Source organism: Andrographis paniculata, unplaced genomic scaffold (assembly GCF_009805555.1).
Source record: "Andrographis paniculata isolate CXL003 unplaced genomic scaffold, ASM980555v1 Contig77END, whole genome shotgun sequence".
NCBI lineage: Eukaryota > Viridiplantae > Streptophyta > Magnoliopsida > Lamiales > Acanthaceae > Andrographis > Andrographis paniculata.
In genome coordinates, this window is record NW_026137614.1 from 1,328,217 (window position 1) to 1,392,541 (window position 64,325).

At 30.0% G+C, this 64,325-nt stretch overlaps 4 protein-coding genes across 11 annotated transcripts; 1 reads left to right on the plus strand and 3 right to left on the minus strand.

Moving 5' to 3' along the window:
- The first annotated feature begins 17,772 nt into the window (after nt 1-17,772).
- On the plus strand, nt 17,773-18,411 carry LOC127239177 (uncharacterized). Its single transcript, XM_051257207.1, has one exon. The coding sequence runs from the start codon at nt 17,773-17,775 to the stop codon at nt 18,409-18,411; it is 639 nt and encodes a 212-aa protein (XP_051113164.1).
- Nucleotides 18,412-39,085: 20,674 nt separating this feature from the next.
- Nucleotides 39,086-40,885, minus strand: LOC127239375 (uncharacterized). 2 transcript variants are annotated; one of them, XR_007836114.1, is made up of 2 exons: nt 39,500-40,885; nt 39,086-39,352 (listed from the first exon to the last, which is right to left on the minus strand). XR_007836114.1 is itself a non-coding variant. In XM_051257487.1 (2 exons), exons 1-2 carry the CDS (start codon nt 40,335-40,337, stop codon nt 39,345-39,347), a joined length of 669 nt encoding a protein of 222 aa, XP_051113444.1. In that variant the 5' UTR covers nt 40,338-40,885; the 3' UTR covers nt 39,086-39,344. The 2 variants fall into 2 exon arrangements, 1 of the variants encoding a protein (XP_051113444.1); XM_051257487.1 differs by having other exon boundaries at nt 39,677-40,885.
- A 5,697-nt stretch (nt 40,886-46,582) lies between these two features.
- On the minus strand, nt 46,583-53,023 carry LOC127239351 (EPIDERMAL PATTERNING FACTOR-like protein 6). Of its 7 annotated transcripts, none has more exons than XM_051257457.1 (5): nt 52,930-53,020; nt 52,698-52,842; nt 49,857-50,013; nt 49,586-49,641; nt 46,583-47,072 (listed from the first exon to the last, which is right to left on the minus strand). In XM_051257457.1, exons 3-5 carry the CDS (start codon nt 49,978-49,980, stop codon nt 46,824-46,826), a joined length of 429 nt encoding a protein of 142 aa, XP_051113414.1. In that variant the 5' UTR covers nt 49,981-50,013; nt 52,698-52,842; nt 52,930-53,020; the 3' UTR covers nt 46,583-46,823. The 7 variants fall into 7 exon arrangements, with proteins under 7 accessions (XP_051113414.1, XP_051113412.1, XP_051113410.1 ...); XM_051257452.1 differs by having other exon boundaries at nt 46,594-47,075; nt 52,698-52,839; nt 52,930-53,023; XM_051257451.1 differs by having other exon boundaries at nt 46,594-47,075.
- On the minus strand, nt 53,021-55,316 carry LOC127239353 (40S ribosomal protein S26-3-like). The gene is made up of 5 exons (XM_051257458.1): nt 55,150-55,316; nt 54,987-55,079; nt 54,166-54,250; nt 53,941-54,074; nt 53,021-53,255 (listed from the first exon to the last, which is right to left on the minus strand). Exons 1-5 carry the CDS (start codon nt 55,150-55,152, stop codon nt 53,190-53,192), a joined length of 381 nt encoding a protein of 126 aa, XP_051113415.1. The 5' UTR covers nt 55,153-55,316; the 3' UTR covers nt 53,021-53,189.
- Nucleotides 55,317-64,325: the final 9,009 nt, after the last annotated feature.

A 64,325-nucleotide genomic window follows, 5' to 3' on the forward strand; every position in this document is an offset into this window, starting at 1 on the left:
AGACTATTGACACCTCAATGAATATAAATCCTTTAACCCACTTATGTGGCGGCCCTTTATGAAAGTATGTCTGCATCATCACTTGTCACTCTTGGTCAAAATGGTCTTTATCGTGAACACCGTACAATAATTTTAAATGATTCAACGGATCTGCAACGAAAAACAAAATTCTTTACTAAAGAAATAATAATTTTGGACGATCTATTACATCATAAGTCATACTTAGTCATATTATACTGCGTTATGTATAATGCATTCAAATATTCTTTTTGGCATTATGGAGAATATGCCACGTATATAGGGCGTGGAATGCATTTGGCATTGTCTTCCTAATGACAGGAGCCATTGCATGGTCTTGATCAGTGAAAATCATTTTTAATTCATATCCGACCATGCATTTCAAGAATGTTCTGAACACCCATTTGAAAGACTTGTGTTTCCTCGTACAATAAAACCGATCCAAACACACACGTTTGACGGTGGTTGTTAAATCCCACGAAGACTCCGTCAAATCATTTAACGGAGTCTTCGTGGGATTTAAGATAATGCATTATCGAACGGAATAAGGAGAAATATGTTGACGTATGCACACTATATAAAGAATACCAACTAAAATAGTTTTAGAATGTGCTGAAAATGACCATATTTTATACGCTCCTTTAGCAGGCCGGAGGATCTATTCAATTTTCAACCGCTTGATCTAATAGCAGCTGAAAAATCTTTTGAGTTGAGATAATAATAATAATAATAATAATAATAGTAATAACAATAATAATAATATTTTTCATTTAAAACTATTATATCAAATGCCTATCATATAACACGGTGCCATTTTTATTCAAATCTTTACTATTATCAAACCACAAACATAATCTTGACCTAAAAGAACACATTCAAACGTATATGTGTTTGTATTTCCTTTGTTACAATTTGATGTTTTAGGAGAAAATATTAAGGTTTGTTTGGTTTTTATTTAAAATTAGAATTTTTGATTTGATTTTTGTTTAAATAGTATTTTGATATTATATTTTATTAGAAAAAAATATTATACTTTTGATCCCGAACCATGTTGAAAAGTATTGATTTGTATTTGTCTAGACCTAAAAGAACACATTCAAACGTATATGTGTTTGTATTTTCTTTGTTACAATTTGATGTTTTAGGAGAAAATATTAAGGTTTGTTTGGTTTTTATTTAAAATTAGAATTTTTGATTTAATTTTTGTTTAAATAGTATTTTGATATTATATTTTATTAGAAAAAATATTATACTTTTGATCCGGAACCATGTTGAAAAGTATTGATATGTATTTGAAACCCAAACCAAATAGACTTTAAAGCTCTTAGATAGAACGATTTCAGCCATTTCGTACTGTTGCCTTTGGAAGGCCTGCCAAAATGTATTTTCTTTTTTAATTTATTAACATATGAAATTAGTGGAATCCACTATTTATTATGTAAAATACTTCTTTAGTCTAATTTGATAGTATATATTTATTTTTGCTGCGTAATTTAAAAAATAATATTACTTAAGTCCATTCACAAAGTATATACATTTTTATTTTGGATGGTTGATTTACAAAGTAATCATTTCAAAAATATTATTTTTTTCACAAATATTACTATTTTACCATCACATTATTAATTTTACAACAAAAAAAAAACAAAATTATTTTTATACTACTTTTAACTATTAAGTACAATTAAATATTATTATGTCTTAAATTTTGCATAAAAGTACATATATACTTTTTAGTTGGATGAACAGAGTAATATTTTAATTATAGTGTAAACATAAATTTGTCCTTACTTTTAAATTAAAAGTAATGATATAATGGTAAAATAATTATATTTTTAAAAATAATAATAATAATAATAAAATATTTTTAAAATGATTACTTTCTAATTGAACAATTCAAAATAAAAATATGTATATTTTATTTGTCATTCAAACTTATTCTCACTTTTTTTTTTTGTCGTCCAAACTTATTTCTATTTCCATTTTTAATAAAAAAAAAATATCGGATTTGTTTATTTAGTGAAATTATTTGAAGATATATTTTTTAATATAAAATATAGGAAATTGTGTAAATAATATAAAAATAATAATTGTGTGTAATATATTAATATTTTTTTAAAAATATATTTTTTCTGAAATTGTGAGAACATACTCACCATTTTTTCTAGTTTTTTTACCATAAAAAAAATGATTCATTTTTTTTTTTTAAAATCATGTCCAATCAAATAAAAATAATTTTACATGAGAGTAATAAATATATCACATATACCTTCTACTATTTTAAATAATTTTCTATTAATAATAAATTAATAATTTTTATTTTTTTATTATATATAATTTTATTCTCTAATGTTAATTATATTTATAAAATTTAATTTATTTTTATATAAAATATATTAAATTAATATTTTATGTTCACATCATTAATTATATTCCTCCATCCCACAAAAATTGTCTAGTATATAATTATATTTTAAAAAGAATAAAATGACAAATTACATAGGACGGACCAATAAACGTTTTATATAGGACAAAAAAAATACAATATTTATAATACAAAATTACCAAAACAATTCAAATCCAAAACTCTCTAAACGAAAATTTCTTCCAAAACTCCTATCTAAACGGAATCGGAAAAAATATAGAACGTGTTATTTTTCTCTATATTTTATATAAAAAATATATATAATCCTTCGAACCAGTTCATTAAAAAAAAAAAAAAATCCCCTAACAAATTCCAATAGAGATTGGATAGAGAATGTATCATGGAATTACAACACTTATTCATTCATTAAACGGCTTTGAATGGCCTCGCGATCCGAATTACACTTGAAGAAGTAATCACACAACACATAGAAAAAGATATCTTCAAGAATAGAGAGTAATCAAAATCAAACAACATACAGAGGATTGAATATTACTACTAATCAACTTTCTTTTGAAGAGGAAGAAGGAGGTGAAGAAATTACTACATTTCTCCACAGATATCTGCCGCTGGCCATGTCAACACAAGTCCACAAACATTTTCTTACACTCCTGCATACCTAACATCGCAATGCCAATGTATGTACAATTAGGATCGTACAGTCCAGAGAAAAAAAATAAATAAAATAAAGAAAACGGAAAACTATTACGGCAGATATCTTTCTGAACACGATAACTCAACGCGGTAATCACTAGCATAAATTGAACCACGCCATTCATGATTCTTTCTTACGCAACCAGAATAGCAACAAACACACTCAAACTAAGCAATTTTTCATGAGCAAACCATTGCTAATCGGTAAATTAAAAGAATTAATAGATAAGGAGTTGAATCGAGGAAAATACCTTGGACGAAAGGGGAAAGGCAGTGACGCATTCCGTCTCTTCTTCGACGACATCGTCGGACGGGGAATTCAGGTTTCTTAGGAGGAATATTCCGGCGAGAGTAGCGGAGAGAAATATCAGAAAGATTCGTAGCGGACACATATCTCCTTCGGAGGTTGAGAGAGAGAGAGAGAGAGAAAGAGAGACGGAAAGAATGGCTGGAGAAAATAATAAAAACGTTTTGTATATGTACATATATGTGGTCAAAATTGGAAAAGTCAAAGTTACAGAACCTCGCCTCTTCTCCGTGTATGTTTACTTGTTATTTTAAAAAAATAATACTAATAAAAAATAATATTGGGCTTGTTTTTTTGTGAAAAATAGTGTGTATATTTTCAGGTGGTTCTGCAGAAATTTGAATTTCGTTTTGATTTTTATTGGAGTTTGTGATTTTGAATTTGTGTTTTTTTGTGTTTGGATTTGAGTTGGATTCGAAGTGTTTTGATGTGTATTAATTTGATGGTAATAAATATAATAATAATATAAATGTATAATAATTTGTATAATTTGATTATAAATTTATTTTATATATATATTTATATTTATAAATTTTTATTTATTTATATTATAAAAAACTTTATTTTCTACAAAAATGACATATATATATTGTATATATTTTATTCAATTATAATTTTTTATTTATAATTTAAAAAATTAAAAACTGAAAAAAAAAAAAAAAAAAAGTAACAGACGCAGCCAGATCTTGTCTCCCCAAAACTAAACATCCCAAGTTTGGGCAGAATACTATGCAAACACTGTGCAGAAACACACCAATAATTTCTCAAAAATACTTTTAAAAAATTAATATATCATACACATTAATTATTTCTATAATATTTATACAATACAATTCTTTGTACTTCAAATTAAAAAATATATATCTATTCAAACAATTTCACTAAACATACAAATCCTTAATTATTACAAAATTTTATATTCCCTCCGTCCAGGCGAATAAATTGACATATTTTATTAGTAACACTGTGATGTTTAATTAGTTAATAATAGTGCAGAGTTGTTACTGTACCGCCAACTGCGTCGGCACCATACTGATTGAATTTGGACCATTGGAATTTTTTTTTCATATCATGTGGTGCATAAAAAAATAATAATAATAATAATAAAAGAAAAGAAAATTCTGTAAATTTATAATAATAATAATAAAAGAAAAGAAAAATCTGTAAATTTATATTGCATCTTAATATGACAATTGAAGTTTTTTCTAAAATAACAACAAAAATGTTTTTCTTTAAAAGCACAAAGTCAACGTATATCAACAATACAAGTATGCTTTCTCTTTCAACTACGATGTTGCAGTAGATATATTTGTTACTCTCCTTTTTAAATTAGTTCGATTTTTCTATAATATATAGATCCCACTTTATAAAACAAAATAATCATTTTACTTTTTGCAAATATAATTCAAGATCTTATCATTCAATTACAAAAATACTGTCTTATGGGTGTGTTCGTTTGTAGAATTTTAACAAAATTTTACTATTCATCCAATTTTTTTCCCCCAAAAACATCAAATCAAACACCTATTTTTCATTTTTTATATTATACTAAAAATTAATTTTACATTCAAAACATTACATCAATACCTATTTATATCACATCATACAACTATTCAAATTCAAAATTTTTACTATTCAAATCCCAACTCAAAATTCAAACCCCCCAAACAAACACACCCTAAGATAATACTAGCTCTGTCAAATGGAACATTAGTTCTACTGCGTTAGAAAATTTAGATAGTATTGCATCCGTTGATAGAGAATATTGTTTCTTTTATATAAGAGCACTCGCTATGTTGACAGAGAACATTGACTCTCTCAAATATTTCCTCCGTCCGCCAAAATTAATTACATTTTTTTTTTTTGTAATTTTAGCGAACGAATGTAGTAGAATATTGTTGTGTTAAAAAAAATTAGAGTATTATTTCTTTTAACTGAAAGCACTATCTCTATTAACATAGAACACCACTTTTGTTGACAGAGAAATAATTGTTTATATTAAGAGAGAATATTAACTCTATTGACAAAAAATACCAACTTCTTTCGTCAGAGAACACTAGCTCTATTGACAAAGAGCACTGACTATAAAAGAAAATAGAACATTGTTGGGTAAGTTCTATTGACAAAGAGCATTGACTATAAAAATATAATATTGTAGGGTTATAATATTTAAATACTATTGTCTTTGTTAAGTGAGAGTATTGTCTTTGTTCACATAAAACATCATTTCTATTGACAGAATACACAGTTTTGGGTAGTAGAGAGCATTGCTTCTATTAACAAAGAACACCAGCTCTTGATAGAGATTTTTACATTATGTTTGTTTGTGGGTTTTCGTGTTTGGGTTTGGATTTTTAGAGTTATGATATTATTTTATTAATTTTTATGTATTTAATAATATTAGTAGTTTTAAAATAAATTTAATATATATGATTAAAAAAATTAGAATTTTTATTTAAATATTTTAAAAATTATATTTCAGCAATAAAAAAATTATGTCCAATATGAATATTATTTTATAGAGAATAAAATTTTCTATAATACAAATAAATAAAGATAAACAAATACTACATTTGTCCCGTATAATAAGTACCATTTATTTTTTGCATGTAAAATTTTAAACATTAGTATTATATTAATTTGTAGTAAAAAGGACAAAAAAAAACCTATTAGTATTGCGTAATATAAAAGAGTATTTATGAAATAAAATTTAAGTTGTAATTACATTAGATAGTTAATACAATTACTAAATTAAAAATTGATACCCCTATTTTAAAACGGACAAAAATAAAAAATATTATCTTTTTTATGAGACCGAAAGAGTACCCTAATGTGTTTGTTTGTAAATTTTTCATTATATTTTTATTAATTATATTTTCTTTTCAAAAATGAAATAAAATATTTTTTTTCATATTACAATAAAGATTAGTAATTTATATTTAAATCATTTCAAAATTTATTTATAATAATAAAAGCAAATTCAAGTTAATTTGAATTACGTTATGATTTGATCTATTTACCGGTACGTAGGCAACTTGAAATATACTTTTAAGTTCAGTCAAATGAAAAAAATAATAATAAATAATTTGGGTAAAAAATAAATGCCTGGAAAAAAATTAACTTGCAAAAAGAGAGTTAAAAGAAAAAAGGAGATAATTTAAATTTATTAATTGACAATCAAAATGAAGAGTACAAATTGATCTTAAACATTAAGATTATACAACTCTTCTTTGCTAATATCCAACAACCCTTCTAAGCTTTTTAAGTAGTCTTCGTTTTGTGCGGGGACATTCTCTACGGCAGCGAGTTCATCCTTGACTTCAGCAATTTGGATGATGATATTCTCATTAACTCCTTGACGCCGCCTAATAAGGGAAATACTCTCTCTTTTTTGCTCTTGTAAAGGGCGAAGTTTCACGTCAATATTTTCCACACACTTTTCTAACTCTTTGATAGCTTCGCTCTCCTCAATATGCCTCGTCTCAAGGTGCGACAATCGATCTTTAATCTCGAAAATCTGTTGGTTGCGGACCGCCAAGGATACGGTGTCGATCGAGTTAGAACATGCCTCGTCAAAACATGCAGCGTCATCAAAAAGGGCCTTGACTCAGTCTTCAATATGAGAAATATCGGAGTACTTAAAACTTTTCATTGATTGGAGCACTACGTCAACCTCATCCTTAATCGAGGAAAGCGAACGAGCTGGTGTCCTCCAAAGCTTGCCCCGAAGATCCGACCATACTTTTCCTACATATTCGCGCTGGATCGCCTTCACAAAATCTACACCACAAAATTCTGAAACCTCAGACACAATGGACTGAACGACTATGGGCTTAGTTGGAGCATCCTTTACTTGCTCATTGCAAACACTTATGCTTTCTTCAATCACCTCAACAATGGAATCTCGGCTTGCCATTTTTTTATTCGGGATTCTTTGCTCCTACTAAACAGAGGATAAAAAATAGTGTAAAAAAAAAAAAAACACAAACACAAACACAAACAAGGATCAAAAGATGAGAAAAAAAAAAGAAAAAAAAAAGAAGAAAACAAGATAAAGAAGTTTACACTAGAATGAGATAAATCAAAGTTATGAGAATTTGAGAATGACAAAGTTCTCTCATCGTAGAGGGTTTATATAGTGTCTAAAAATTGAGTCATATGAAAAGACATGTGTAAGGAAAGAATAAGATAAAGAAAAAAATTAAAATAAAATAAGAAAAAAATAAAAAAAGAAGAAGAAAAAAAAATATATGTATAAAAAAAAGAAAAAAAAAAGAAGAAAGAATATACATATATACATATATATATATATATGATATATGTGTATGAAAAAAAATAAAATAAAATAAGAAAAGAATATATATATATATATATATATGATATATGTGTATTTAAAAACAACAAGGCAAAAAAAAAAAGGCCATTACAAAAAAAAATATTTGAAAAAACCAAATTGCAAAAACAAAGAGGCAAAAAAACGCCAGAAAAAATTTTTGCAAAAAAAACAAAAGACAAAAAAATGCCATTAAAAAAAAAAGGGTTTTGAAAAAAAAAAAAAAGAAAAAGGCCAAAAAGGGTCTAAAAATATCTTTTCATATGACTCAAAATATGCAAAAAAATAAAAAAAAAAAAAACGCCATTAAAAAATAGTTGCAAAAAAAAAGTTTAAGCAAAAATAAAGAAAAGACCGACTTGATGTTTCGAGACTCGTTCACGCCTTAAATGCTTTGTGTCAGCTTAAACAAGTTTTGATGGGGCATCTTGTAGCCATTAAAAATTAAATGTCTAAATTAAATTAAATATCATATATATTAGAATAAAATAAAATTCTGGTATAATAAATGTGTGATATTTAATTATGCACATATGTTAAATTTTGTATAATAAATATAACTATTAATGCAAAAATTTGTTCAAAATGAAAGATATCGTACAAATATTACGTGCATAAATAGAGTCATAATAAATTTGGAAAACAATCAATAAATTTTGTTAATAAATTTTGTCAATAAAGGAATTATATAAATTAATATATTCCGAATAAGAAAATAATCTAAAGATCTTGACAAGATATAAAAGCGCACAATCAAATCCTTTAAAAAATAGAAAACAACATCCGATGAAAAAGGAAAAATTATAAAATCTTTATGCTGACCAATCAGGACGCGCCACGTGACACAATTTGAAAAGGAAGCCAAGACCACTCTCCCCTATAAATACGAGTTTTGGCCAATTCATTACACATCGAAGTTCATTTGAAAATTTGTGCAATTGTAAGTTTCTCTGGACTCTTTGCAATGTTCTTCATTATTTTTTGTATCATTTGAAGCATTCTTCGTTAAAAAGTTACCGATTTAAACAAATGATCCAATATTTAATTGGCGAATTGATGGAGTTAACGTTCTTTGTCTTATGCCCGAGCCGGAGGAAGGATCAAAGCTCCCAAGCCATTGAGGAATTTATCAAAGCCAAGGAAGAGCCTCCGAAATCCCTCCCAAAACTTCAAGATGTTCGTCGTGTTCTCTATCAAAAGCATCAACTCGACCCTCTTCGATCCAAAAGTCAAAGGGATACGTCGCCAAAAGCGTTATGGAGCACCAAATCTACCTCCTCAAAGATCAAATTCCTTCAGATCATCCAAAGGAAACATCAATCCAAGATAGACGATCAAAATCGCCAACACAGAGACCAAAAAAGCCCTTTAAAAGATGGCAAAACCAAACCGAAGACCAAATCTCTTCGAATCAAAGACGCTATCCAAATCCAAGTTGAAAAATGAATCGATTCGGGAAGAGAATAAAAAAATCAAAATAGAGAATATGATCCGCATATATTTAAATTAAATATAATTTGTACAATTTTGTGCTTATAAAAAATACAACATAATTTTTTTTGTCTACAGGTGCGTTTGTTTGATGGATTTGTGGGATTATACTATTCACACAAATTTTTTTCTCCAAAAATATCAAATCAAACATTTATTTTTTATTATACTAGAAATTAATTTTACATAAAAAAAAATATCACATCAATACATGTTTATATTACATTATATAACTTTCGAATTCAAATTTTTACTATTTAAATTTCAGTCTAAAATCCAAAATCCCAAACAAACACACCCTAAAGTCTACAAGATGGTGTTAAAATGTTTTGATTTGGTGGCATCCCCCTTGCAGCATTCTTGTATTGAATTATTCTTTTTATTTTTAAAATAATATTTGAATACGTGTAGTATGGAGTCTAGTCGAAGCCTTCTGGTAAAACGCGTTAGGCGAGAGAAAGTAACACCAAAAACAATGCAAAACTGTAGTTATATCATATTAAGAATTCATTAAAAATTTTCATCCAATCTTCTACTTACATAGTTTTACCGAGTCTTATTTTTTCTGAATTTTTGGAAGATTTCTTTCTTCCAAGTCAATAAATTTATTTTATCTAAATATAGATATATTTTTATACTAATGCTTAATTTTTTATATAAAATTTAAAATAAAATATTAGTATATAAGGTCTTCGCTCCAATTTAAAGTACTATTTCGTTCATTTCATTAAAAAGTTTTTTTTTTTTTTTAGTAAAAAGTAATTATACATTAATATCAAAATACCTTTAATTTTTACTTATATTACAAATATACCGTTACATATGCAATTACTTTATACATAAAGTTAAAAGCAAAAAATATCAAAATTTTTTATACACTTATACTGACAAATAAAATATAATTATTTTTTAAATTTACTACAAAGCTCTAAAATGACCATTTTAAAATGAAACAGAAGAAGTATTAATTATTTTTTATACTTAAAATATTATTTAATTTATTGTACTCCATCCATGCCAAACACATTGCAACATTTTCGTTTTTGTTTGTCTCAAACTTACTGCAACATTTTTAAATTTATAAATAAATAATAATATTTTTATACATATATTAATATACACTTCATTTTATCTCATTATATCATTCAAATAAAAAAAAAATAATCATTTCTCTCTCTAATCATATCACTTAATATCTAAATTATTTCAAATTATCATACTTAATACTCTCCACCTAAATTTTCGTATTAAATACAAATATTACACGATGTTTGGGACGGAATGACTATTACATTAAGTATATACATATTATATTATATCAAAGATATATTTTCTCTTGGATGTGGAAGATATATTACTCATTGTGGCCCAACCACAATGTAAAAGCAAGAATTTTTATGGGTTTTAAATTTCTTTTTAAAATTTTTGGTTGATCATCACATTTGATTGGTCATTGTATTTGTTCGGTAAGAGTTTTGATTTTTTTTTTTGATTTATTTTATTAGTTATTAGATGTAATATAATATTGTGTAATTTAAATGTAAATAATTAATTTTTAATAATTATTATTTATTGATTGTTTGATACAATATTTTTTTTTAACATATTTAAATATTTGTATAATAAATTTGATTATTTATTATATTTTATGTTATTTTATACTATACAATTTAAATAAATATATATTAATTAATTATTTTTTTATTGTTTCATAAAATGATTTTATCAATTTATTTAAACATCTATAAAGTTATTTTTCTTATTTATACAAGAATATGAGCCAATAATTTTTTATATATGCAATTTTAATATAAATATATTTTTTAATTTAATAATTATTTTTTATTTGATAAAATGATTTTATTAATCTATTTAAATATTCATAAAATTCTTTTTTTATTTATTAAAAATATAAAAAATATTCCAATTTATAACTATATCTAAAAAATAAAAATAATATATAATTTTAATTAATTTACAAAATTAGCTTTAAATGAAATTTAAAGTTATTATTAAATATTGCTTAAAAATTTAACATATTAATTTTATATTATAATATAAATATTGATATTTAGCTCAATTATTTTAAAACAATATTGCGATTTTATATATCTTATCTTAAATATTTTTAAAATTAAATTTATATTTTATCTTATATTTTATATATATTTTGGAGTTTTTTTTAGAAAAAAATGATTGGTTGTAACAATGTATTGACAATTAGAAAATTGATCATTATGTCTTTTTTTTATTTAATATATATTTTAAATAAATTATTATTTCTAATGATTTTTTATATGTATATTTATATATTAAGTATTATGAATTTAAGTACAAATATTAAGAAATTTATATTATCATGTAAAGATCTTATACATATATATATAAAAGATATTTATATTTATATTTTATTTTATTTATATAAAAAATTGTTTTTTTCTTTTATACTCCTCATTATGTTAATAATTGATATGTGTCATAAATTTATTCATGATTTATAATTGATATGTGTCATAAATATGTTTTCTTCTTTTATTAATTCATGATTTATAAATTTATTCATGATTTATGTTAAGTAATTATTCTGCACACTTTTTCCGTTTTACGATGTAATGCTTCATTTTCTGTTTTCTGTTTTTCTTGTGACTCTTTATTTATCAAATAAAATATTTATATGTAAGTGTATGCAATCAAAAAAATTACGTCCATTTTTAAAGCTCTCATCTCTCATCAATTTTCTGTTTTTCCTGTGACTCTTTATTTACCAAATAAAATATTTATATATATGTGTATGCAATCAAAAAAATTACATCCATTTTTAAAGCTCTCATATCTCATCAATTTATTGTGCGCTTTGGAACCATTTGGAGTCGTTGGAGTCCAATCTGTTCGGAACCGGAGGAGTTGGACGTTGTTCGGGAGTGAAGCTTGGGGCCGCCGTCCTTTGCCGAGTTACCGCTCACCGCCGCAGTTCGTCTTCGGTTGAATCGCCGGGAGAAGTAAGTTGTCAGTGTACTGGATGTGCTATTTGTTTACGTCGAAATATAGTTGTGTGCCGCTGTGGTCTGTAGGCGCCGTGGATTGCCACATTCGGCCTCGTGTCTTTGTCTTCTGTTGGAGACCGTCGCTCAATGTTTGTTAGGGATTCCTAATTTTCAGATTTCTTTTATGCCTTTGGTACTAATTATAAATTCATTTCAATTCCATTCGGTTTAATTTGATTTGAATTATTCAAAATCAAATTTGTATCTTCTTTTATGAGATTTGTTTGATAAGTTAATTAATCTTGAAAACTATTAGGCAGTCCGGGGCGTTTTGAAAAAATAAGTTTAATTAACTTTGCTCGTGTTATATATTTAAATTTAATATATTTCTAAATCAATTTGTTTGTAATATTCATTTTAAATTTGTACCTTTTTTTTATATATTATATAAATGGTTACGTAAGTCTAAACTTAAATTTTTTATTGGTAATATTTATTTAAGAATAAAAATCTTTATTATAATAATAGGTATAAATTTATTTAATATTAACTTAAGAACAAATTGATCAATATGTTAAGTGACAAAAATATTTCTTTAAAAAAGCAAATTCTTATTTATAAATGCTATGCCACGCGTTCATAGTTGGACACAAACATAAAATATATATATATATATGAGTTCCCAATATATGACATAAACATAGTCGGAAATAAATATTATAAATTATTACTCTCTTCATTTTATTTATTTAATATTATTTGATTATTTTAAATTAATTACTTTTTCTATAATATAATTTAAAAAATTGCTAATATCAATTTATTTTGTTCATAATCAAAATGTATTTTATGAATATATTTATATTCATCTTTACGAACTTTTTATTTTTTATTTTTAATAGATGGATAACGATCATGTTTTAAAAAAAAACTTGCTCGATTAAGATGCCGGAGGCATATGCGAATAAAGCAGTACAACAAGGGAAGAAATCCCGAGCTGAAGGCAGTTATTCAACACATCGAATTGGAATTTCGTTCAATTTGTATTGTTTATAAAATTACGAATGAAACTTCGTTCTACCCTGATCTACCACCACCCAGAAGGGCACAAAGAATGACCCGTGGTTTAAATTGGCAACCACAAAATCATAGGCAAAATGGTACATACTATATTCGAAATTAACATTGTTTATTTATTTATTTATTTTTATTAATATAATAAGAATATATTGTTTAAATTATTTACATATATTATGTATATTTATAGGTAATTCGGTGAACTTTTGTGATGTCAATGATGGTGAATCAAATGATATGCATGTGATTAACTTTGAAGACGAAGGTATTTAATCTAAGTTATATATTTTATTTAGATATGATTTTTTTTTTTACTAATTATAATAATTACTTTTAAGATGGAGAGATAATACCATCTTCTATTGAAGTGCATCGTCAAGAAGAAAATTTAAATGACAGGATAGCAAATACAAATCAAGGTAATAATATATTAAATTTATTTATTATTTTAAATACAATTATATAATTTATTGAACTTAAATTTACAGTTCATTTTATTGGGAGAAGATTAAATACGTTTTACATTTTTTATTTTAGTTACATCATTGCTTTAAAAATATATTTTCATTGATATAAGAATATATTGTTCAAATTAGTTACATATATTATTATTTTTATAGGTGATTCAACTCACTTTCGTGAAGTTACACTACAAGAAATTATCAATTTTGTAACGAGATTTTTTCGTTACTAAATTCACTTTTTCTGTTACTAATGATATTAGAGACGGAATTAGAGATGGAATTACGTTAGCTACATAAACTTTAGGAACGGAATTCTGTTACAAATATACTAATTTTTTGTAGTGTTAATGATAGTGAATCAAATAATATACATATGATTGATCATGATCATGAAGGTATTTAATTTAAATTATATATTCAGTTTACATATAATTTTTATTTTATTAATCATAATTATTTTTTTTTAAGATGAAGAAGTAATCCCATGGTCTATTGAAGATCATCGTGAAGAAGAAAATGACATGATAGTAAATATAAATCAAGGTAGTACTATATTAAATTTATTTACTGTTTGTATTCAAATAGCTTTAATTAAAAATTTTATTTACGAATTGATAAATTATTAAGTTTATTAAGAGTAATTTAAATTTGGGTATTTTAATATTATATTAATTCATATCCAACCTTTTAGATATGCAACTATTCGGTCAGCTTTTGTCTAATTTATATACTTATAATAAATAATTTATATAACAATATATTGTGTAATTTTTTTCATACATTTTATATATTTACAGACATAAATTTTTATGGTATCGGTAACGAAGGATTAGATACTGTGCATATGAATAGTCACGGAGATAGAGGTATTATAAAAAAAAAATAATAATAAAAAAATTATTAAATATTTTAACTACATATAACTCATATTTTACTATGATTATAGTATGTTTTAGTATTTTCTTACAATACACATTATCCATCAATTATACTTAATAATTAATATATGTACTATTATTCTTATATGAAGTGATTGTACCACTTTCTACTTAATACCAACGACAGAAAAATATAAATTCGGTAATCGTGAATACTATTACCGAAATATATCAAATTTATTTATTATTTACAATGAATTTATATTTTTATTTAAATAAGTATCTATAATACTTATCATTAATTTAATCTTGGGTATGCACGGTAAAATTATATTAACTTTATTATAATATAATTATATATATATATCTTAGTTTATAATTTATTTTTGCATTTCTTATTCTTAAATAATAGTAAAATATAGTCAAATTTATATTTAAAATTATATATCTAGCCAATCTTCATGTATGAAATTGCATACCCGAATATGTTTGACATTTGATGCTTTCGGTTGTGTGTCAAACTATATACAATTTTAGTTAATCTTCAATATTATAATTCTTTCAGTTATACCTCCAATATTGCCAACCCGTGCTACAACAACATCAATTTTAAGTGAAAGAAATATTATTTGTCAATTTTGTGGCGCTTTTATGTGGTTGGAGGAAAAAGTTGTTCGTAGTTCCAAACAAAGTCCTAAGTTTGGTTTGTGTTGCCAAAGTGGAAATGTGTATTTGCCTTTGCTGCCAAATTCTCTTGAGTATCTAGATGGCTTATTAAAAGATCACAGTTTTATGGAAAATATCAGATCATTCAATTCAATCTTTAGTATCACATCAATGGGTGGAAAAATTGATAGATCAGTTCAAGATGGGAGAGGACCATTCTGTTATAGAATTTATGGAGAAAATTTTCACCTAATTGGATCATTGATTCCCTCTAGAGGAGAGCATAATAAATTTGTCCAGTTGTACATTTGTGATACTGAGAAAGAAGTGCGCAATCGACTATCTGTCTTAAGAAGATAGATGTACTCCCAAAATTTCTTTTATAGTTGAGGGATTAAAACTTATGTTGGATGATGTGAACCCTTACGTTCAAATTTTCCGTTCAGCGAGGGATGCATTGCAACATGATAGGGGAGTTGATTTACATGTACGGATTTTGAATAGTAGAAGTAATCGACAGTACACAATGCCTTCTACGAATGAGATTGCCGCGTTGATTATTGGTCAAGATAGAAATACTGTACAAAGTTGTGACATCATTCTCTGCAAAACAGATGGATATCTAAAGCGAATTAGTGAGACCCATCCTTCCTATATTCCATTGCAATACCCATTACCTTTTCCATATGAGAGTGACAGGTGGAGAATTGAGATTCCTTGCAATGTGAAGTTACAACATAGAAGAATAAAAAATGTTTAAATGCGAGAATTCTGGACATTTCGCTTCCAACACAGATCAACAGAAGACACAACTCCTTTACGAGGAGGGCATTTGTTTCAACAACTTGCAGTGGATTGTTATGCAGCAATTGAACAACAACGCTTGAATTACATAAAGACCTATCAAGCTGAGTTGCGCGCGGATTTATATCAAGGTCTTGCTAATGCTATAGTTGCAGGGGATATGGATGCTAGAGCGGTAGGGATGAGGATTATTCTACCATCTTCATTTACTGGAGGTCCATGAAATATGTTGCAACATTATCATGATGCATTGGCAATATGTAGAGCAATTGGATCTCCAGATTTTTTCATTACGTTCGCATGCAATCCAAGGTGGCCAGAAATTTCCAAAAAATTATCAAAACTTCCAAATCAATATACTGAAGATCGTCCTGATCTACTAGCAAGAGTATTCAGGATGAAACGTAAAGAAATGTTGAAGCTCTTGACTGATAAAATGTTCTTTGGCCAAGCAATTGCAGGTATACTATAATGTAACTTATTATTTTGAAAATGATTTCAATATCTACAAAATAACTACTCATTCATATTTATCTACAACAGATGTTCATGTTATTGAGTTTCAAAAACGAGGATTGCCTCACTCGCATATTACGTTGTCTCTTCAAGAGGGATTTAAACCAATCACTCCCAAAGAAATTGATAGGTACATTTGTGCCGAAATTCCTGATAAGAAGAATGTTGATCCACTTGCCTATAATATTGTTACAAGACAAATGGTTCATAGACCATGTGAAGTACATAACCCCAACGCTTCATGTATGGTCGATGGAAAGTGTAGTAAACACTATCCAAAGAAGTTTTACTCACATACTACGATAGATGAAAATGGATTTGTTTTGTATAGACGTAGATGTGATCCTTCAAAGATATTTTTTTGTAAATGGTATCAAATTGGACAATCGTTGGATTGTTCCATACAATCAAGACCTACTTCTGTTGTTCAATGCTCACATCAACGTAGAGAAGTGCGCATCTCCGAAATTAATGAAGTACATGTACAAATAAATGTGTAAAAGGACAGATCGGGCAATCATTTCTCTTCAAAGAAATGTTGAAGATTCAATGAACAATGATTAGAGACGCAACAGAATTGATAAAGTCAAACAATACTTAGATTGTCGTTACATATCGGCAATTGAAGCTTGCTGGAGAATTTATGAGTTTGAACTTCAAAAGCATTCTCCAGTTGTGGAGCGCTTGCAATATCACTTGCCGAATCAACAATATGTAGTGTTTCATGAAAGAGATAGTTTGGTCAGTGTTTTCGATCGTGTTGGTGTGCAACATACGATGTTGACTAAGTGGTTTGAAGCCAACAGAAGTAGCGCTGCTGCGCAAAGCCTAACTTATGTGAATTTTATTGCTGCATGGGTTTGGAAAAGACGTACAAAAGAATAAGTTATAAGACAACGGGGTAGGATTATTGGGAGGCTTCCATATGCACATCCAAGTTCATGAGAGACATATTATTTACGGATGTTGCTTTACATTGTTTGTAGAGCTCAATCTTTTGAATATCTTCGAACATTTAATGGAATTGTTTATTCCACCTTTAAGCAAGCATGTGCTGCACGTGGTTTATTGGATGATGACAATGATTGGCATGAAGCATTGTCTGAAGCTGCAAGTTGGGCTTCTTCTTCGAAATTGTGAAATATATTTGCGACAATGCTTATGTTTTCTGAGCTAACCAATCCTGTTAACTTATGGGAACAACATTGGAGGTCAATGGTTGACGATTTGCTCTACAATTTAAGAAGAGAGTCGAGGAATGACATTTGTATAAGTGATATGGATCTCAAGGATTGGGGTCTTCAAGAAATTGAATTGATACTTAGCAAAAATAGTAGGAGTCTTTTAGATTTTCCCCCGATGCCACAACCATCCGGTAGATCATTTACCTATCTATCAAATAGACTGATACGAGAAGCGCTCGATTACAATGCAGGTAATGAGGAGCATTCATTTAATTCATTGCATGCAGGATTGAATATTGATCAACTCCATGCTTACAATGAAATTATTGAGTCTTACGAGGGTAAACATGGAGGGCTTTTCTTCGTCAATGGGAGTGGGGGAACGGGAAACACATATTTGTGGAAGACCATCATTGCTAAATTTCGGTCACAGAGAAAAATTGTGTTATCAGTTGCATCATCTGGAATTGTAGCTTTGTTACTGCCAAGTGGTCGAACCGCACATTCACATTTCAAGATACCAATTGAATTAGATGATTCATCACATTGCTCCATTAATGTCAACTCAAATTTGGCAGATTTGATTCGAGAGTGTTCATTGATAATATGAAATGAGGCACCGATGATGCATCGCCATGGATTTGAGGCAGTGAATAGGTCATTGCAAGATATATTAAAAAGTTCTGAAAATTTCTACCCTCATAAGCCTTTCGGGGGAAGTTATGCATATTAGGGGGAGATTTTAAACCAATCTTGTATTTCGTCACTAAAGGAAAGCGTGAGGCTATTGTGGAAGCTTCTTTTCATAATTCTGATTTGTGGAATCAATTCAAAGTTATCCATTTGAAGATGAATATGAGATTGATCTCACGAGATGGCTCACGAGACTCACTTGATGAAATACGTCATTTTGCCGAATGGGTAAATATGATAGGTGAAGGAAATGTTAAGTATCTGAAATTTCAAGATGGTGAGTAATCTAATTGGATTGAAATACCGGAGCGGTTTCTGTTCAAAGATAAAGATAATAACATCAAATCTCTAATAGTATAAACATATCCCCATTTGATTGAGAGGTATAAAGACTCGACTTATTTGAAAGAACGAGCCATTTTAGCACCAAAAAATGAGGATGTTGATGAGATCAATTCTACGATATTATCTATCCTTCCTGGTGGTATCCGGAAGTATTACAGTGCCGATACTGTAGCACCGGGTGAAGCTCAAAACACAGAATAACATTTGAACCCTCCCGAGTTGTTGAATATGATAAATCTTTCTGGGTTTCCCAATCATTGTCTGGAGCTTAAAGAATGTGCACCAATAATTCTTCTTAGGAATATCAATCAATCGTTGGGTCTTTGTAATGGAACTCGATTTATTGTTCTAAAGGTGGGTGGTAAGGTTCTTGAGGCTCGAATCATCAGCGGTTCTCATGTAGGTGAGGAGTTATTAATTCCATAGATCATATTAACCACAACTCAAACACAAACATATGTTCAGATGAAAAGGAGACAATTTCCGATCAAATTGGCATTTGCGATGACAATAAACAAAAGTCAGGGTCAAACACTTGATAGTGCCGGGTTATACCTACCAAATCTTGTTTTTGCTCATGGTATGCTTTATGTTGCATTGTCGCGGGTGACAAATCCATCTGGATTAAAAATTGTCATCCGGAATAGAAGTGTTATCCCTTTCAATTTTACCAGGAATATAGTGTATCCAGAAGTACTTGATTGTATTCGTAATTAGACTTCATTTTCTTCTCTATCTTTGATAATACCATGTAGCTAATGTTGTGCACATTTGCGATAAATTACGGCTTTATTAATTACCTGAGCTATTTTATTGTTTGATACTACAATAAATTTATTTATAACTTACAATTGGATATGTAATTATTCCGATGATGCTGATGCAATTTTTCATGGATTGAAAAATTTAACGCCAGAGTGTGGCAACATTAGTATTAAAGTTCGATTAATTAGATTATTGGATGTGCAAAATCCAAAATCTAATGTAAGAGTTTTGAAGATGTTGTTTGTTGATGCTAATGTAAGTATATATATATATTTGCAATTGCATTCCATAGTTAGATATCTACAATTATGATACTACCTCCGTCCCACATACCGTGTCTGCTACACTGTAGACACGGTATTTTAGGTGGGGTGTAATTAGTAGATATTTAAAAATGTATTAGTGAAAATAATTATCATATAATATAAATAATTATGAATTAAGATTAAGATAACTAATTAGTTTAATTAAAATTTTAAAAAATAAATTAAAAAATTTAAAATGAGATTAAGTGTGTAATCATTTTCCAAAAAATGAAAGTGACAACGTGGATATGGTATGTTGGACGGAGGGAGTATTATTTTTTTTATTGTCATAATTTATAATTGTTTCTTACGACAATTATCACTGCAGGAATTTGTCATGCAAGACATAGTTCATGGGACTAATATTGATCGATTATATCCATGTCTTACAGAAGAGACTATTTATAATATTCATAACGCACAAGCGATAATAGCAGATAAAATATACAGATTAGTACCTCATCGTTACCAACTAATATTGCGTCATAATGTGACCGTCGAAGATTCACGTGATTCCGACGAAGAATTTTTGAGCGAATTCCACAATATTGTCCCTATAATGTATATAAATCCACGGACGAGCTTTAGCGAAACTTTTCATAATTGGTGAGTAATTAAATTTAATATTTATATCAAATATACTCCCTCCGTCCCAAAAAGAAGTATCCATTTGCTTTTTGCACGTAGTTTTAGAAATATTAGTATTATATTGGGATATAGTAGAAATAAAGTAAAAATGACTAAAATAACCTTGTTATATGTGTGATATAAAGGTAATGACATTTGTGTAATATATTGTAAGTTGTAAGGGTATTTGTAATCTTAGGTAGATAGTACAGTTACTAAAAAAGGAAATGAATACTTTGTTATGGGACGGACTAAAATGGAAAAATGGATACTTTGTTATGGGACGAAGAAAGTATTTTTTTCCCTAATCTAATTGTAATTGATTTTAACTATTTTATTTAGGTTCAGAGACAATTGTTGTGCAGAGAAGTTGGTGTCATTATTTAGGTCAAAGATATTTTCAATATTAGACTTATTGAAAATATCAAATGCCAAACGAATTCGGATACGTGACTTCAAACATCAAGATAGGGTTGGATATATAATTTTAAATATATCTTCGACTATATGTTTAATATTATTTAAAGTAATTACTCTATTTTTTGCAGGTAAAATTTTTCCGAATATTTGTTCGTGTCCAAGAAATTGATGTTGATAGCATGTGGAAATTTTTAACTAATTTTGTTTATCAAGTTTACATAAAGGCGTATGATAGTAGTGAGACAATGAGATTCAAGTTATTCGACAGACATCTCAAATATATATTCTATGTTGAAGATCCATCTGTCAAGTGTACGACGACCCAGGTATATTTTATATATTAATTTTATATAATTTTATACTATAAAATATATTTATATGTTTTACTTATATTTTCAGATAAATGGGAAGACAATGCTCAAAAATTATTTGATTGCATTTATTGACTACCCATTCACATTCATTGTTCCTGTACCTCCAATATTTGCAAGACCCGATACTCCATCTCCGGTGTTTCAAGTTATGAAAGTAGATTGGTGTGAAGAACATGCACACATTATAAAACGATCTCCATAATTATAATTCTTTTATTTTTATATTTCTTGGCACTTTAAGATTTGATGGTAATTTATAAAAATGACTTTTATTTAAATTTTATGATTTATAAATTTATGCTGTTGCGTGTTTACTATTTTGTATAGCTTTTTCTTCTTTCTTTTTGTTTTTTTTTTTTTTTAACTTTTACTTATATTTGTATATAAGTATGTTACAATATACGGCATAACTTCACCACCGTGCGTAGCACGGGATTCACACTAATATCTAATATATATAATATTTACCCTTGCTTTTGTATCACCACGTGTCTTCACGTGGATTTTTTTTTTTTAATATTTACATGGTGGGTCCCACCATAAATATAATATATATAAAAAATTAAATTATATTTGATTTTCTTAATTAACCCATTTTTATTTAATTTTTAATTTTTAATTTTTTTATATGAGTTTATTTTTTATTTTAGTTATATTACGTGTCTTTTTTACAAAAAAAATTATATGTGAATGTAAAATCTAATGATAATTTTATATCCTAATAGGTTTATTAAATTTCATTTTAATATTTCGAGTTTTGATATGAAGATGAAGTGGTTGATCCATTTCAAAGAAAAATAGTACTTTTGTTTTTTTAAAATAGTTTAAAGACATGTTTTTTTATGTAACGAATAAGAAATCGTGTATAAAATATATAAATAATGAATGTTTGGTAATATATTAATATTTTTGAAAAAAATAAATAAAAAAAATATGAAAAAGAACAAATTTCTAATTTTAAATCAAAATCAAACAAACTCAATTATCATCTTATAGTAAAAAATATAATAAATTTTAAATTGTTTATGTTTTTACCACTTGCGAGTTTTATGATTTTTAACTTTTTAATAATTTATTATTTTACTTTTTTATTTCTTATTCATTTATATTTATGATTATAATAATAATAGACCTTAATTTAACAACTATAAATGTATTAAAATGTTATCTTATTTATATGTTAATTTTTTTTGTTTTTAAATATATATAATATTAGAAAGATAAAATTTATTGAGAATGTGGTGAATCAAATTTTTTATAGTAATATTTAATTTAGCTGAATATATGTATATTGTTCAATATAGAATAAGTAAGTCAATTATGCATTATTTTTTACTCCATTAGTCCAGACATAAAGACTAATAAATAAAAATATTTTTAATGCAGAATGTGAGATAACTAAAAAAATAAATTGAGGATATTATAGTAGAGTAAATAGAAAAATGGAGACAAATTTGATCGTTATTTGTTTAAATAAGGATAAAAAAATTGTGAATAGATAAATTTTTATAATAAATAAATTATGCATAAGTTTGACGGATAAAAAATATGACATAATTATTTCGATGGAGAAAGTATTTTATAATTTAATTATATTAAAATGACAGTAACAAATTTAAGAAATTTAACTTTTGTTTTGTTGAGATATCTTAAATTTTTTATAGACATAATTTTCAACTAAATTATAATTTTAAAAATTGTTTATAAAAATATGAATAGATACCACTAAATTATATATAGACATTATTTTTGCAATATCTATATTTAATCGATAAAATCTATTAATTTTTAATATTTAAAATACTAAAAAATTAATCGTGTAAAATATTTTTAATTTATTCAAATAATTCTCATATTAAAACTTTATGTATATTTAACAACAACAATTAATTTTAATAATTTAATAAAATTTATAACTGCCTCGTGCATAGCACAGCCTCACTCTAGTATTTATTTATTTATATTTCATATGTGGCAAGCCATGGGATTGGGGTTAAATTCTAAAGTTGTAAACCAGTCTTACTCAGCCGAGTTAGCCGAGTTTGTCATGTTTGAGTTCGGTTCGTATAAGACTTAAGCTCGGCTCGTGTTTGTTCGTTAAGAGATACAAACTGAAATTTTTATTTAAATTCGGTTCATTTAGCAATTTTTTTGTTTGTATTCAGTTCGGTTCGGCTAGAAATTTTTATTTTATCTATTGAATTTATTTAAAAAATTAAATTAAATTATTTATAATTACTAGATTTTTATATTAACATATTTAAATAAAAAATAGAATTAAATATAATATTTATAAATATATATTTATTAAATGTACAAATATTAATTTAATTTTTAAATAAATATTGTCAAATGTTGATGAACAAGGTCGAGTTCATTCGTAAATATAATGAGTCAAAATTTATATTTGTTCTTGGCTTGTTTAGCTTAACGAACGAGTTCAAACGAGCCAAATCGAGTTGAACTCGCGAACTGTTTGTTGTACAGCTCTATTAAATCCTATGTGCGAGTTTTTCCTCTTTTTCAACCCCTTAATTATCGAAAATAGTGCTGACATTGAATAAACCTACATTAATGTATTATACTTCTTTCGTTCCATATATAATATCATATTTTTCATTTTTGTATCTTTTATATCTTATGTCATTTATTTTCTGAAAAAAAAAATTATACATTTTAATTATATTTTAAATTTTATAATTTTAAAATTTATAATCTTTAGAATAAATTAATTATTTTAATTTTAATATAGGTATGTTTGTTTGAACAATTCTTTCAAATTTCTACTATTCATTAAATTTTTTCTCCATAAAAATATCAAATCAAATACCTATTTTTCTTTTTTATATTATATTAAAAATCAATTTTACATTCAAACATCACATCAACATCTATTTATATCACATTATACAACTGTTTCAATTAAAAAGTTTTACTATTCAAATCTCATCTCAAAATCCAAACCCCCGAACAAACACACCTATATAATTATTTTTATTATATTGTAATTAGTTTTACTAAAATATTTTTGATTATTTAGTAATTATATCCCTCCTACGTTATCTTCAGTAACTCTAACATGATATTTAGGTCTCACAATTCGGGCCGGTTCAATTTTTTTTGTTCCGGGCCGAATTGACCCGGAGCCAAGACTTTTACCATTAAGTCATTCTTTAATTTTTGTAGGTATTTTATTAGTTAATATACATATCAAATAATTTAATTTCAAAAAATAATTTTAATAAATCAGAACGGACCAGGCACGGCAATTTTTGGAGACCAGGCATTGTTTTTTTTTTTTTTTGTCGTGCTCGGATCGGGCTTTCGGGCCATACTTATTTGTCACCCCTATTGATATCTGGGCGGACGTGTATATTGTTTAAAATAAAATTTATTGTTGAGAATGTTATCCCATTAATAGTTTTAGATGATGTTATCCGTCAGTCGAATGGCCCACATCAGTCTATGCTCAAACAGTGACTTTGTTGAAAGTCAGAACATATTTTATCTGATAATTCTAATTATCGAATCATGGAGTTAATTGGCATAATATCAACTCAGAAACAAATTTCAATTAGAAAGGTAAAATTGGATTAATTGAAGTTGTTATTTGGAAGTTACTCTCAACAAAATAACCGCCCCAAAAGTTGTTATATACTGCGGTTACTTCATGCAAGAATCTGGTTGAAATTTCTAGAAAATTATTTCAAGATACCAAACACTTTTTGTGAGCAAGACAGAAACTGAATGCAGATACATAGTTCGTGATCCAGTTGGAGAACAGATCACACATACAGAACATAACTGTAAAATAGACTTGAAAACTAGAATTGGAGTAGCATTACATTCCATTTGGGATTCTCTGGTGGTGATTCAAGAAACACTTTTTGTAGCCTGATGAGTGTTCTTTGCGAAGAATTTTACATCGTCATCAATATTTTTGTACTGATATCACTATGACACAAAGAAGCAAAACATGAACATTGTTGTTAAAAGGTACTTCAATTACAAAAATAACTTATGTAAATTTTTTGAATACTTTTAAAATTTAATAGATAATCTTTGTTATGAAAAGTAGAAAACAAACTTTAGAGCAAATACAAGTACTCATACATTAACTTTTCCTACTCAATTATTAAAATATTCATTAAGTATTTATACTCCATACGTATTTAAGTAATTTCAAAATGAATTTTTCAATGCTTATGATTGTAGATTTTATGTTTTTAGCATAATTGATGTTTTGATTTATAACATTTTTTCCTTTGGGAAAACAAAACATCATGTTGTTAATTATGACTCCTTGAATGGCACGATAAATTGTAGTTTTAGAAATTGAGTTTTGTAGAATATTATATTTTCATACTTTGAAGGTTTTTACTATTCAGAACATTGTTAAAATTCCACTTTCATATATATTGAGACGATGAACAAAGAAATCTAAGGTTGGAGATTTTGATAGTACATTGACATCTTACAATACAGATGATTTGGATTCAACAGTATTGCAAAAAATATGGTGTAAAGATTTATGTAATATTTTTAATCAACTTATTACACGAGCTGTTGAAACAGGAAAAAAAAAATATATAAAATGGTAAAAAGTAGACTCAAAAAAATGTATGAAATGGTTAATGAAAAGTTGCACAATACTGAACTTTCTTATGAAAATTCAATTACGAAGAAATCAACTTGAAAAGGAAAAGATCCATCTACAACAAGTGAAGAAGTGCAAATAAATGTTATTGTAATAAAAGTTAAAACAATAATTGTCTAAAAAAACATAAAAATAGATTGAAAAAGGCTTTGGAAAAAAAAGAAAGAAGTCATTTATCTCAGCTTCAAGTGCAATGTACTAATTTATATTATATATAAATATATTTATACTTAATTTTTTATTTCATTATAATTTTAAATTTTAAATTTTTTATTGCACCCCACAAATAAAATCAGTGAAAAAAAAAAAAAAAGGAATTGAAATGCATTATCAAAATCACCCATTGCAAGAGGTTAATTGATACTATATTTAGTAATTAATTTTATAATACTTTAATTTTGATTGTATTATAAATTTTCTAATATAACATCAAGGTTATATGCAAAATCAAATAAATCAATTGCTACCATTTGATTTTTTTTTTTGGAAGAAGTCCAATATCTTATCAAATTCACTTAATTGTATCCGGTAGTAATTTTTTATTATTTTTTAATATATTGTATATCATCAAAATACTTCTTATTATATTGACTTTTATATATATATATATATATATATGTATAGGTTCAAACTAACCACTAAACGAATTATTTGAATGTTAAAGACTTTTTGTTTTTTCTAAATGACAAACTTTATTTTTTGTATGACACTTTTGGATGTTTTGTTATACATTTTGATGGTGATACTTTTTAAAGAATTTTATTCAAAGAAGTAATCAATAGGAAAATTTTGAAAAACACAAAAGATACAGCAAATATGTACATTTACACTAGTTTTTTTAAACGCAAAATTATTTTCTTAACAATTTTGTTGAGGAATTAGTATTTGTATTCTCATTTCTAAATCAATAAAGATTCCACAAAGCAAATAATAGAAAAAGAAAATATTAAAGACATGACACATTAACAGCTCCACAATACTATTTATTCCCTTGTGCAATACTCTATCTAAAAAGAAAGATAATTCAGATAAACAACAATTGCCTTCCAATGAATTTATGTGTCAACTTCACACTTTACTTCACACAGCAAAAAAATAAAAATAATATATTTATAACGGAATTTCGTTCCTAAAGTTCACGTAACTAACGCAATTTTATTTCTAATTCCGTCTCTAATGTCATTAGTAACGGAAAAAATAGATTTAGAAACAAAAAAATTTTGTTACAAAAATGATTTGTCCTTGTAGTGTCATCGTACATCTTTGCTCCAAAATTCTTTCAAAAGAAGCAATAAAAAAAAAAAAAAAAAAAAAAAGTATAAATATCATTCTTACTCGTCGTCATTGGGATTGCCCTATCAACAATTTTTGGATGAGTTCTTATAGGAGATGTTTGAAGATGCAAAGATATTGATTTTTGTTCAACAAGCTAAGGGTAAGGACACATGCAGTTAATTATGTACAAATATAATTTTTCAATTTTTTTTAAAAATAATATTCATATGGAATATATTTTTTAAAGTGTAATTTTTAAAATATTTAAAATATATTTTTAATTTATTTTGAATCAAATAGAGATTGCATTATAATTCATCTTACCGTCAAATAAATAGTTCTTATGATTTTTTATTTTTTTTTTTGTTTTTGTTGATGCAATTTTCAACAATAAAAAGTAAAATTCGAAAATAGAAATTATCTTCGAATTTGATAAAATAAATGTCTGAGATTAAAAATCTCTAAACACCATACGATACATAAATAAGCTAGGAAAATAAAAACTACAGATTGAAAAAGTAAAGTGGTGATCCCAAAAGCAATTCTCTTGAATTTGATGTCGATTGAAGAAGCAGTTGCGAACCCCCTCTTTAAATATTACCTAAAGAAACGTTTTGAACCATCGTCTAGTCGGTTACAGCAACTGCTGTCAACCGCCCACAAGGTCCTCCTTCGTTGACACGTGTCTTTAACCGTCTTGGCAAACGCATAACCCAACGATTGACCCACCGACCATTCCAGAGACTAACTGGTCGCTACCAAACGACTCATTGGTAGCCCCATCAAGCGACCACCATCTGGTCTCTCCAGACAATTCAATGGTCACCCCAATCAAGCGACTGAACTACTGTTCACTTAATTAGGCGACCAATTGACAGACCTTTTTTCGCCCGACTTCCTCTTTTGACCGACCTCCTCTTTCGACCGACCTCTGTATCAGCCGTCATTCTTCGTCCGACTTCCTCTTTTGACCAACCTCTGTATCAACCGACCGGCTCAACCAACCGTCCGACCACGGGCCAACCGACCTCGGACCAACCGACTGCACACCAACCGACCGCGAACCAAACGACGGCGAACCAATCGAAAGCGAACTAACCGATCGCGGACCAACCGACGGCAAACCAACCTCTGCGTCTGCCGTCTCATCTTTCTTTAAAACCCGACTACTATTATCATTATTATTATTATTATTATTATTATTATTATTATTATTATTATTATTTTGTACGTAACAGTTTTGTTTTTTTTTTTTTATTTTTTATTTTGAAGTGGATAAATGTGTAAATAATAGGTCAAATCTCATAACTTATAATGGTAAGGGAGGACCTAAGAGCCGGAGCAATGGGGCATCTCCTCTGCAGAACCTACGGCATGTGCAATACAATAATTAGTGCATCCGCATCAGATAAATTCAGAGAGGAGTTTCTATCCATTCTACATTATTTTATTTTTCCAATTCAACAAAAATTTACATATATATTTATATTTATATCAATATAATTTATTTAAAAATTTAATTTAAATAAAAATATATCAATATATATCATTTTATATAAAATAAAATTTTATATAATACAATAATAAATAAATACAAAATAAAAAATTTAAGGGTATTTTTGAATTGTTCTCTGCACCAACCCAAAAGTTATTTTATATTTTTTTAACTCCCAAAAATGCCATATAAAAGAGGGTTTCTCTCATTTGAGAGAAACTACCATGTGGATGACTTTATAAGAAGTGTTCTTATATCTGCCACCTCATGCCAAGAACTCATCTGTTCTTTTATCAGAATCCAGAATTGTTCTTAAAATTGTTCATTTATTTCACAACAATAAAATTATTATTTACTTAATACAAAATTTATATAATATATATTTTTGAAAATATATTTTCTATATATTATACTACTTTGTATTCTATACAAAAATTAATATAATTTTTTGATATTTAAAAAAAATAATTTATTAAACAAAGTTCTTAAAAAATTATATTTTTTCATATTAAAATAATAAATTTTTTATTATATATTTTTAAAAATGTATATCTGGTATATAATATTATACTTTGCATCATATAAAAAATAAAATTATAATATTAATTTGTATAGTAATATACTAGAGTAATTTTTTCTTTGATTTGTTCTACATTTTGATAAAATAATTAATTTTTAAATACTAACAAAAAAAAATAAATAAATATATAGACGCACAATGGACAAAGATAATATTAAAAAAATATAAATTCACTATGTAAATTTTATTTAAAAAATATAATTATTTCATTATATAATACACAGTATTAAAATAAATATTAGTTAATTTATAACATAAAAATATTATTAATTAAAAATTTAAATAATAAATAAAATACAATATAATTAATATAATTTATATTAATATTAATATATTTATTTTAAAAAGATAAAAATAAAAACAAAACACCTACGTTCTTAGAACAAAAATAATAAGGACGTTTTCGATGGCAACTCCACCTATCAGAAGTTGTTTTTGCAAAATCAAAAAATTAAATCACACATTGAGTGTTAAACCAATGCTATTTTGAATTGGCTTCTTTGACTCGACCTGGTGCAGTAGAAGCCATGTTGACGTTACTTTTTTCTTTCTCCCCTTTCTCCTAAAAAAATGATTCTGGAAGGACGAGTTTGTTCGTGGAGGCCAACCATCGGTATCGTTACAACAATCATTTGTTGAATATCTTATGGTCGAATCTGAGATAAGACGAAAATAATTAATCACAAATCTGATAATATAGAATCGAAATCGTATTCGAGCCTCGCGTAATACGCGATTTCCTTGAAACGAATGCGGTCGTCACCGATCACCTCCCAGGATAGAATAAATCTAACGGAATTACAGATCTCACGAACCGAATCAGGAGAATCGGAAATTTTGGAAGAGTTTTGATTGCAAAAGAATTTTTTTTAGAGCACTTTGCGAGAGAAAACGAAGATCGGGATTATTTTGGCTAGAAAATTGATCTATATTTAAAATTTAATGTCGGGTTCTTATTTATTGGTGTAACGTCAGAAAACTTATTCCACATAATCCGATCTCATTACGTACGTTATAATAATATTTTATTTTATCTGATTAATTCCAATTTATTTTGAATAAGTCAAAACAATATTAAGATAAAACAAAAAATTAAATTAATTAAATTAATTGCGATTGGGCTTGGCCTACAAGCTCCCACGGCCCCAATGCCCAAGGCTCAATCTTGACTACATATATATGAGCCCAATCAAGAATCTATTTCAAGAGCCCATTCATTCAAATCCAATTTACATTTAATGGAACCACATAATTTATTAAGTATGAGAGATTTGTCTCCTCCTTCAATGTGGGACAAGAGGAAATGATAATGACTTATGAAAGAAGAGTGAATTCTGCATAGGATAATTAGATTTTCCTTTGAACATTCCTTGAGCAGTATGTAGGTTTTACCAATTATCCAGTGGACATGTTGTCCTTGAACTGTTCAATTTCTTAGTAAATGAATTACATGCCGACACATAATCCATACTCCTCGTTTGGTTCTCATTATTTGGTCCATTTTTTGCCATGGAACCCGTCCTGGTTCTGCAAGAGTTTCTAAAGAACTAAGTTTAGTCAATTCTCCTTCGAAGCGGCCCCACTTCTCTCTCACATAGGTGATCTCTCTATGTTTTTCCGAGTGGTACGACACTTCACTTAGTGATCATTAAAGCAGTTATCTGCTATCTCCCTTACTCTGTCACTGTTCGTAGACAGGAATAAGTTGAGGCTATTAGGCCCCACAGTGACGCACATAAGTTTTATAGGCAGGTTGTCCTATTGAACCTAGTTCTTGGGATCTCCAGTCTTTCTAGGTTGGATTTTCCTTTATAAGACTTATATTTCAACAGGCTTAAGCCCCATTCCTCTTGTCATTTTATAAATTGCATCACGGTTTAACCCTTTGCATAGCGGATCCACTAAATTATCTTTTGACGCAACATGGTCTATCAAAATAACCTTAGTTGTGATCAGTTGCCTTATTGAATTATGCCGACAGAGAATATGTCGACTCTTTCCATTGAACATTGTATTCTCTGCTCTGCCAATAGCAGATTTACTAGCGCAGTAGAGGGTTATGGTAGAGATAGGTTTGTCCTATTCTGGAATGTCCTCAAAGAAGTGGCAAATCCATTCTGCCTCTTATCCAACTTTGTCCAAAGCAATGAACTCAGATAGATTCCATTGTGGATTTGACAATAATTGTTTGTTTTGAGGATTTTCAAGAGATTGTTGCACCAGCTAGTGTAAACACATATCCACTAGTTGATCTTGAATTAAGAATATCAGATATTTAGTTTGCGTCTGAGTACCCTTCTACTACAGCTGGATGTCTGGTATAGTGCACCTCATAATCTCGAGTGTACCGTAAGTACCTAAGTACGCGAACGATGGCTTTACAATGCTCGCGACTAGGATTACTCGTATATATACTCAACTTTATTATAGCATAAGTTATGTCGGGTCTGGTACAACTCATTAGGTACATCAGGCTTCCAATTATCCGAGAGTATTCATTTTGGCGTAAGTCCTCTCCAAGATTCTTGGATAAATGGATACTTGTGTCCAATGGGGTTCTAGCTATTCCAGTATCAGTTGTACTGAATTTTTCGAGGATTTTTTCAACATAATGAGTTTGACTCAAAATTAGACCATTTTCGGTTCTGTTGATCTTAATTCCTAAGATCACGTCAGTGAAACCCATGTCTTTCATGTCAAATCTAAAATTTAACATGTCTTTGGTAGACTTACGATATTTTTCATTGCTACCAACGATAAGTATATCGTCTACGTAAAGGCAAATTATCACATAGTCTGACTCAGTGGTCTTTACGTATATACATTTATCACATTCATGTTTCTGAAACCATTGTCCATCATGGTATTATCAAATTTCTCATGCCATTTCTTTGGAGTTCTATTTAGTTCATACAGTGATTTCACAAGTCTACAGGTTTTCTTTTCCTTTACTGGAACTATAAAGCCTTCTGTTTGTTCCATGTAGATCTCTTCATCAAGATCTCCATTTACGAAGGCCGTTTTCACATCCATTTGATGTACCTCAAGATTCCGCAGAGCGGCTATCGCAAGGGTCATCCTAATGGATGTTATTCTCGTGACAAGAGAATATGTGTCAAAATAATCTAGACTTTTTCGTTTCCTGTAGCCTTTGGTTACAAGTCTAGCTTTGTATTTGTCTATTGTACCGTATGATTTTAATTTTCTCTTAAATATCCACTTTTATCTAAGAGGTTTCGAACCAGGTGGAAGATCCACAAGTTCCCAAGTGTGATTTTGAAGAATAGAATCAATTTCACTTTTTATAACTTCTTTCCAAAGAGGCGTTTCAGCAGACCTCATCGCCTCAGCATATGCTTGAGGCTTATTTTCAAGAAAATAAGTAAGATATTCATTTTCAAATGACTTTTCAACTCGTTCTCGTTTGCTTCTTCTGAGCTCAAGTTTTTGACCTGGTTCAAGTTCAGATTCATACATTTTCATTCGATCGTGGTCCACAGTTTCGTGGTTACGGTTGGCTGAACTAGGTTCAGTGCCTGCCTTTGCAGGGAACACAGTTTCAAAGAATGATGTATTATTTGATTCCATTATCATATTATTTGGGATATCCGAAAGTTTTGGATCGAATACCAAGAATCGATAGCTAGTACTTTAATGTGCAGATCATATGAAAATGCAGTCCACTATCTTGGGACTGATTCTCACACTTTTGGGAAGTGACACCACTACTTTAGCTAGAGACCCCTACACTCGAAGGTGTTTGTAAGATGGTTTTTGACCTTTCCAAAGCTCATAAAGGATCTTCTCCATCTTTTTCAGAGGTATTAAGTTAAGCAGATAATTACTGGTTAATATTGCCTCCCCCCACATATTTTGGGGTAGTCCACAACTTAACAACATCGCATTCGTCATTTCTTTTATTATGTGAATCTTTCGTTCAACAACGCCATTTGATTGAGTTGAATACGGTTGAGTTGTTTTGTGAATTATTCCATTTTGTGCCCAAAATTCACCAATCGGAGTTTCATATTCTCCACCTCTATCACTTCAAATTCGTTTAATTCGTTTGTTAAGTTGGTTTTCCACTTCATTTTTCTACAAAATAAATTTACTTAACGTCTCATCTTTGCCTTTAAGTAAATACACATAACAGTATTTCGTACAATCATCAATAAATGGAATAATTTATTACCGCCACGTGTTTGTACAAATTTTAAATCACATATGTCACTGTGAATTAATTCGAGTGGTTCAGTTTCACGGTGAATCGTTTGAAAAGACGATTGAGTTTGTTTTGCTTCAACACAAATTTCACATCTATGTTTGTTTAATTCAAAATTTGGAATGTGGTTCAGGTTAATTAATCGACGAATTGAATCATAATTAACATGACCCAATCGACTATGACATAAAGTAAATGACTCAACAATATAAACAACAGACTTATTATTATTATTTTCAATAACTGTCATAATACAACATTTCAAAAGTCCATGATCTACGTATCCTTTACCACATACACTCCTAATTTACGAAAAATAAAATTATCACCATTCATATTTATATTAAAGTCGTGTTTCATCAAGAGCGTCCCCGAGACCAGGTTCTTCGTTATCGCTAGCACGTACAGGACATTGGTCAGCGTCACAACTCTTCCAGGCGTCATCTTCAGAAGCACCTTTCCTCTTCCCTTGACTTCAGCAGGAGCAGCATTCCCCATGTACATCGTTTCTCCTTCGACACGCTCGAATAAGGAGAACTGATTCATGTCCATGCAGATATGGCGTGTTGCTCAGTTTTGATCCACCACTGTTTCTTGTTTGAACCCACCAGATTTGCCTCATAGATAACACATGTCAGGTCGAGTGACTCTTCATCTTTAGTAACGACGTGTTCCTGATTCGTCTATTTTTTTCTTTTCGGTGCCTAGCAGTCTATCGAATGGTGTCCGACCTTTCCGCAATTAAAACACAGTTACCCTTGAAGGTACTTTTTGCCTTTTCAATGCCACTAGATGGCTTCAGCTTCTCTTTTCCCTTGTCCGTTGACTTCCAATTGTTTCCAAGCTGCTCATTGTTCCTCGGAGCCGTCTTAAAACGAGAGCCTTGGCCTTTGTGCTCGACTACATTGGCCTTGCTGCCGAGTATCGGATGTCCCCTGCTTGCCAGGTTCGATCTATGATCCTCTCCAGTTTGGAGATGATTAATCATTCTCGCCATATCCATTTCCTTGTGTTTGTGTTTCAAGTAAATTTTGAAATCACCCCAACTAGGTGGCAATTTTTCAATTATCGTCGCTACTTGGAAAGTTTCACTAAGCTCTATCCCCTCGGCTTGGATCTCATGCAGAATCAGCTGAAACGCATTAAGTTGTTTCGTAACGCTTTTTACATCCACCATTTTGAAATCAAAAATTGTCCGACGATAAATTTATTTGCACCAACATCCTCTGCTGCCATATTTTAAAATTCTGCCGATTGAATTTTTTAGGTTTATCAGCTGCCGCAGCAACAGGCTGCCTTAAAGTTGCAGCAACAGACTGCATTAGATGGTCCGTAACAACAATAGGCTGTATACCCTCCAACTCATCTAGTTGCTGTCCGGCAGACGTAACGAGACCCTGCGCCAAGTCCTATAGCCGTACGTTGTGGATGAGGCAGAACAACAGCAGGCTGTTTCAGTCAGGCCTCAACAGGATGCCGTTTCTGCAATTTAGCAACAGGCTGGTTGAAAATCGCAGCAACAGGCTGCGCCCCTTCCATCGCGGCCTTTGAAAGTCTTTGTAAGCTACCTTCATAGCCTTTTCCACAACAGCCTTCCTGGTCGCTCGCGCGCTTCACTCCTGCCAGCTGCGATTTCAGTGGCTTCACCGGTTGTGCGGGGTGGTTGCGATTCTAGAACAGTAGGAGCAGGAGTGTGAGACTCGCTGGAATTCACCTCCTCATTCTCGTATCCGTCCTGACCAATCTAAATGTCATCATTCAGATTTCTATCAGGATCATTCATTGTTTCGATCATCGCCTCTACTGTATGTACATTTTGGGCATCCATTATCTAATTGTGGATCTGAGAAATTTCGTTTTAGTCACGGATCTGATTTTCATAATTAGTTACGTTTTTACGGTATGTAGAATTTTTTGAAATTTTTATTGTTCCTTATTGAAAATTATGAAAATTTTATTAAAATATTTATTTTTGTTATTTTTCAAATATTTTGTAAGAAAATTTATATATTTTTAATTAAAAATATAAATATTTTTTTTCATTAAAAATAGTATGAATTTTTAAAAAATAATGAATTTGTATATGTATTTTTATTAAGTTAATTTTTAATTAATTAATTTTTTTATTAAATTTATAGTTATAAGTACAATTATTGAATATATTTATAAATATTAAAAAATTATGTGATAAAAATATATAGTATATATAATAAATTAATAATATTAATATTTTTTATTGCCTTTATTTAAACAAATCTAAAAATTTTACAAATAAAACAATTTATATATAAAAATAATAATTTAAATTAATTTTAAATTTATAAAAGTAAATTTATAGTTGATTAAAAGAAAATATATTAAAATAATAAATAAATATTACAATAAAAATTATATTAATGTCTAAAATGAATGAATTGTTTTAAGGATAAATTATAAATTAAAGAAATTAAAACAAAATACTATTCTGAAATACTGAAATTAATTTTTTGAAACTAATAAGCTATTGGAACTAATAAGTTATTTCAAAAAGTTAATTTACAATATTTAAATTAAATTTTTTATTCGTCAAACAACTATAAAAGTTATTTAATAAGCTAAAAGCTTTCCAAAATATTATTTTTCAAACACCCTCATGTATATATATTAGTTTTTACTTTAAAATACTAATTAAACCAAACGAATAAAAACAATAATATCATAATTTATTATTATTAATTCATTAAACTAAATCTTATTACCTTAAATAAAGTATTTATGTAATCTATGAAAAAGGACCGCAATCAAATTTCTATATTCATCTCAATTAATTTAGAACAGTACAACACAAATATATTTGCAATTGGAAGAAAATGAGAGAAAGGGCCTAAACCAAAGACAAAAGAGAAGAACCTAACCAAAGGCAAAAATAAAGAATAAATTAGGTCCAACCCAAAGCTCCTTTTGGGTGTTTAGCTTCTGTATCTTGACACCCCTCCCTCGCTTCGAGCATGGGTTCACACATCTTTGAGCGAAGTTTGGAGAAGCTTAGTCCCCCTAATGATTTTGTAAACAGATCTACCAGTTGATCAACTCCTTTGATGAAGCTTGGCTTGATAAACTTCCTTTCATAATGGTGTCTTACAAGGTGGCATGTCATTTCTATATGCTTGGTACACTCATGGAATGCAGAATTTTTGGTGATATAGAGTGCTGCTCTATTATCACAATACAATGGAATTGGTGTTGTGACTTTGATTCGTACAGCTTCAAGCAAGTATGATAGCCAAAGTAGCTCACACATAGCTGCACTCATGCTCCTATACCCCGCCTCTATAGTAGATATACTTATGGTAGATTGCTTCTTTGCCTTCCAAGACACAAGATTGTCACCAAGGAATACACAATACCCGGTGACTGACTTTCTTGTATCAATACACGTTCCCCAATCAGCATATGAGTAGGCCTCAAGGTCGATTGAACTGTGGTTCTTGTAATGGATTCCATAATATTGAGTCCCTCTAAGATATCTCAACACATGAAGGGTTGCTCACCAATGACTAGTAGTTGGCCTTAACATGTATTGGCTCAACTGTTGTGTGGCAAAAGTAACATCAGGTCTTGAGAAATTGAGATAGAATAATCTTCTAATGAGTTTTCTGTACAAACTTGGATCGGCGAGAGGTGTTCCTTCTGAAATAGACAGTTTCAAACCCGATGGCAAAGGAGTACTTGCAGGAGCTGTTTCGGTCAGCCTTAAGTCCTCAAGTATATCAAAGATGTATCTTTGTTGAGATAGAAAAAGCCCCTGCTCAGTCTGTTTGATCTTAATGCCCAAAAAGAAATTAGCATCCCCTAGATCCTTAATTTTGAATATTTCATTCAGGTATTGCTTGACACTCTCAATCTGTTCAACAGATGACCCTATTAACAAGATGTCATCTACATAAATTGTTAAGATCATAATCTGATTATCCTTGCAAGCAATGAAAAGGCAATGATCATGTGATGATTAATGGAAACCATACTCCTTAACCTTTTCAGAAAGAGTTTTGAACCAAACTCTAGGGGCTTGTTTTAGCCCATACAGAGATTTTCTCAATTTACATTTTTGATCAGCTTTGAGAAAGTATCCTAGTGGAGCTTGCAGGTATATTTCTTCTTCAAGATTTCCATGAAAAAAAGCGTTGTTTACATCTACCTGTTGTATACACCATCCTTTTAAAACAGCCAAGGCAAGCATCAATCTAACAGTGGTTGCTTTTGTAACAGGAGCAAAGAGCAAAGCAGTCCCCATAATCTTTACCTTGCTCTTGTAGATATCCTTTAGCAATAAGTCTTGATTTATACTTGGTTATTTCGCCTACCTTGTCCTTTTTAATCTTGTAAACCCATTTACATGCTAAAGCCTTCTTACCCTTGGGAAGTTCCACCACATCCCATGTGTGGTTCCTTTCCAAGGCTTCCAACTCTTCTTGCATTGCCTTGACTCATAATGGATCAGTTATTGCTTCATTGTAGGTGCAGGGTTCTTCAGCTTCGTCATTGCAAATGCACACGTAGTCTTTCATCCAATTTGGTTTCCTTGTTACTCTGTTTGGCCTCTGTAAGTCACCTTGGCCTTCATCATTTCTGTCGTGACTATAAGTTTCTTTACTTATGTCAATTGGTGAATTATCTAAATCAATAAGATCTGAGTTAGACAGCCTTGCATGCTATGAGAGAGATAAATCATTATCTTCATGAGTCCTAATAAAGCTTTACTGTCCTTTGAGTGAGTCATCATCGTCATGTAACCACAAGTTTGCTGGTGACTAACAGCTTTTAGAGGTAAATCCAACCTTGCTTTCTGTAGATACTCCCGGCAGAATGTGCTCATTAAAAAGAATATTCCTGGTTACAAGAAGTCTTTTACTGGATGGAACAAAAACTGTAGCCTTTGACTCCTTTCTCATAGCCCATGAATAAAGCCTTAATGCCCCTACTATCAAATTTATCTTTATGTGGATCTGTGTTGTATATAAAACATTGACACACAAACACCTTCAAGTGATCAATCTCTGGCTTCTTTCCATACAACACTTTGTGGGGAGATTTCTACTTTTGAACAGGTCTAAGCAAGAGGTTTATCAAGTGTGTAGCTGTTAGAAGAGCTTCTCCCCAGAAATTTGTAGAAAGCTTGGCATGATAGAGTAGAGCCCTTGAAGTATTTAAAAGATGTTGATGTTTCCTTTCTACCCTTCCATTTTGCTAAAGTGAGTAAGGACATGTTCTTTGATGACTTATACTATGCTCCTTCAACAATTTTCTGAATTCAAATGAAATGAACTCACCACCATTATCACTCCTTATACTTTTTATTTTAACATTGAACTGAGTTTGGACAAGCTTAATGAAAGCTGCAAATATCTTGGTGATTTGAGATTTTAAGTTCATCAAGTATGTCCAGGTGCTTCTGCTATGGTCATCAAGGATGGTTAAAAAATATCTAGCACCAGTTGATGTAGGTAAATGATAAGGACCCCACACATCAACATGAACCAACTCAAAACAGTTTTTGGCATTTGATAAGTTGTCATTAAAGGGCAAGTGTTTCATCTTTGCCATATGGCAAATATCACAATTCAAATCATCATTATTGCAATCACTTGAATCGGAAAGTAAATGCTGCAAAATTCTCTGGGAAGGATGTCCTAAACGCTGGTGCCAAGGTTGAACCTCCTTCACAGCACATATGGTGAATTCAGAATTCGTCTTTAGATGGTATAGATGACCCTTATTGACTCCTTTCCCCACCAACTTCCATTCCTTAGGGTCCTTGATCAGGCAACCAACCATCATGCATCAAAATCACAACAAGATTAGAACAGAGACAAAGCCTACAGATTGATATTAGGCAGTACTTGAAAGTGGGTATCAAGTATACATCAAACAACACAATATGATCATTAATTCTCATAGTACCCGAGTGTGTGGCAACTTGTGTTGATCCATTTGGCAAAGCTATATAGACAGGTCTGTCAAGCTTGGAGAGACTATCAAATAGATTTTTGTCATTTGCAACATGACAAGTTGCCCCACTATCTAGTATCCATCATTTGTTCCCAATAGATGTATTTGTGACATTTAAACAGAATGTACCTGAATAATGGAAATCAAACAAGTTTGCTTGTTCAATAAGAGACTTCTTCATTTCAAGGGCCCTTTGCACTTCTTTCTGAACCAGCTCACTAAAGGCTGCACTGGTTAAAGAAGATGAATTAAAGCTGTGTGGAGTGTCATTAGCACACAAAGTCATCTCTGCAATGTTAAAAGGTCCGTTTTCCTTCCTCATTTTCTCCTGTAAAGCCTTGAACCAGTTAGGTGTTCCATGGAGTTTGAAGCATTCATACTTTAAGTGCCCTGTCCTTTTACAATAATCACATACAAGACCCTTCTTGTCCATCTTCTTTTTATCAAAACCTTTACTGACACCCCTATCATAGATTTTACTAGAACCCTTTGCTGCAATGAACAAAACAGCAGGAGATGGATCATTCATAGCTAGCAACCCATGTGCTTCCTGCTGTTTTTCAGCACTAGACAACATTCCATAAATTTTGTTGAAATGAGGCAAGGGATCCATCATAAGGATTTGGCTCCTAATAGCATCGAAAGCCTCATTGAGTTCCATTAAATAGTCAATAGCATCATTCTTAGCTATGTACTCCGCATTTTCCTTTTTAGTTTCAGGCACAAGAGATAAACAAGCCAATTGATCTTTATATTCCTGCATTTTATTAAAGTATGCAGCCATAGTCATGTTACCTTGGTGCAAGTTGGATATGGCCTTCCTAAGTCGATAGGCTTGTAGGGCATTGTACTGTCCATAGAGATTCCTCAAAGCTTCTCACAAGTCAAGACTAGTGTTGTACAATCCAAAAGCAGAATGTAAGTGAGGAGATATGGAGTTTAGCAACCAGTTCAGCACCAGGTCATCTACACGTTTCCATTGTTCTGCAGCTGCTGGATCCTTAGGAATTGGAAGATCTCCAGTAATGAAGCCTTTCTTACCCTTAACAGACAGTGCCCTCAACACACTCTTACTCCAGAGTATGTAATTGGTTTTAGTCAGAGGCTGATTTAGTGTGAGCGTAGTCACTGTTTGATCAACATTTGAAATTTCCAGATTTGCCATTCCAGATGAAATTTCCGCAGAGACTGAGGCACCTCTGAGAATGAGACTCATCACAGTTGAGGAAAGAGTAGATGGATCAGTTGCCATCGTCACAACTTAAATTTCTAAAGAAATATGAAGGAAAGCAAGAAGAAGATGACCGAAGAGAAGATTCAGGTCACCGAAATCTAGATAAAAAATGATCGGAAAACTAACTAACTAACTACTTACTCACTCTGATACCATGAAAAAGGGCCGCAATCAAATTCCTCTATTCATCTCAATTAATTTAGAACAGTACAACACAAATATATTTGCAATTGGAAGAAAGAGAGAGAAATGGTCTAAACCAAAGACAAAAGAGAAATGGCCTAAAACCAAAGACAAAAATAAAGAATAAACTAAGCCCAGCCCAAAGCTCCTTTTGGGTGTTTAGCGTTTGTATCTTGACAATCTATACCATATGCATGGCCGTAGTAGAGCGGTAATTAGTAAAAGTGTGATCAAACAAACTAATAAAAAAGAAATAGGAAAACAAACATATGTTCCACAGCTTTGCAAAAGGGTATATTTTCTTGAAAATTTGTACAGTAAAAACTTTTTTTTATCAGTCAACACCCTATACTGAAAAGTAAGTCTGTCGGATTTTGAAAGATTGTCTCACCTAAAAGTTCGAACTGTTAGGAAAACGCAACCATTAATTATCTATCCGCAAACGGGAGTCCTAACACGCCCCCTCAAGAACTCAAAATCTAGTTTAGGCTCTAATACCATGTCAGATTCTGAATGACCGTCTCACCTAAAAGCTCAAACTGTTAGGGAAACACAGTCATTAATCATATATCCACAAACTGGAGTCCCAACAAAGTCTACGCTGCAAAACTTATCTTAGTAGAAAGAGTTTCGGCGATTTTATTTTCATATACGGTCATTGTAAATTTTTGAAATAAAATGCTAAAGGAGTACACCAAAAGTATTTTGTAAAGAGGAAGAGATTTAAAAGCACACAAAGTGAAAATGTTAAAGTTCTTATTCATTCTTGTCATTTACACATTTTGATAATTTATTCAAAAGAACACTTGGCAATAATATTCAATATATTTCAAGGAAACAAAATTGTAAAAAATTGTATAAGCAAATAATGATGTAAGGCAAAAGAAAACAACAAGGCTTCAGAGGTAAAAACATATACTCCCACAATGAAGGCGAGAGAGGTAAATACAAATACTCCCTCCACCCCATATAACTTGCTCGGTATATTGTAGATACGAAATTTTAAGGAATAACAATTGATAAATAATTAATAAGTATATTGATAAAAATAAATAAAAATAATTATATATTAAAATAATTAATTAATTTAATTAAGATTAAAAATTTTAAATTATAATTAAAATATATAATTTTTTTTTAAAAAAATGACTAATTATGTCTGATAAATCGAAAAAAAAAACTCGAAAAATTATATAAAATGGAAAGAATTAAAATTTATTTAAGAAAATAGAGCATCATCAATGAAAAATTCGATTTTTTTAGATAGAAGTTTTTTGAGATTTTTGAAATATTGGAAGTTTGAAAAAAAGAAAAATTTAGTATTTGATCTGATGTTTTGTGAGAGAAAAAGTGTATTTGATGTGATATTTTTTTTTGAAAAATAAATAGTGTCAAATGAGTAAAAATGTGTTGTGTAAACAAAGCTTTACTCATCATCTATAATTTATTAACTAGTGTAACTTGTTATATTAAACCTAATTTTCAAATTTTAAATGGATTAAAAGTTTATCAAATTTTCAAACAATTATGTGTTGCACATTTGTTTGGTTGATTAAAAATTAATTTGAAATGAGTTCTATAAGGGATGACCTAGTGGTGTGGGGGTGGACGTATTACCGTGATGTTATGGATTCAAACCCTCGATGTCTCATGGTTCGTCTGGTATGACTTACCTTATTAGGCATAATTTGCGATGTATTAGGTTCGGCCGGGGGTGGAGCTGTTAAACAAACCGAGCCGTTCGTGAACTCGATTCGGCTCAATTCGGCTAGGTTATAGCTCGTTCGCGAACGTTAACGAGCCGAACCAAATAACATAAACAAGCTCGTTTGGTTAACGAACGAGCCCGAGCTTTGTTCGCAGCGTTCGTTTAAATAATATATTTATTATAAATATTATATACACATATAAAATTATAGTTTATAAATAAATAAAATATTAATATAAAATATATAAATAAAATAATTTTAAATTTTCTTTTTAATTTATATATAAATTTAAAAAGTGAGACAAACGAGTTTGAACGAACTCGAACGAGCTTAATCGAGCCTAAATGAGCCGAACACGAACACGAGCTCAAACAACAAAAACTCTTAACGAGCCGAGCTCGAACACTATGAACGAGCTCGAAAGCTTAACGAACGAACACGAGCCTTGTTTGCGAATGTTAACGAACACTTCAAATTTAGCTCGGCTCGGCTCGTTAATAGTTCTAGCCGGAGGTTTACCGAGTGCGCACTTTCAGGTAGCGGGTGTGGTTCCCACGTCATAAAAAAATAATAAAATAATTTGAAATGATATATTATATTTTAATTTTTGATTAAATATTATTTTCATTTGATATTTTATAAAAAAAATAATAATATTTTTTTATTTAAAACTGTACGAGATTAATAATATTAATTTTTATTTGAAATGCTAAAAGAGCAGTATAGTACTACAAAAGAGATGAAAAAACCAAAACAATTACTCCCTCCGTCCCGAAAAAGAGCATCGTTTGTTTTTTGCACGTAAATTTTTGAATATTAGTATCATATTAGCTTGTAGTAAAAAAGACGAAAATGCCCCTATTAGTATGGTGTGTTATAAAAGTGATAACATTTGTATAGTATATTGTAAGTTGTAATGGTATTTATTATGTTAGGTAGACAGTACAGTTACTAAATTAGAAAATGGTACCCTTGTTGTGGGACAGATAAAAATAATAAATGGTACCCTATGGGACGGAGGGAGTATTTTATTTGACAATTATTTCTACTATTTTATTATTATTATTATTATTATTATTATTATTCAACCATTACCATTCTTATTAAAATATAATATTCCTACATATTCTATTTGTTCCAAAACAAGAATATTAAAGTTGAAAATTTTTAATTGAATAATAACTAAGGGCTTTTTTTTTTTTTTGAGGAATTAGAGTGATTAAATACTTAAATAATACCAAATGCAGTGCCAAAATGTTTGATAGTGAAAAAAATTGAGGAAGGAGAAGAAAGCACGAAAATATAATAAATTGCAGGAAATAAAAAAATAATAACTTTGATTGAGAAGTTAAATCTGAGTTTTACAATGAAACATCAACATATTTATAGAATCTAAACAATGTCTTATGAATCAACACGACGTGACAATGCAAAGAGATGCAACTATTCGATATAAGAAATAACCATTATTATATTATTTTCTAAGTTATTTTCTAAAATTTTTAATTTAGAAACCTTCAACTTCCTCTAATAAAATAAATGAAAATAAATATAATATAATAATTTAATTAGTTGAGGTCTCTCCTTTTGTAAATATGCCAACACTTTTGTAAATATATCTAAACGTATATCCGGCCTTTTAAAATTATAAACACTCCCTACCTTCGTAAATCATATCTGAAGATACCCCATAAATTAAATCTGACAGTGCCCCACCTTCTGAGAGATAAATCTGACAGCACTCAAACTATCTAAAATATATATATGGCAACGCCCCGCCTTCTGGAAAATAAATCTGTCTGGGGCCAATGTTCCGCCTTCTTCAAATATGTCCAGGCCTTCGTAAATATTTATGATTACGCCCGGACCTCCTGAAATACACGCCAAAACCTCCTGAAATACATGCTCATCATTCTCCAATCATCTGACACTGCCTGCACACCTATCCCATCGTCGTGCCTTCTATCCCGACAGATTATGTATCAGCCCGACAACTTTCGCATCGGTGGAGACGGCTTGCGCATCAATCTAGACGACTCCTGCACTACCCCGGGAAACTTCTACAATAGTCCGAGTTATTTCTTCATTAGTTCAAATGACTTCTGCATTGCATCTGTCTGGGCACTAATGTATTCTGTTTGGGCGCCTCATCTAGGCATATTACGCTCGCTCTGTGGTTCCAACTGCTCATCACGCCTGATGTTAAGTTGTGATAATCCGTTATTAATTTTAGGTAATAACACATTTTTTAATTTCGTTAATGTACTACCTATCTAATATAATAAATACTTTTATCATTTACAATATACTATCGTTACTTTTATATTATACAATAGTAATAGAAGTATATTTCTAATGTGAATAAAAATTCTCCTAAGTTATTTTGACATAGAACTAATGGTGTCTTAATTTCTGCAACAAAAACTTTCTAAAAGACAAAAGACATATTTGAGAAAATGTTAAAGCATGGAAACTCATTCCTTCCATTTCGGTGCAAATGGAAATTAATGTAGAATCTTTTATTCCACAAATGTGAATAGGGATGTCAACGGGGCGGGTTCGGGACGGGTTCTGCAGGCCCCGAGATCCGCCCCGCTAAAAAATATTAGGCTCCGAGACCCGCCCCGCTCCGCTTCCACCCGGCCCCAGGACCCGTGGCAAACCCGTGTTTTTTAAAAATATATAATAATAAATATTTTTTAACAATTGAATACTAAAACAAATAGCATTAAAAGAAAAAAAAAATCTAAAAATAATCAAATATTGATCCATAAAAATAAGATAAATAAATAAATAATATATTTTTATTATATAAATATACATATATTAGGTATAATAATTTTTAAAAATTATTTGGACCAGACGACTAATTGAATTTTATATTTAAAATTATTTAAGTAAATAAATAATATATTTTTATTATATAAATATACATATATATTAGTTATAATAATTTTAAAAAATATCTGAGTTCGGGTCCGGGTCCGGGTTGGAGCGGGTTTTTAGTAAAACCCATAACCCGCCCCGAACCTTGTCGGGTTTAAAATTTTAAATCCACAACCCGCCACGAAACATATTATTTAGACCCGAACCCGCCCCATTAAGAGCGAGTCCAGGGCTAACCCGCACCATTTGACATCCCTAAATGTGAATGATTTATTCAACCGGATAGGATTGAAGATCGGTGATGAGTGATTTGGAGATTATGCTTTAGAAAGAAAAATGTTGAGTGAAGCTCTAACCGTCTATCCATATCGATTCTCCTTAGTTTGAATGAGTTTTTGACACAAAATCTGCCGGAGTGGTCGACGGCGATTGGAGTTAAAGGAATTCCAACCAAACTTTGAGCGGCTCTACTATATGGTTGTTGTCAATACACGTTTGTGAGAACGTGAACCTGTGAAGGTATTTTCCAAGGCAGACCATGATAGGAGTTTGAGTTGAAGGAGTTGTGATTGTTTATACTCTGTAATTAGCACTAATTAGTAAAATATCTTTTGGATTGGAATCCTCCGGATGTAGATTGGTTGATAATCGAACCGGGTCAACAAACACCTTGTCTCATGTGTTGTTTTGTGTTCTGCATTTTATTTGTTGTCTAGGGGTTATTTTAATTGTGAACTGACTACGCTTCGAGAGTTGGCCTTTTGTTGGTGTTCGAAGAAGATTTGTTCGATACATTACTTCCCAACATCTATTATTGTTATGGAACAAAAGAAATCATATGCTGGTAACCTTTATAACAAATATTGATCCGATCAAATCAATATCATACTAACTTGATCCGATCTATTATAATATCAAAGAACTACGGTTAAGAAATAAAATGAAAATAAACTCACCCCTTAACAAACAAACCGATAATATATGAATATATAGTAGTAATTACTAGTGCACAGTGTGGTGTCTGCCTGTCAGTAAAACTAAACTACAGCAAACAAAACTAAACTAAACTAAACTTTTGGTGAAGGAGGTGAATGGCAAAATTAAAGAGAGCAGAACAGAACATATCAGATCAGATCATATATACACGAGGAAGATTGAAATGGAATTATGAGGGTAACTGTTACTGTAAATTGCAATTGGTTGTTAGAGTAGATTAGACTAGACTAGACTAGACATTAATAGTTATATACTCCAATAATTAGTATTAGGGTATGTAGAGCTTATCCCCACATTTGCATCTCCACGCCTCCGGGTAGTACTCCATCGTCACCGGATTATTCCCCGGCGGCACCGCCACGTGCACCGCCTTGCACGGCGAGCATCCGCCGCACTTCCACGCGCACCGCGGCGGCGACGATCCCAGGCCCCCCAGAATCCTCCTCCTTCCATCCCCATCCCCTTTTGAATAATAATAATACTCTTCTTCAACGCTCTCACTCTCTACCTGCTGCTGCTGCTGTATCACAACAACAAAAATAATAATAATAATAATAATAATTCAAACCAAAGCCAAAATCAAGCAATCAATCAGTGATACAGAATTTGATCTGATCTGATCAACGCGTCTTAATTCCTTCTTGACGAGTGCCATTCAAATTTCAAAGCTGAATCAATAGTCACCAAATTTTCTATTCCCAAATTTCCTATTTTATCTATTCCAGCAAAAAAAATTACGACACACAGTGAAAAAAAAAAATAAAAAATATATATGAATATAATTTAAAATTTATACATTTCAAAAAATTATATTTTTATTACTTATTAATTTTCTTTTCTTAAAATTAATTATTATTTTTATTATTATATTATTTAATTGTAAAAATATAATTTATTTATTTTTTAAAAATATTACTGTAAAATTCCATTTAAATATAATTTTGTGAAAAAAATATTACACAAATTCTTATTTAAATGATTTTAATGTAACATTTAATTTTTTTAAAATATATATGTAATATGATATTTTGTAAAAAATAATATAATATATATAAGAATAAAATAATAAATTCCTTAATAATATAAAATTATATTTAAACAATAGTTGATATGATATTTTTTTAAAAAAAAAACAAATGATAAATTAATATAATAATAAAAATAAAAATTAATTTGAGATATAATTTATATTTATAGTTTTAAATAAACAAAATTGATAAATAACAAAAATATAATTTTAAAATAAATAAATTTTAAATCTTAGTCATATTCTTTTTTTTTCCTCTTTCATGTGTGGTAACTTTATTTGTTGGAATAGATGAACAGAGAGATTTGAAAATAAAGATTTGGTCCAAATAAAAAAGGGCACATATCAGGCCGCTCAATTTCCAATATAACCACAAACACCTAGCTAGGCCCACTTTGCTAACTTGACCTAATGGGCCTCCAAGGCCCATTTCTTGATGGATCATAAATGGGCCGCCACAATCTCAAATAAAAATAAAAATAAAAATAAAAATAAAACAAAACAAGACAAAGTAGAGTGAGAAAAAGGGTGTTGGTTATGACAAGAATCACGAGCGAGGCGCAGTAAATTACAAAAGTAATTAAAGAGTTTGACATGGTATTTGCTTTGGTAGTGTGATTTAACAGTGGGTCAGAGAGAGCTGGAGTTGATAATGCTGACAAAATTATCTCTGCATCCCTTATTGCTAAAATTATTTGTCTCTTCGTTTTGACAGAGGTATTTGGAAGATTTTGAAATTTTGAAAGTTTTAAAAAATATAATAATAAAAAAATAAAAAATTAGTATTTAATTTGATATTTTGTGAGAGAAAATAATGTATTTGATGTAATGTTGTTTAAAAAATAAATAGTATTAAATGAGTGAAAATCTGTTTAAAAACAAACCTTTTATTTCTCCAACCAAAACTCTTCTATTATTATTATTACTCCCTCCGGTCTCATAACAAAGTATATTTTTTTTTATTTTAGTCTGTCCCATAATAAAGTATCTATTTCTTTTTTTTTTTTAGTAATTGTGCTATCTACCTAACATTACAAATACCTTTACAATTTACAATATATTACACAAATGTCATTACATTTATATCACACAATACTAATAAGGTTATTTTAGTCATTTCTATTATATTCTTACTACATTCCAATATAATAATAATATTTCTAAAACCTCGTATAAAAAGTAAATAGAAACATAGTTATAGACGGGGGGAGTATTATTTTCGAACGACATCCATCATGTGGCCAAAGGCAGTCATCAAAAGCAAAATACTAACAAGTGTGTTCTTTTCATGAGTTTAGAAAAAAATTGATTTTGATTTGATATGAAAATAATATTTGATGCGATATTTTGTGAGAGGAAAAAATGTATTTTTTTCGGAAAACGCAGAGTTAAAATAGTAAAATTTGGAAAAATTATGCTTAAGAAATATACATAAATAAATAACCTTAATTAGCAATTAGTCAAATAAATAATACTCAATCCGTCCAGCTAGAAAGTATACATATTTCTATTTTGGGACGTTCAATTACAAAGTAAATATTTTATTAAATACCTTACTTTTTCCACAAATATCCCACATCGTTACTTTTACATCAAAAAGTAAGACCAAAAATATCATTACATAACTTTTAACTACCAATTATAATTAAAATACTATTATTCGCATGATTTTTGAAATAGAATTTCCATAATTAAGCAAAGGGCAATAATTGAAATGGAAAAACACATGGACGGTGTCGTCAAATCAAGAATCAATAATTGTTCATGCATGGAGCAAAAACAGAATATGCATAGATGTTATGATGTTGAGGTTAAACAGAAAAGGTTAGCGTGACCCCATAAAAAATGGCACTTTATGGAATCACAGAGACGACACCAAATTATTAAACCACACACCCACCATAATACACACATACAAAATATATATATATATATATATGCACACATACACTGCCATGAACTAAAAATAAAATAAAATAAAAATTAAGATTAATTAGCCGTACCTGTAATTTATTATTATTGTTATTGTGATGATCACTCAATCCACAGCTCATGGTTTCTGCCATAACAATAAAAACAGATATCAGTCATCTCGTCTTCAATTCGTTAACTAAAATTTCTTTCTAAAATTTGTTCTTTTTGTATTATTTCATTATAATTTTTTTTTCTAGAAACAAACAAAAAAAAAAAATAGTAAGTAAAAGAGCTTGTAAAAAAAGAAATCATGCATTTGATTAGAATTAAGCAAGAGATGAGATGGTAAAGTAAACTAACCAGAGATGGAGTTGGGGTTGGGGTGATTGACATTGTGTGTTTGTGTGGTGCAAAATCCATGGAGAATGAAGCACAAGATCAAGAAACCATAAAAATAAAAGCAGCAGTAGCAATCCATCATCATAGGACTTTTTCTTCTTCTTCTTCTTCTTCTTCACTGCACCAACAAAACATCAACTTTCAGATCCCATTATAGATATAGATACAGATTCACAGTGCTGATTCTTTGAAGGCACAATTAAAAGCAAAGGGAGGGAAGAATGTTTTGGTAGCAGACACCCTACCCTACCCTACCCTACCCTACCCTGCACAAAGATGAGATGAGATGAGATCAGAAGCCCTTTTCAACTGCTACGTACTATTTTGTGTTCTTGGCATGGGATCGATTCTATATATATGTGTGTGTGAGCAAAGCAATAGCAGAAAGGGGGGAGACGGGTTTAGGATGTTGTCATAAAAAGAGAAGATCAGATCGATGTTGTAAAGAGTATTTGGGGGAGGGGGAGACTAGCTAGCCACCTATGCCCCAAAGCAAAGCAAAGCAAAGAGTACTTGGAATTGTAATCAATGTCTCTCATCTTGCACAACCAATAAAATAAATAAATAGTAGCAAAGTAAAGTAGTAGTAGCAATTCATTCCTAGGGTTTTGCCATGTTTGGATGTGAGAGAGAGATTTGGCAGGCAGGCAGCAGGGACAACCTCTTTTTTTGATCTTTTACTTCCCTGTCTGTCTATCCACAATTCCCAACAGGGAGGATAGAGAGAGTGTGGAATAGTAGAGAAAGAAAGAAATAAAAAGAGTAGGCACTGCTTCCCTTCCCTCCCTTCACTTAACAACTCTCGCCATTTTCCCAGGCCAATTATAATCCACTCATCATTTATTTTTATACATACATACACGCCTCTCTCTCTCTCTCTCTCTCTCTCTCTCTCTCTAGCACTTGCTGTGTATTTTTCTGCTCCTTTCTCTCTGCTGTATCTATCAACCAAACTGATCAAGCAAATTCAATTTTGGATTTTTATTTAGTAATCTTATTTTTCACTCCCTTCGTCCCAAACAAATGCAACATTTATTTTTAACACAAATTTTTAGATGGTTAGTATTAAGTAAGATAATTTAGAAATTAGGTGACGCGATGGAGAGAGAAGTATATTTTTTTTTTATTTAGATGATGTGAGGGGATAAAGTATGGGCAGAGATTAAGTATAATTAATTATTTTTTATTTTGGAAATATTGCAGAATATTTGAGACATAAAAAAAAATGTTGCAGGTGTTTGGGACGAAGGGACTACAAAATAAGAATTTTCTGGATTTTGAAATTACTAATTAAGTATAATTATGTGTTTTATATAATTCTTGTGTATATATACATTTATATATCAAGTTGCATCTCTGTAGTGCATATATATACATATATATACTTAGATGTATACTTTAATTTTTATTACTTTGGCTGTAATTAAAATTGTACTAGAGTTCCAAGGTAAACATCCTTAGATTGTGTTAAAAAAAAAAAAAAAAAAAAGTTCAAAAATTAATTTTTCCTATTAAAAAAGTAAAACTTTTCTTCTCAAATTTCAGAGATTAATATTTCAATGTTTTCTCTCAATCCATTTCTTCATAGATCACTTGGCAATAATGATGGCCTTCGACAACTTCAATTTTGTTTAAACAAGAATTTTAGAAGCTTTAAAAATTTTATCATAGTAAAAAAATTGTATATTTGATATAATCAATTATATATATATAATTACTATCAAATTTGTATATATATATATATATAACACAAAGCCTTCAATACAAAAGTATTTTTCTTGTTTAAAATAAAGTAGAGTGAAATGAATACACCATGGATTTTAACATTATTTATGGGTGGTGAGTTTCCTCACTTCATTTGAATCTAGAGGCTTTGGTATTTACCTGTGTCAAAATTGAAAGAAAGATTTGTTGTTGCTGTTGTTTTATTATTTGTAGTATTACTATTAGATTCCAAAGGCAAAAGGATGTAGACAAAACCATTCAAATGATGGTACACCCAAATGCACACCTACATGCACTTTGAGGGATTGATTGCTTATACTTTACTGCTTACAGCGACTACCCGAAAATGCGCACGGAGTAAACTATCCTACAAACTAGGCTTCGACAGACAAATTACACTATGTCAACCATATGTCACAGGTGACCTGTGGCGTCGGAGGTGACGCCAATTTTACACACAAACAAATACAGACACACATATATATATATAGTTTTGAGCTGATTTATAATGACATAATTTATTTATTTGGTAATTAAAATGTGAAAGTGTATATGTTGTCAGTATTGTAGTAAAGCATGAGAAACAGAAGAAAGATATAAATGACAAAAGGTGTCAATAACTCAGGCAGATTATGAAGAAAACCTTTTATGTGTAATGTATGTTATCCTTTGGTATTTGTTTGTTTGCAGTGGTTGGAAGGGTAAAACTTAACCCGACCTGAAATAGTTGAGTTTGGATTGATAATTTTTAACCTAATTAATAATTGGATCAAATCCGTTTAATTCATTTAATTAAATTGATCAGATTTAGATTCAAATTTTTAACTGAAAATAATTTGTCTAACATGTTTAATTTATATTATTTCTTTTTTTCAAGTTTACCAATCCAATTCAAATATTCAAGGCCAATTTTATAAAAATAAAAATAAATAAAATCTAGGCTAGAATTCTACAAATTTAGGGTTGAACAAAGGTAAGATTTTGATTTTTTTTCAATAGATTAAAATGTAAAATTTATCGTTCAGATCAAAAGTTTTGTAACTCATTTATAGCTGACCCGAACCGAATCGGACCTACCTGATTCTTTTGCCTGCTGTACTGGTAATGGATGCTCAGGGTGAGCCCTTTCATCACTCACTCACTCATTTGTTGTATTCTTCACCACCACTATATTTTGTATTGTATCTCCTCCATTTCTCACACCAACCAACCTTCTCACCTACTATAACAGTAGTATTTCATTTGGGAATCAATTTATTTAATAGCCAATAAAATGAATACAATACAAATAAAAACACCCTGGCCTGACCTGGTATTTATTTGTGCCTGTCAATAATGTAAGAGACATCTCTGATCAATCAATACCACAGTGGTAATATTATGAGTTGGGGCTCAGAATATATCTAAATATGAAAGGTAAGGATTAGGTAGGAATGGTTCAAAAACCTTTAGTAGTTTGGACATTGAAGAAGATCGAGTCTGCAAAACTAAATAATGGCAAAATCATCGTCGCAACAACACCAAAAAAACACAAAGAACCAGTAGAACATGTGTTAAGTAAAAGGTTTGTTACGCCCGAGCAGCAACAGGTGGTCCTCCGGGGCGTGGAGCTTGGCCTGGCCTTGGCTGATCGTCCTGTAAATTTTGGAATAGGAAGACAGTGAGTAAAATGTAGTGTGGTTTTTGAAGGAATAAAATAGGCTCAACTCAAGGATCAATATATATATGAAATAAATTAGAGATAAATTAGACCATATAGGGATATTGTATCAAAAGGAGAGTTAAGTTCATAAAAACTCGCTTGATGTATCTATTTAGCCAAATACTTATCAAGGCAAAAAACACAGGCAACGAAAGTCCATAAGCCAATACGAGAAAAATACAGCTTCACTTTGCGGAGCATGAGGAGCAGATTTTAGTATGATCCTACGCAACATACCAACTAATTGCACGACCCCTAGGGTGCTCAAGAATTCAACAATAGAGACATCACAAAGGCCCGCAGTCAAATCTAAAGCATAAACTTGCCGCAGTCCGACACAAAAAACTAGAATTAAATTTCCATAGGGACTTATCAACCTCATGTTGAAAGCTTTATTTTCCCCAAGTCCTATGTAGTGCAAAGTATGGTTGTCATTAAGGGGCAGCAACCAACTATGTGCAAAAAATAAAACAAACCGTGGATATCTATAACAATGTTGAGTCCTGAGTTGGTTAAAGTTACACACAAGAACACAAATGAAGATAAAATATCATACTCCATTATATGAAAACAAAATCAACTCCCATTAATGCTACAGGAAGAGCGATATGAACTAACCCTTGGGCGCCTGAAGCGCTGCGGAGGCTCACGAATCCTCCTGTCAGTACGGGATCGAACCCTCACAACTTTGGAGTGAATAGCACATGAAACACAGTACTGCATCTTTAAGTACAACTTAGGAAGGGTGTATGCTGCGTGGGTTACAAAAGCAAAACACTTTACATTATCTACTATTTCGAAAATATTGTAATTAAGTTATTCAAGTGCAAATAAAAAACTTACTATCAAAAGCACAGGCTTCCTGAACATCCCTTACAGCAGCTTGCTCAACAATATTCCTCACCAGAAACCTCTTAATTGCTTTGTCCTATCATCATATAAATTCACTAGTTTATATGATAACTTCACAAATAGGTGCTTTATCAAACTGGAAATTAAAAATCCACGCCTGCCGATTCAGATCATTGAACAAACAAAGCTACTGTAAATTAGGCAAAAGTTTACTGTTACTTGCAGTTGGCTAAAATCATGGAGCAGAATCTAATTGAACTTAATCATAAACTGATGCTAAACGGCTTTGAGTACTTATTCAAAATTCAAACATAACCAAAAAAGCGAAGTCAAAAACCTTTCAAAGGATGTCTCTATAGCCTACTATATGCTATATATCTATTTGTTTTATTCAAAAATTATCCTTGCTCTAAATGAATCTGTAACAATATTTTTCCTGAACATTAAAAGAAAGCGTCAGAAATAACATTCTAGTGAGTTCACTCTTCATTTCAGAGTGGTCTAAATTCCAGGGCCAGTTCATTCAATTAATTTCCCAATCCAAATTGCGCAACTTCTAACCATAAAACAGATCTGCTTCGGCATATGCTTAAATCTTAAAAATAAACTGATAGGGCAGATTTCTCTTCCTAAAAAGAAAAATAAAAATAAATAGTGATATTGAAAGGTCGAATCAAAAGACGCAACAGTGATTGATATATGGATAGAGTAACAGCTTAATTCCGATACGTTCCTCAAATCGTTTTATCTGCGGAAAATAGACACACCGCCATTGAAAAGAAAATAGTAAAAATAAAAAATAAAGGTAAAACCTTGGGGCAGCATTTTCCACAATTAGAGCAACGGATGAACTTGACATGGCCGCGCCCATGCTTGTTGCGTCCTCCATTCCTCCTTTTGAATGTCTAAAACACAAGAAGACATGTTGAGAACAGAAATCGAATGCCATGGACAAATTTTGGAAGAAATTCCTACCATCTTCGCTTGATTCCTGGATTCTGGAAAGTCGGTTCGCCTGCTCACGCTGCAGTCTGCAGATGGCTGAGATTTTCACTCTAGCTTGAATATATCGAAATCCTAGGGCTTATTGGGCTGATTATTTAGTCGAATTGGGTTCACTTTTGCCCCCACCCAACACAGTCCATTAAAACGGAGTGGAGGGGAATGGGTTGTTAGAGCGGTGTGAAAGTTAAAACCCTCCATTTGCTTACGTGTATCCTACGTGTCAATTATAATGTTTTATGTATTGATTTTCATTTTCCAAACAAACACAGTAGCTCTTTTTTTCGGTCATTCGTAATTCTTTCTCGCAATATTCCTCGCACACAATATTCACACCCAATTGTCCCCAAATCTTTCATCCCAACCGGCGATTCATCCCAATCAAACCTGCGATTGCCGGCGTTTGAAGGAAGTTGGCGACGGAGAACCTGTACCCTATCGATCTTCCAATCTTTGCCAAACCCTTCGTCCCAATCAAACCGGCGATTCATCCCAATCGAACCGGCGATTGCATCTGAAGAAGGTGGGCGACGGGAATATAAAAGGGTTTGGGGAGAAGAGAACACCAAAGTCTGCAATTGGGGGGGAGAGAGAAGGGCAAAGAAGAGAGATGGGGAGAGAGAAGGGCAAAGAAGAGAGAAGAGAGAAACGATACCGTCGATGATGCCGTCGCCTGCACGAGGACTGACTCGATTTTTAATCGAAATTTTATGGTTGAAATTTAGATCAGTGGGGATGAGATTTTTCGAAGGGAATAAGAAAAGGTTCGAGACAGATGAGAAGTCCTTCTATTTATGTGTCGTTGTATATGCTCTTAGCGACCGGGGATCGCATCCCTACCCAAGGCAATTGAATAGCATCACTTTCATATTGACTATCAACTATATACTAATTAATATTTTTAAATATGGTTATGTTTCTTTCGGCTCAAATCCCCATTTTTTTTTTATTATTTGAATTTTTTATTTTTTAAAATTTTTTTTTTTCATAAAATATCTCATAAAATATTATTTTAATATCAAATTCAAATTCAAATTAAATTCTTCCTCAAACTAAACAAAATAAATACATCTATATATATATATATATAAGAAATTTTAAAATGAAAAGAAAATCAGAATTTAGACTTACTATATTTGGTACCAATATTTTAAAATGTACTAAAATACTCAATTAGGCAATTACCTAATATTTGGTAGCAATTTTTCTCTAATTTTTCTGTGAATTTACTATGAAAAAAAATTCAACCTACAGAAAAGGAGACAGCAGAACACAAACAAATCATTATTAAAATAGTAAAATTAAAATTAAAATCTTACAAATAAATCATTATTAAATAATAATAAAATATTACTATTAAAATATTTTTTTATTACTTTTTTAGTCTCACATTTATGTTTTTGTCTCTCATATATTATGTCATTTAAAAGAATAAAAACTAACACTTTAATCTCATTTTAAATTTTATAACTTATAATTTTTAAATATAATTAGATTAAATAGTTATTTTAATTTTAATTTATAATTATTCGTATTATACTATAATTACTTTTATTAATATAATTTTAATTATTTATTAATCATATCATATTGTATTCACGTATCTACAATAACTGTGACACATCACATGAGATGGATGAAGCATAAAATAAAAATAATACTTACACAAGCATCGCATCAATTCTCTTTCATCTAATAAAAAAATTAATCATTGCATCCAACATAATCATTAAAACTTAAAACCTTACAAATAAACACACTTTAAAATATAACCATCAAAATCTCTCAAAACAAATACCAAAATCAAAATAAAAAATGCTTCAATTTTTTCCGGAAGCGGATGATTAATCATCGAATTTCTTTTACCGGAGAAGAAGCAATGTCGGTATCTTGGGAATAAGCATGAACTAACTCTATGCCAGTTGCAGTGAGACATATGACGCAAAACATTCATAGTTTGGGTGTCATGACAATTCAAAATTAATGCACTTATTTTTCAAATGAGTTTTATTATATACCCATTTCAATTTCAGTCTAATCGAAGGGGATTCATGTTCTTACTATAGGATCGTATAAACACACCCGATGTTCAACTTTGAATTTGGAAAGTTATTATAAATAAATCATTTTGTTTGTTGAGATATTAAAAAAATACAATTCTCTAATACTATCTAACACGAAAATTAAAAACAATACTCATTCTGTCCCAAAAAAAAAAGTGTCTTAGGTCAATGTAGATATAAAAATTTAGGTAAATATAATTATTAATTAATTAAGAAGTGTGTTAATAAAAATAATTATTGTATAATAAAAATAATTATACATTAGTTTAATTATACAATAGTCCCGTAAGGAATGACTGTGTGGGAGTGACTTATGACCGTGAGGTTACGGGTTCAAACCCCCAACGTCTCTAGGTCACTTGTCATACATGGTTCCCCTAGTATGACTTGCCTTGTCGACCTAGTTTGCAGAGTATTAGATTCAGTCGGGGGTTTACCCAATGCACATTTTCGGGTAGCGGCTACAAGTAATTATATTTCCAAACAAGAAATGATAAATTACGCAAGACGAACGAAAATAGAAAAAATGAACACTTTATTTGAGACGAAAGAAGTACAAAATAAAACACATGTATTTCAAATAAGTCTATTTATAGTTTAAAATTCCTGTGGTAATATTTATGCTATAGTAAAATATTTTATCTACAATATATGATATAAATAAAATTTTAATGTAAAATTAGCACTTAAAAATATATATATATATTTTAAATTTAAAGCATAGTATATGCTATATATATAAAAATGAGTGCATTTACTTGTAACATTTTACATTATAATAAAACAATTATTTAACAAATAAATTTTACGAGAGACTTTATTTCTCTCGTAAATACTAACGGGTTTAGTGAATGAATGAAATTGACCTTGCTGTGCAACAAAGTAATTTTGTAAAGAAAATATTTCTTTTGCAATTAACAAACATAGTTTTCGATAATCTTAGATCATCTGCATCAAAGGAAATTTTTGTTTCCACATCATTTCTTTTCTACATATTAATAAAAAAATCTATATATATATTTACATCAAAATTATTTATTTTTAAAAAACTCAATATATATATATATATAAAATAAAGAATAAAATTTTATATAATATAATAAGAAAATATTTAATATTTTTTTTGTTACAAAATATTAACGTGGAAAAAAGACATTCCCATGCAGATGGTCATATAATCCCTTGCCAGTAACTAGGGACTTTGTGAAGAATTTAAATTTCTTCACAAAAGGACAAATTATTTATTATTGTTTTAAAACAAAACTAAAATAAATCATAACCCTAGTTCAATATTCTAAACCCAAACTCAATTACACTGATCACTTCGAAAGAAATTCCTCGCACATCACCGTTGTCGCTAGCCTAGGGATGGTTCGGTACGGAATACCGTACCGAAACAGTTATACCGTATATAGTACCGAACTATTTGGTACATTAAAAAATATACTAGTACCGTACCAAAAATTTCGATATTTTCGGTACGGTACCGGTATTTACCGATTATATACAATATCGGTATATACCGGTTATACCGAAATTTATCAAAAACAAAAAATTGAATTTAATCCTAAACAATACATAAAAAATTTAAAAGTATAATTAATCAATACAATCAAATAATTGAAAATATATATATATATATATCTTTCCAACATCATAAATCAATCCCATTAGGACAATCTCATTCAATAATTCCAAATACATTTCACAATATCATTCCAAATACTACAAATCAATCTCATTCGGCATTCCATATAAAATTCACATTCAACCATAATCAAATATTTGGAAAAAATATATATATATTCGAAACTTGCAAAAATTTCAGTTTTATTCAAGAATTCGACCATAATCTCTTTCAATCGCCTCAAAATTCTCCACACACATGAACTCAAAAAAAATAAAAATATATCTAAATAAAAAATTCAATTTAAAATACAATTTGAGCATCCAATTCAAAATAAAAAAATACACTTCAATACCTGACAATCCAATGCTAAATCCGATGAATATGTTTCTTCACAAGTCAACTCCAAAGGTTAAATATAACATCTTAATGAATAAAAAATAGTAGCTAAAAGAATTAAAATAAATTAAAAATAACAGCTCAATCGAACTTTATATAATAGCGGAATGAATTAAAAATAAAATCACTTATTTTGCAAATAAGGGAATAACTTACCTTGAAAAAACAACACTTAAATACTTCAATATGCTATCATGGTCATCGCTAACACTTAACAACAATACATGGAATTTTCATCACGATATATTAAAATATTTTAATAGGCTTAATAAATAAAAATTATAAGACTTACAAATTTATTAAAGAGACAAACTTTCTTGGGCCGAAATCAAAGTTAAAGAATGATCTTGAATATCTTTTGTACCTATAAAAAAGACATAAAATTTTATTAATACATTGGACAAACATAAATAATTTTTAAATTAAAATTACTTAAACATAATAATACTAATTGAATTTCTTACCATTTCGATTTCTTCAATTTCTTTGTAAAATTCTAGATCATCATCGGTTGGATCTTCATAAAAGCTCATCTCATCGGCTTTCAACCAATCACTAGTGCACACTAATGTTTCTATCATTTTAGAACTTAAATTACTTGTAAAATAATTAACAACTCGTTTTCCAAACTAAAAGCGGACTCACTAGCCACCATTGAACTTGGAATTGCAAAAACATCCTTAGAAATTGTTGAAAGAATAGGATACTTAGTTTCACTTCCCTTTCACCACTCCAATAGATTGAAACATGAATTAGATCATTTGTCAATATCATCCGCCAAATATTTGTCCACTTCATTAGATATCTCTTCAAGATGATCTTTTTTATTTTGTGCATTCACACATTCAAATAATTCATCACAAAGGCCACAACCACCGATGATGCCGAAAAAACCATCTCCACTATTGCACTTTATCTCCATATTATGTCCCCTCACAGTTGAAGTTTCATTTATTCCCTTATATTTTGTCCACAAAATTAGCAAATTATTCTTAACAGTATCAACAACTTCTTGAATCTTTTGAGAACTTCATTTCAATATCTTAATGCTCGCTTTAATCACTTGGATTTTGTTTATTGGATCCAAAACGTTGACAATAAAAATCAAATGAGTCATGTTATCACAACTCCCCCAATATTTATCAAGTTTAACCTTCATTGCATTTGCAACTTTTTTAAGTATTAGATCCGAAAGATCATTGAACATTTTTTCAATTTCAACCTGGAGGACAATCAATGATTGATAAATCAATTGAGAAGTAGGAGTTTTGGATTCACTTAATTCCAAATTTGCATCATAAAACTTCTTCAAAAGGTGTGTAAAGGCCTTAGCATTCTTACTCTTTCTTATTTGGTGACCATACTCTTTCTTTGCTTTTTTTCGTTCTTTTCAGAAAAATAATTTATAAAAGGCACTCATTCTTCTGCCATCCTATCAAACACCATTCGATACTTCAACGCAACATCAAACATCTTATAAGTAGCATTCCACCGAGTTTTCAAATCCATGGGCATTGTTGATGTGCTAGAAAACTTAGCTAGAACTACAAACTCGCTAAATTTATTCAATCTTGCAGGTGAAGAATGAATAAAATTAACTGCATTCCTGCTGGATTTAATTGAAACATCTAGTTCTTTCAAACCATCCTTAACAATTAAGTTAAAAATATGGCACGAACACCTCAAATGCAAATATTTTCCTTCAAATATCATCATATTTTCCATGTTCAGTCTTATTTTCAAATAATCAATAGCAGTGTCATTCGAAGATGCATTATCAACTACTACTGAAAAAACTTTTTTTATCCTCCAATCTCTCAAATAGAATTCAACCATTTTTCCAACCTCTTCTTTAGAATGACGAGTAATTTTAGTGAAACTAATCATTCTCTTGTGCAATTTCCATTCACTATCTATAAAGTGAGCTGTGATTACCATATAGTTAATGTTTTGAATGAAGGTCCAAGTATCAGTCGTGATACTCACTCTTTGGCCATTTACTGCAAATTTAAGTTTAGATTTTTTCTCTAAGAATAAATCATAAACCATAGCTGCAAGCTTTCGTCGACCGGAGAGCTTGAATCTTGGTTGTAACTCAGGCACAATATTGATGAATTCCTTTCATTCAATTGCTCGGAATGATACTTTATCACTGTTCGCATATTCAATAAGCTTTAATGCACACCTTTTTTGCAACAAAAAAATATTATTATTTGCAATAAAAAAAATGTTACTATTTTCAATAAGAGAAAAAAAAAGTTCAATACACACAATTTTTAAAGGAGTGTGAAACCAATGAACTTCCTTGCACAATTCCTAGAGACTCTTTCGTCAAAATACATTATTTTTCTTCATTCTCACTTTCTTCGTACAATGGATTTATCTTACATCTTATCACCAAATGATTTTTCAACCCACTTGGACTTCCTGAGTAGCAGAAATCTCAACTTTACAATATTTGCAAATACCGATCGGTTGCTTGCTTCCATTTCTTAATATTCGAACTCCCTGTTCACAATGCAACTAATATTAACTCCTTTGTTTAGGAGCTACTGAGGACTTTTTTAAATCTTCTCCTGATCTCGCTTACGAATTGTGTACTCATCAGACATCTCACTATTTAGAGTTGACAAAGAACCTGAAGGTTCAGACTCCATTCTGAAGAAAAAAAAAAAACAATAGTTAATTTATTGCTTGAAAAAAAAATAATTAACCCTATTAGAAAAAAAGATGTTTGAGGGAATAATAATAATATTAAGAAGTCTCAATCAAAAAATAATAAAAAGACCAAAACCACCACCAACCCTTAACTTCAACATAAACCCACCCTATATTTTCTATTCTATCACATTCATATGCATACATTTGTAAGTATAACGAAGAATACTTCATTTGAAGGCAAAGTGAAAAAGAAGAAAAGAAAGAAGGATACGGCACCACACACCGTCGTTGTAGCCTCTCTCCTTTCACCTTAAAACTGCTAGTTATATAGGTTATGTTCTTCATCCAAAATTTATATCATAAAAAATAAAATTAAAAAAAAAATCCAAAAGAGGCAGAGAAATCAGATTTAAAAAAAAAATTAGAATAAAAAATCAATATGAAACAAAATTTTATAACATAAAAAATTAAAAAAAAAATCCAAAGAAACAGAGAAATCAGATTTAAGAAAAAAAAATCTATATGAAGCAAAATTTTATAACATAAAAAATAAAATTAAAAAAATCCAAAATATTGGTAACTTATAAAAGGACGGCTGACGAGGTGGACGGGTCCGACGAGGTGGGCGGGCGGCAGACCGATGGCTGCTGGTGTCTAGTGAGGCGGGCGTCGTTGACAGGCGGAGTTGGTCAGCAACTGGAAGACAATAGACGGCAGACGGCTACCCATACGGTAGACGGCTTTCTGGTCTGGATCATTGACTTGTGCGTAAAAGAGAAATGAAAATGGAGTGAGACTGTGATTGGAGTTGGACCACTGGAAAGAGTGGAGGGGAAATGAAAGTGATGTAATGAATTAGGGCTACCCGAGTTAGAGTTTTTTTTTAAAAATAATTATTTATATTAATAATTAAATTAATATATTATCGGTACGGTATAATACTGAAATACCAAACTTTCTGAAAATTCATACCGATGCTGTACCTTACCAAAAAAAATTTTATACCAAAATTTTTGGTATTTTTGGTATGGTACAGTATGATAAATCAATATTTCGGTATTTTCGGTAGGTTTATCCATCCCTACGCTAGCTTGTTGGTCTAGCCGCCGCTGCTGCCTTCTCGAGTGCTGCCGTCTACAACTCCAACCGACGACATCTTCGACCAGCTACATTGCGGCTTCCACTGTCTTTGCCCTCCAACCTCGAAATATATTTCAATCACATCACCAATTTTTTGCTACAGTTCAAGTTAGTCGGAATTCCCCTCATTTTCCTCAATGTTTGTGTCCTCTTCCCCCTTCCTATGGTAGCGCCATCGGTCCCCATCATTTGTTCTCTTAGTTACTCTCTTTTGTGCTCTATTTGATTGAGTTTATGGTAGATTTATTTTTTTGCCGTTACTTCGTTGTTCTTCATGTGCTTGGTAATGGACATCCATATGTGCTTGTATAATTGATTAGTTGTACTAGCTTGAGTGTGACTTTCTTGGTTTAGATAGTCTTATAGCTCATTTTCTTGGATTAGATAATTTATTGCTTGTTTAGATTAGTATGGTGTAGTACAATTTGTTTTGCCTCTAACTTGATATTATATGTTGTATCATGTTTTAACCTTAGTTGTTGTTGCGCGAATTCTTAGATTGGATAGATTAGTTTAGGTCTCATGTTGTATTAACTTAATGTTGAATGTCTAATTAATTTAAATAAGTATGTTGCTTTTGAAACCTACTTCTTGTTGCTGCAATGTTGATTATTTTTGCTAGTGTTGTTTGTTTAAATATATTAGGTTAAGTGTTGATTGTTGTGTCAATACTTTTAATTTTGGTTTGTCTGCTTAGATAGGTCTTGTTATCATCTTAATTATGTTTCATAACCCCAGTTTAGTTTGGGACTGCTGCGTTAATTTTTTTAGGATAACCTGCTCCTATATTTTTTTTAGATTACTTTTTTTTTATGATGTGGGAACTCGTACCGCTACTCTTTGAGTGTGCTTTGGGTAAACCTCTAGTCGAATTTAATACCCTGCAAATTATGTATGATAAGGCAAGTCACACTAGGCGAACCATTGTATTGTATTAGTTCAACTTTGTTATATATTAGTGCACCTTTAGTTGTTATAATATCTTTTGCAATTTAGTAAAAGTCTACAATAGTTTAGTTATTCATTTTGCTATCATTATTGGCTGCATGTTAGTTTATTTAGCTGCTAAGTAAATTAATTTGATCTAAATTTGTGTATTGACGAATGGGCTTAATTAGTGAGATTCTATATTTAGTTTGCTGCTATCTTTAATTTTATTATGTTGAATGTTTAGCCTTATTGCCTTAGATTATTTAGTAGATTAGTGTGATCTTTTTATTTTCATTGAAATAGTGTATATTGTGTAGGAGAAGAGAGAA

Bases quoted from the DNA above. Each gene is read 5' to 3' on its own strand.
- LOC127239177 (XM_051257207.1), top strand. From the start codon at position 17,773: ATGCTTATGTTTTCTGAGCTAACCAATCCTGTTAACTTATGGGAACAA.
- LOC127239375 (XM_051257487.1), bottom strand. From the start codon at position 40,337: ATGACTATGGCTGCATACTTTAATAAAATGCAGGAATATAAAGATCAA.
- LOC127239351 (XM_051257455.1), bottom strand. From the start codon at position 49,980: ATGATGATGGATTGCTACTGCTGCTTTTATTTTTATGGTTTCTTGATC. The intron at 49,642-49,856 runs GTTAGTTTACTT...TTGTTATGGCAG, and splicing joins CAACCCCAACTCCATCTCTG to AAACCATGAGCTGTGGATTG. The intron at 47,076-49,585 runs GTACGGCTAATT...GTTGTGATACAG, and splicing joins ACAATAATAATAAATTACAG to CAGCAGCAGCAGGTAGAGAG.
- LOC127239353 (XM_051257458.1), bottom strand. The intron at 54,251-54,986 runs GTTTTACCTTTA...ATATGATGATAG, and splicing joins GTGGAAAATGCTGCCCCAAG to GACAAAGCAATTAAGAGGTT. The intron at 53,256-53,940 runs GTTAGTTCATAT...CAAAATTTACAG, and splicing joins AGCGCTTCAGGCGCCCAAGG to GACGATCAGCCAAGGCCAGG.